Source organism: Denticeps clupeoides, chromosome 5 (genome assembly GCF_900700375.1).
Source record: "Denticeps clupeoides chromosome 5, fDenClu1.1, whole genome shotgun sequence".
In the NCBI taxonomy this organism is placed as follows: Eukaryota; Metazoa; Chordata; class Actinopteri; order Clupeiformes; family Denticipitidae; genus Denticeps; species Denticeps clupeoides.
In genome coordinates, this window is record NC_041711.1 from 15,368,976 (window position 1) to 15,438,489 (window position 69,514).

The window sequence follows — 69,514 nt, forward strand, 5'->3', positions numbered from 1 at the left end:
TCATTCCATTGTGAGGTAGTGACAGTGTGTGAATGACTCCATCAGAGAAACACAAAAGCAAATAAATGACCTGGACAGAATGGCAGAAGGCATTCAGCAATGAGCCCGTCACCCACTCACTGATGCCCATTAAATGCTCTCCCTCCACAAGTCAGCAAGTCAGCCACTTCTTCCAGGCGAGCCGGTGTAGGGGATCATGAATAATCAGACTGAGCTGTGTAATTGGCGGTTGATGACTTTTTCTTCATGTAATGAGTGTGTACTTGGCCGTCTGGTGTGTTTGGAATTAGCCACGCTGTCTGGGGTCTTCTGAAGTTTCTCGTGTGCAAGGCAAAAAAAAATAAATCCCTCACCCGTCTCCATCTGCTCCTTTGATGCTGCATTTATTACACAGTAATGAGACTGGGCCATATTTGGGCAAAAGAAGGAAAACCGTTACTTCCTGTATAGAACCCTGCTTGGTTTGACACTACTATAAAATAAAGTGAAGTGAAACACTGCAGCACAGCACACGGTGACACAATGAAATGTGTCCTCTGCTTTTAACCACCACCCTTGGTGAGCAGTGGGCAGCCATGACAGGCGCCCGGGGAGCAGTGTGTGGGGTGCTTTTCTCAGTGGCACCTCAGTGGCACCTTGGCGGATTGGGATTCGAACCGGCAACCTTCTGATTACGGGGCCGCTTCCGTAACCGCTAGGCCACCACTGCCCCGAGGAGAATGGAGAATGTGTTGTTTATTTACACACTGTTTTATATTACACACTGGAGAATGTGTTGTTTTCTTGTGTTTTTTTAATGTCCCACTCAGAAACCCGATCATGCATCAGTCCTCGGAGCCAATAATTCAGGGTCCAGAGTCCCATCAGAGGAAAAGATAACCAAATGCCTGGCAAGCAAGCATCTCACTGGCTTTGCACTGCCAATTAACCCCAAGCAAATCTATTTACTGTCTTTTTCCTGAAATGTGTTCGGGGTGGAAATGTAATATGGCGGCCGTATCGCCAAGATCAAGGAATCGCATCGCAACTAAGCAATGACCGCCAACGAGGGAAGCTGCAAGTGGCCATTTGTGATGATAAGAGGTCTGACAGATTGGACTACGCTCGTTTTCAGTAGAGCTCGATGGCGACGTGTCCTTGCCCTGTTTCTTACCGTATCTCTCCATCAGCCATTCATGTTCCCTCCTTCCTACATTGCCTTTCAGACCTTCTTTAGAATTTCTGGCCATTATTTTTGCAATAGAGACAGGCTACTCTTGGTCTCTGTGCCATGGTGATAATGCCACGTTATCATGTCCCCCATTAAAACTGAATGGCTGTCATGACAGTGATGTAATGCTGTTATATAACAAGGTTAACATAATGGAGCCCAATAACTGCAGTGCGAACGCGGCTTATCCCCCGAGCGCGATGCGCAGCAGCCACGCTCCTCGACTCCATGTAATTTTCCCAGAACAACGGAGGCTGTCAGTTGTGGAAATGTTTTTTTCCTCCCCAAAACCCCCAACGCCCCCATCCTATGCCTTCATCAGATTTTTTTTCCTCTAAAGCTCCTCTAGCATGCAGTTTGCCATCAGGGTGAAGTTCTTCTTGGGGGAAATGGCATACTTTAACAAATTGCCCTTTCAGATCTGCCATTCTATGAGCGTGAATCTTGCAGACTTTCTTCAAATGAATTGAACGGCAGTTCTCTGAGGTCAGACATCATTAAAGATCAGTCAAGCAGCTTGTGCAGACAAATTCCATTACACTCAAAGGATAGAGCGGCTCCTGGGTTCACAAATCGTCTTGGCACTTTACCTGAACTGTCCTACATCAACCCTCAGACACCTAGCGGGCAGATTAGCATGGCACTATTTAAGACGTTAGCAAGGGGTGAACGTTGGAAAGAACAGTTCAGAATGTGACAGCACGCTGGGTTGGGAACAGCGGGAAGAGCATGTCCCTGTTAAATACCACATTCAAAACCAGTCACAGCCGCACTTTCAGCGAGAAAACAGGTCCACTCATTTCATATCATCTGTCCACACTGCTAGTTAACCAGGTAAACTGCACAATCTTGCGCAATGTTCATGTTAGAGTGGGAAGTTTAGAAAATTATACATTTTATTATCCCAGAAATGTTCTATATGCAATGCTATGAGGCTGCATTTAACCCATCACCTTAGTGAGCAGTGGAAAGCCATGTTTGTTAATATCATGTCAAGTAAGTTTTCTGGGTCTAGAAATAGACACAAATCTGGTGCTACCAAAAGATAGGATTATCAGCACTTTAATTCACTGACTGGCCAACCAGTGAATGCGGCATTTGCAAACACATTCTAAGGGCTTTGTCTTATATGGTGAAAAATGTCCCGTAGGTTATAAAATAGGGTACCCTGATATCTGGGCAGTGGTGGCCTAGCAGGTAAGGAAGCAGGGCTGGTTCTAGGCAGGTATTTATGAGCAGGCAGACAGAAATGTAAAAGGTGCAACAGAGGCAGGAGATGGGTGAGGTGGGGTGCTCTGGATAACTGCTTTTGTCAAGTAACCTAAGACAAAAAAAAATCTTCATCAGATTATAACTAAACCCAACATTTACCTTAATTGGTTAGCCTGTATCAAACATATTTAACCCCAGCACTGACACTTCCCAACATTTACAAAACCAAAAAAGCATCTTACAGCATTAACTTTCCATTTGTGAGCTGCTGGGGTGGAAAGTGAATAAGATTTACTTTGTGTCTGGGTCCTCCAGTCCAGCAGACAGGCTGACAGTGGGTTGGAGAAAGAAACACTTCTCTACAAGACTGAAGATGAGGGAAGAACAATGGACTAGTCCCCCCACAGACAGTACAAATATAGATGTATTTTTTAGTTTCTGAAGACAGAAATTTGCTGCTTCCTCTAAGCCTTCCGCTCATTTTGCTCTTCCCTTCTTAAGCTGGGCATACACTGTGCATCTTTTCCTGATAATTTCCTGTCGTGGGGTAAACACCCAGCTCAAACTGTACAAAAACATCATGTGCAACAATGTGTGATTTATGTGCGCACACTGTAAGGTCTGATGCTTGGATGCGACCTGAATGCTTACAGTACTCAAGCAATATGAACACATTGGAAGTAGAAGAACCCACATCAGTAGTGGTGCTGAACAAAGTGAAATGAGTTGCTCTCTCCAGTTAAAAAAAGAGGTGGCGCATGTATGGCTGCACTTAACAAAGTGAGCAGGGGTCACAAAAGTCCATTAGATTTCCTACTATAAATAACTTTTCTCCCTGTTGTTCCAGCCATGATAAGTAGGCGAGAAAATGGTGAAAGGTTTGCGTGAGTCTGTTACAGATGAACGAGATAAGGTTCCGTGTGCTGCTGCTTGAACTTCAGTTCTGTGTTTGCACATGCGCAGTGAAGATAAACCTCACGATGGGCAACGAATTTCAAAAAGGTCTGATATTCTTACGACCAGCCAATTGAGGGTTGTGGCCTGGTCAGGAGGGGGTGAATCGGTGATCGTACATCATGTACACTAAACGATGCAACCAGACTCAAGAAATTATTGCACAAAAAAAACGGCTCTAAAATGTCTCTGTGTATGCATTTACAATTACATTTACAGCATTTATCAGACTGCCTTATCCAGAGTGACTTACAATCAGTAGTTACAGGGACAAAAAAAAAAAAAAAAAGTGAAGTGAAGTGATTGTCACGTGATACACAGCAGCACAGCACACGGTGCACACAGTGAAATTTGTCCTCTGCATTTAACCCATCACCCTGAGTGAGCAGTGGGCAGCCATGACAGGCGCCCGGGGAGCAGTGTGTGGGGACGGTGCTTTGCTCAGTGGCACCTCAGTGGCACCTTGGCGGATCGGGATTCGAACCGGCAACCTTCTGATTACGGGGCCGCTTCCTTAACCGCTAGGCCACCACTGCCCCAGGGGACAGTCCCCCCCCCTGGAGCAACTTAGGGTAAAGTGTCTTGCTCAGGGACACAATGGTAGTAAGCGGGATTTGAACCTGGGACTTCTGGTTCATAGGCGAGTGTGTTACCCACTAGACTACCACCCTATGCCCAGCTGAGAACCTTGACACAGACTATTTGCACACTAACAGAAATGGGATGTTTGGCTGGGGGAGGGGGAATTTGGATCAGCACAAAAACAGAGCACAGAGGGAAGGAGAAAACAAGATGGGAAACATGTCATCTAATTTGTGCCTTTTCCAGTGAATTTATCACCTACTTTAGTAAAGCTTGGGTAATCGGTTGCTTTCTTTCTCAAATTCTAAAAGTTTGATTTAAGGAGGCAGGGTGTTTGTTTAAGGGGGTGTTACTACCTAACTACACTCCTGCACGCTCTCTCAGATCAGCAAACAAAAGGAGACTAAAAATTCCTTCTTCACGGGGTCTCCGATTCCAATCATCTCTGTTCTCCGTTGTTGTCCCTGGCTGGTGGAACAACCTGCCCTCCTCCACACGACTAGCTGAGACTATCACCACTTTTAAGAAGCAGGTGAAAACCCTCTTGTTCAAAAAATATTACAGACAAATCTAACACTTGTATAAATACATTATAATTTTTCTTCGTCTATCACCTAACAATCTCTGAGCATGCTCTTCACTGACAAGTTGAGCCTTATCAGGGCTCTTAGTTTGTAAACTCAATATTCTATAGAAATCGAACGAGAATTGCTGTTGTCTTCCTCTTGTAAGTCGCTTTGGATAAAAGCGTCTGCTAAATAAAGTAAAGTTAAGTAAAGTAAAGCGTTACCCCATCTTTCCTAAGTGTAGATCTGACCATGTAAGGAAGCGGACCACCAAGGTGCCACTGACTTGCCAATGAGCAAGGTACCATCCCCACACTGTTTCCCCGGGTGCCTTAAATGCAGGGGACACATTGCATTGTGTGCACCGTGTGCTGTGCTTGTAGTGTATCACAATGACAATCACTTCACTTCAACATGTGGACTCAGGTTACAGGTGGCCTCTGCCCAGTGCTCTCTGCCCCATCTGGATCTTCCTGGATGTGTTGCTCTCCACGGCGTCCATCATGCATCTGTGCGCCATCTCGCTGGACCGCTACGTCGGCATCCGCCACCCCATCCACCACAGTCGTACCAGCTCCAGAACCAAGGCCCGAATAAAGATCATTGGCGCCTGGACCATCTCTGTGGGTGAGCATGTGGGGAGGGATTGTGCTTTTGTCCTAGATTAAATCCTGGTTACAGCCACCAGCTGCTGAATAGCTAAACGTGGCTTTGTGATGCTAGAACATGGATAACCGGTAATCCTGGTCGCCATGTGGATGACGACCGTAATGTGTGTCAAAGGTGGTACCATCCAATGAAAATCTGAACAGAAGCCACTGCCACTGGAAGAGCATCTCCTTTAAAACCCCATAATGGGTTAATGTTACTAGCTACTAGTGGGTTTAAAATAACATGTGCTGTGGGAAGGCCACAGGACAATCAGCATTACAAATGTTTTGCATTATGTAAAGACCCGCTCAAGGACAAACAATGAATCATTGCTTGAGAAACGCCGATGGCGCCGTAGTCCTCTTCAGCTGCTGTTTACGTCGTTATTTTCTGCCGGTGCTGTTGTTCTTTTGGTTGGCAGTCCGGGCAGGCAAATTAACAACGGACTGTTAAGAGGAGGCCTGTAGAACTTATTCCACGTTCATTTGGTGCTGATTGGTTAAATGCAGAGGGCACATTTCATTCTGGCACCGTGTGCTGAGCTTTCTGTGTATCGCAATGACAAAAAGACTCACTTTCACTAATATCTGTGCCTTCTCCTCTCCTTGTGCTCTTTTCCAGGAATCTCCTCACCAGTTCCAGTGCTGGGTCTGCAAGACGATCAGAAATTTTTAAAAGACAAGACCTGTGAGATGACAGACACAAGCTTTGTCCTGATCGGCTCTTTTGTGGCATTCTTCATCCCCCTCATCATCATGGTGGTCATGTACTTCTTGACCATCAGTGCTCTGCAGAGTGAGGCCACGGTGTGTCTGGATCAGCTGGTCCCACGTCCTAAGTGGACGACCACCCTGAGTTTCTTGCCCCGCGGCTCCGTCTCCTCAGAGCGTCTTTTCCTGCAGCGTTCCCTCAGCCGAGACGTGGACGCAGTGGTGAGCGGCAATATTGCCTTCCGGCGCCGCACCATGCAGTCCATCAGCAATGAGCAGAAGGCCTCCAAGGTCCTAGGCGTGGTCTTCTTCCTGTTTGTGGTCATGTGGTGCCCGTTTTTTGTGACAAACGTGCTGTTTGTCGTGTGTGACCCTGAGATGTGCCCCCCTCCCCTCATGAAGGTGCTGCTGAACGTGTTTGTGTGGGTGGGCTACCTGTCCTCGGCCGTCAATCCCCTTGTCTACACACTCTTCAACAAGACGTACCGCGCCGCATTCGCGCGCTACATGCGATGCCACTACCGGGAGGAGAGGCGGCCCCTGCAGCTCATCCTGGTGAACACCATCCCACCTCTCGCCTACAGCTCCACCCAGATCCCGCTCAGAGCCGATGGGATCCTTAAGAAAGGCACCCACTCTGTCAGGGTCAGCACCCCGGACCCCTCTAAACCGCCACCGGGTCAGGGGGTAAACGAGAGCAGCAGTAATGTATAGAAATGACAGCAGCGGGGAAAATGTACTTGGGTGCATGAGATTTCAGCCGACTGCTGAGAGAGGTAGCAGGCCTGGCCAGGTGTCCCTCGCCTCAGTGGCAGCTACGGAGCGCGCTCGCAGTAATTACTACACAATGCGCTCGTAATTGAGACGCGGTTGGCACTTCAGTGAGGAAAACACTGATGTCATTTCTAATGGCCAACATCTGGATGTAAGAACATATGGTGGTGGTGGGGGGGTTTATTGTTTTTTTGTAATCTCTGTTGATATATTATGTTTTGTGCTGAGGCATCAGGAACAGACTTTTGAAGTGAAGTGATTGTCACATGTGATACAAAGCAGCACAGCACATGATGCACACAGTGAAATTTGCCCTCTGCATTTAACCCATCACACTGAGTGAGCAGTGGGCAGCCATGACAGGCGCCCGGGGAGCAGTGTGTGTGGGGATGGTGCTTTGCTCAGTGGCACCTCAGTGGCACCTTGGGGATTTGAACCAGCAACCTTCTGATTACAGGGCCGCTTCCTTAACCGCTAGGCCACCACTGCCCCTTACAGTCTTTGCCTTTGTTGTCTATAGATCGATCGCTATTTATTTGAAACCCTCTCAGGGAACTATAAGCCCAGTGGTGAAACAGAGGGGGTTCTTTCCTATATTTGTGTGGACTTCTGCCTTTAATGCATTGTTGCGCATCTGTGGGACATGACAGCTGAGTATTAGGATCACAGAAATGCCAGAACTGAATGGGACAGGACTGAATAAACTGTCCCTGACACATAGATTGATGACTCAGAACATTGTGCAATGGCCTTATCCAAATGTATATGTTGGATCATTAAATCGATATTGTGCCTATATGTTTTTGAATATATGTTGAATGTTCTTTGGTACATGTGGTTTATAAACATGTCTAAACAAATTTTCTTATACATCTGAATTTGCAAGTAATGTGCAATTTCCTGTATATCATTATAATTTCTAAAAGCCAAAAAAGACTACATTATGGAAGTTGGTGTGTTAAAAATTATCTTTAAAATGATTTTATACATGTATTTAAATGTATGTTTATGTCTGCAAAAACAGTCATTATGATAGTAAGAACCAGTTTGAACATATATACATTTTGAATATGTAAACATTTTCTTCAAAGATTCATATGATTCATAGTTTATCCTGGAAAAACTGTGCAGATTGCAAGTCCATTTTCAGCATTGTTCGATAGACACTAAGAAATTTCTGATGCTGTACACAATGAAAAAAAATACACTTTTTGTCACTTTCTTTCATTTTGTCCTACCCACTCAGCATTCTGCTTGTCTCAAGGTTCATGGTTTATTTCCATCCTTTATTATAAGCAGCATTATAATTTGCATTAGGATTGGATATCGGATACCAGAACACAATATGATGGAATGCCATGTGTAATTGGAATGAGTCACCACTTAAAGTTATATTTTTTTCTAGGTATTTACAGAAATATTTTTTACTGAATAGGTGTGAAAATGTATCCTGGAATTTAATATACTTTTTATCCTCTCCTCTATAGCAACATGAAAACATCAGAGGGCTTTGCGTCTATTTCTATTAATGTTACATTTCACAGTAAGACTAGCATTGTAGAGGATGATCATGACAAATTACTCAGGACTCTCAGTATTCATCAGTAGTCCTCAGACGCCTGTTCATATTCTGTATTTTTATGTGATGACAAGGTCACTAGTATAGAAGACTACAGCTGCTGCATGCAATTAAGTCAGGTTAAAGTAGGAATATAGGCAAACTGGCAGCATGTGTACAACATGATAAATACTGACTGACTAACTGTATATTAATGTTGATTAATAAAAAGTGGTGTTCAACGCAGTCTATCCGCCACCTATTGGTCACATTAATGAACTACAGCTGTTCTTACAAAACATAATCCACTAAAAAGTGTGTGTGTGTGTGTGTGTGTGTGTGTGTGTGTGTGTATGGGTCTGTGTGTGTGCGGAGCATAGTGTGGACAGGGGACTCTTTCAGGGTCACATTAATGGCAGGAAACTTACAACCCAATCAATCCAATCTTAAAAGTGTCCAAATAATATTGTGCTGTGTGTAAAGTTGTGTAAGTATGTATTGGAATTCTCAGATATAATATAATATAACATCACTATAATATAATATTACATCACTAACATCACTATCACTAATATAATATATCACTATTACTATATTACTATTACTATTATTATCAATAATATGTTCTTACACAACTGCTGAAGCCCTGTCAATTCAAGTAGTTTATTATCTCTACAGACAAGACTTCGAGCACATAGAAGACATAATAGTGCAACAATACCAAAATCACAGCTTTAACTTTCAACAGCCTGCAAAACTTGCAGTAGTGGCATGATACTAATGTGTGTATGTATAAATAAGTAAAAGTTGCATGACATAAGTGTGTAATTTACATAACATAAAGTTTCAGTGCTATGTGAAAGTTCCCTGTACCGCCCTGTAGCCCTCACCTCAATAGTGATGAAGTGCTTTGAATGGCTGGTCAGAGACTTCATAATTTCTTCACTACCGGACACATTCAACCCACAGACGATGCCATCTCTCATCTCCTCCACACAGCGCTCACCCATCTGGACACTTGGAAGGGAAATTATGTTAAAATGCTTTACATCGACTACAGTTCAGCATTTAACACGATAATCCCTTCCACACTCACCACCAAGCTGGAGCACCTGGGACTCAGCTCATCTCTCTGTCAGTGGGTCTCCAACTTCCTAACTGGCAGACCACAGGCAGTAAGGATGGGTGGACATGTCTCAGCCACCATCGGTCTCGGCACTGGAGCCCCCCAGGGCTGTGTTTTGATCCCCCTGTTGTACTCTCTGTACACATACGACCATCATTAAGTTTGCTGAGGACACTGTCGTGGTGGGCCTGATCTCTGACAACGACGAGACGGCCTACCTGGAGGAGGTTGGAAATCTGGAGAATTGGTGCCAAAGGAACAATCTCCACCTGAACGACAGCAAGACAAAGGAGATAATAGTGGACTTTAGTACCAAGCAGGAGAGGACCTACAGACCCCTGTCATCAACAGGAGCCCAGTGGAGAGAGTGGACAGCCTCCGTTACCTCGGTGTTAACATCACACAGGACCTGTCATGGTCCTGTCACATCAACACCGTGGTGAAATAGGCCCGGAAGCGTCTCTTCCACCTCAGATGCCTGAGAGACTTTAGACTGCCCTCCAAGTTGCTCAGGAACATCTACTCCTGCACCATAGAGAGCATCCTGATGGGAAATATCTCAACCTGGTACGGGAACAGCACCATGCACGACAGGCGAGCCTTACAGAGGGTGGTTCGATCAGCTGAACGCATCATCTGTACCAAGCTCCCTGACCTTCAATACATCAACAGCAAACGGTGCTGGACCAGGGCCAGGAAGATAGTGAAGGACCTCACCCACCCCAACAATGGACTGTTCTCTCTGCTGCGATTAGGGAAGCACTTCCGCTCCCTGAAGTCCAACACAGAGAGAATGAGGAGGAGCTTCTTCCCGCAGGCTATACGAGCTCTCAACCTCAACAACACTACATAGGACAGAACACTAATAGCAATTCACCTTCAACTCCAGCAATTCACCTTCAATCACTTCTAGACTCAATCCCCTGCACAAATGTTTTATTTTTACTTTCACTTTACTCATTTGAACACTCTCAATGTTTTTTATGTTAAAAACATAAAAGTGTATTATTTGGTTATGTTTGCAATATTTGCATATTGGTTCACTGTATACTTGCAATATTTGTAATACTGTGGTCTATTGCAGTCGCTAATGCAGTCGCATTTCTGAAGTGCATATCATACCGTGTATAACTGTGTATGTGACAAATAAAAAAAATGTTATTGAATTTATTGTGTGCTACAGCCTGGCACATGATGAGGTGAAGTTTGGAGACTAAGTTCTAAAATTGTGAAATGCATTTCAATCCATTTCAATACTGTGAAAAGTGAAATATGAAGTGCTCTTATCTCTGCATGCTTGGCTGCAGAGATAAGAGCCAAGCCAAACTGAGCACTGATAACAGAAGCAGATGCCGGTTTTTAGCTAGTACAAAGATCCATGCCACAATGCGTTTCTTTGAGCAATTAGTTTTGCATGAACTATTCCACAATGTTCCAGAAGAATTCTATTAAATAAAGGCGTATGTAACTCATTACATATAACGACAAATGTTATGAAATTGCTGTAACAAATATGTCCGTCAGTCCTGTAACTAAGTAGACATTTCAGGGTGTGTATATAAGGGAAACTAAGGCCACGTCTGTTTGTTATCAGCCTCCAACAAAAGGCTCACTATCGAGAGCGAAGGGCCTGAGTGAGCCCACGCCAGACGAGAACAGACGGCGTGCAAGGCTTCAATCCACAGAGCTGCTGCGGACGGAGACGCCGCAGCAGCAGATTAGATTTCCGTGACTGTCATGCGCCCTTCGGCTGCGGGACCCGCCTGCGTGGACGTGGGCCCTGGACCCCGGTAGACCTCCGCAGCGCGATGTATGGATCCACGTGGCGCTCTTCGTGGGTAAGTGATCGCGAATTGCAAAATACTGTCGCAGCATGCTGAAGTAAATACTGTGTATTTGTGCATAATTTTCCGTTGAAAAAGAAATACGCACATGGTTTTTACGTGCATATATACATATACATTATAATATCTGTAATAAATGTATGATATATGCGTAATTCAAATATACCCCATGATTGACAAACTAGTTTACTGATCAATTTAAAAAGTATTTCATTTGTTCTGTTTAGTTTATGCTTATTATATATATATATATATTATATATATATATATTTTTTTTTTTAATTAAAATTGCGTTTTCAAAATCGTATATCCTTTTAATTCTTTACTAGCTTTTAAATCAATCATTTTAACAGGTCTGTTGGTTTTACGTTAAGATTGACATTTTTAGGTTGTTCCCTAATCTAAGTAATTTGTAGTCTATGATTTTGCCAAGATCGGAATTGATTTATTCATCAATAGTTAGACATTTTCAGGAAGTTACATTCTAAGTGACGCAATCACCGCGAGCGGAAGTGGTTAATTCGGTAACAAAGTATCTCTTGTAGGGCGCGTTCTGGGGAGAAGGTAATCATTGCAGGCTGCATGGCGGCCAGCCCCGCCCATTAAAACTGTCCACCAATCAGAAGCTTCGGTCGTTTCATCCTACCTACTGAGCTACCCTACCGAGGTTCTATGCGGGGGAAACGCGTTATTTCATATAATTTACATATTTGTGGTGTCTGTCAAATTATAAATAATTTTTGTTCATAAGCGTATTCCTTGATTTTGAAGAAATATTGATCATTTGAAATAACATATTTTCCAGTTGTTGTTTTTTTTTTATTTATCATTACCATACCATACTAGTGGTGGCAGGTAAGGAAGTTGACCCATAATTGGAAGGATGTGGGTTCAAATCCCAAAGCTGCCAAGATGCCACTAAGCAAAGCACCATCTGCCCACACTGCTCCCCGGACGCCTGTCATGGCGGCCCGCTGCTTACTAAGGGTGACAGTTAAAAGCCCTGTGCTCTGCTGCAGGGTATCACAATGACTTCACTTTCACTTTATTCATCAATGGCAATTGAGATTAATAGTTATACTGTCGACACTGAGGAACCCAAGAGCTAGGTACCATCCCCACACACTCTGCTCCCTGGGAGCCCACTGCTTCTCTGAGCTAAATAGAGGAAACATTTTTCATGCATGTGATAGACTTAAAGAGATTTCCTTGAATGATTATGTTTGTTATGGTCACTTTCTATAGTTTATATTGCTTTTGTGTATTATACGACAATTTGGTAAAAGACAATGTATATAATTTTGTTATAAGCAGTGTTAAATAGTGTTGTTGTACAGGAATTGGACAACCTGCACCTTTTCTTTTACAAATGGTTTATGAGGTCATGAAACTTTTTTGTACTATTTTAAAATAATGTGCATTTACATTATAAAAAAAACAAAACCATGCAACAAGTCAATTCAACAGAAAAATAAAAATACAATACAATCAAATATTGGGGTATAAGCAGACATTACTGCCTTTTACTTGATTATATTGTATTTTTACTTTATCTGTTGAATTGATTTGTTGCATGGTTTTGTATTTGTATAATGTAAATGCACATTATTTTAAAATAACAATGTTATTTGATGAATGAATTGATTTGGAGCAGCTTTATGGCAGCTATCAGGACATGGCACAGTTCTGTGTCAACCAGTTGGGCCTAGAAATTATACAATCGTGGTTCTCTGGAGAATATGCTGCGACTGTGGCGAAGTTGATCATCGGTGGCTTCCTATACAAGTTCACTGCACATTTTTCACTTTTCAACACTATGTGGACGATCCCTGTTATATTTTATTCAACACATTGTCATTCACGTAATTTGCAAGTTTGTGCTGAATCTGAATATAAAATGAACATCACAGCATTCTTATGCGTATTCACAAATGCCTGATTTATCTTGTCAAATTCGGGTTGTTCTTTATGTTGTTCTTTTGTTTCCTGTTTTTTTAAAGACTATATTCAAAGGGTCTGTTAGAAGTTGGATTCGAACCCAGGCCTCTGTTGAGAGCAGAAACCCCATGGTGAGGCAAGGTAGACCGGGTCGGGTCGGGTGCCAACTGTTCACAGTACAATCATTTTATATTAATAACTTAATTGAACAAAAGATGTATTTTTTGCGTTATTTGAACACGTTTGGGCAAAACAATTCGTTTAGTGTCAACAGTGCTGAATAAAGGTGAAATTGCACTTTTTTTCTTTTTTACTTTGGTCTAGGTTAATTAGATATTTTAACTCTCTCTCTCTATGTCTCCGGAACCGCGTTAATTGGATATTTTAATTGATTTTTAATTTAATGGATATTTTAGAGAGTGAGAGTGACAGTACCCGTGACAGTACCTGTCCGGGTTGTGCACACGGCCCGAACAGATGTTTATGGCGGCAAATGACAGCCGTTCGGGCGCAAAAACGAAAGGCGATGCGGCGGCGTTCATGGGGCAGGTTCAGACGAGCACGGCACGCAGAAAGCAACTATTCTAATTTCATTTCCTCTTTCTTTACTAGAATGCTTAATTACTCTAGCAACACAGTTTGCGGTGACGTAATAAAGCGCCAACACCAGTCAAACGTAGAGAATACGTGACGTTTTTGAAGTTGTTGTTCAATTTGCTGAAAAGAATGAACGCCTGACGTACACTGAGATGTTGTGTTTTTTTTGTCAGCCACGGTGTAGCAAACGACACGATGTGGTGTGTGTCTGTATGTGTGTGTGTGTGTGTGTGTGTGTGTGTGTGTGTGAAAGAGAGAGAGAAAGAGAGAGAGAGCGCAATCATGGCGCGACGCTCTCGAACACGCCCCGCGGTTCCGCTGAGCGCAAAAGCGTTCAGCCTTTAAAGGCGCAGTGGGCGGACTGAGGTCCAGCGACCCCGCGGAGTATCTCTTCACTCCACATTCATCTCGCAGAGGGACCGCAAGACAGCACGACAGGATAAAAAAATTATATATATATATATACATATATCGAAGAATAGTGTATTGCGTTGGTCTGTTTAACAAAATGAAAAAGTTTGCTCCAAAGTCCCTGAACAGCATAACTAGTCCTGTGGGAACGGGAGAGATGCTGTGTATGGTTGACTGTCCAAATGGGTTTGGGTCTGTCAAGGTCAGTGCTTTAATTAAATACATAGTTTACTGGATTTTCCACCAGGTTTATACCATGGAGTTCTATGCTGATGGCTGCTCTTCTGTTTAATGTAAATGCACTTTGTACTTTGACCAGATCAATACCTTTGTATTTGTCAGGAAAGCTTAATTTAAATGTTGCTGCATTTACACACCGGTAAATGCAGACTATTAATTCTGTAACTTTGGCACAAATATTAACAAACAAAGAACATATATTTTGTGTGTGTGTTAAATTACACACACACACACACACACACACAAAATATATAACAGCAACTCACAACAAATTTGACAGGAACACCACAGTGTAAAATGTTAAATGTTACATCGGACTTATATTTCATTAAATTTCATCTTTAGCTGTCCTCTGATAATAATTTCTGTGAAGAAACACCAGCCTTGTGATCTTACCACAGTTTGAAGGGTAAATTGAAGACAATCCGGGCCGTAAGCCTTAGCCCTGTTCCTTTAGTGGTGACTCCGCCCACACTTATTTCATGTGACAGTGTGGCATGGCCAATGATCCAGAGAGTTCTCACATCAGAGCCACTGCTCTGCCCCGACGTTGCATTGCTTTTTGACTGAGCATTTATGCAGTTGTGAGAGATTATTTAGGCCTTCTTCTCTTCTCTTTCAACAGGAAAATGGATTTCACAGGGAGGCCTGGTCTCTTCACAGAAATACTTTTGACAACCTGGCTTACGAGCCTGGGAATCCTTGTGAGCTCTGCCCCCAGAACAGACATTTATTCTGTGGGGCCAAAGAGCTCCCCGGTGAAAGGACAGCAGAAGATGCGAAGCCAGCAGCTGAAGAGTCGTTGGTTGTGTTTAGGGTGGAGGGCATGACGTGTCAGTCATGTGTGCAGTCCGTCGAGACAGGGGTGGGTGGAATGCCTGGTGTTCTGGGAATCCGAGTGTCCCTCACTGATCAAGAAGCAGTGGTGGCATTTAATTCCTGCCAGGTTGGTCCTGAGCAACTGAGGGTGCAGATTGAGCAGATGGGCTTCACTGCCATCACCAAGAACTCTTCCGTTCCAATGTTCTCACGAGAAATCAGGAACATCCTGACAGTATCTCTTCCAATAGCAGGTATGCACTGCGGGTCTTGTGTCCGAACCATCACAGAGTGTCTCTCTGGACTTACAGGGGTTCACTCCTTCACCGTCCTCTTAGAAACAAGAAAACTAGATCTGCAGTATGACCAGTCTCTTCTTTCCCTGGAGACAGTGAGGGAGGTTGTGGAGGCTCTTCCTCCTGGGATGTTCAGGGTGGTCCTACCGGGACAGGAACCCCATGGAAAAGTGTCCAATTTGGAGACAAGCCTACAGCCACTGCAATTCAGCTCTTCTGAATTGCAGACAGCCGTCATTGGAATTGTGGGGATGACGTGCAATTCATGTGTACAGTCTATCGAGGGGATGATTTCACAGAAACCAGGCGTGTTTTTCATCAGTGTTTCACTGAAGGAGAAACGGGGAGTTATAATGTTCAATGCCAAAATGACCAGTCAGGAGGAGGTGAGAGAAGCTGTTGAAGATATGGGGTTTGAGACGTCATTGCTTGGAGGTAAAGCACACATTTCTCAAGCATTTATAATCACTTACAATCTACAGCTCATTCTCAATGCTCATGTAGTTAATTAAGTGGTATTTCATATCACTAAACATTAGTATTTTTCTTACCCAAAACAGTACATGGTTTTTCAATTAAGACCTGAAGATACAATTTGCAGACAATTTTGCTCTTAGAGACTGGAAAGAGTTTTCTAAAACTCAAGGGTTGTTGGGGTAATCAGGCAAGGGTTCAATCTTGAATGACATGAAGGGCACTAGAATTCCTTTGAGCCAATGTCTCTCACTGACAACCCAAAGCCAGGAATGCGAATAAGTCCCTAAGCAGATTATCCCAGTCTTTTGAAGGTTTTTAATTAGGACATTGAATTGGTTCAGGTCAGTTTGATTCTTTAAGTTCAAATTGCAAGGTTATGGTATTTGACCATTGTCTTCACTGCCTGTTTCTCTTTTAAGAGCCCGGCCCCGTTCCCTTACCAACAAACACTCAAGGGCCTGAAAAACACACACTCAAGTCTCCTCTGGCCAGTAGCCCCCACATCTCCCAAATGACCAGTGTAGACCCTGTCCAGATGCCTGCCAGCCACTGCCCTCAAGGTGGGATGACCCAGAAGTGTTTTGTCCGTGTGACCGGCATGACCTGTGCTTCCTGTGTATCCAATATTGAGCGCAGCCTGCTCAAACACAGGGGTGTGTACTGCATACGTTAATTCACGTAGTTCTAAATGTGTGTCAGGTTCAGTGGACCAGACCCTGCTGACCGCATCTGTGGGTTTTGTAGGTGTGGCATCTGTTTTAGTGTCTTTGATGGCGGGGAAGGCGGAGGTCCGATATGACCCAAGGGTTCTGGACGCTGCGGGAGTCTCTCGTCTCATATTGGATCTTGGCTTTGGCGCTACGTTGATGGAGGATAGTGCCATCAGTGATGGAAAGCTGGATCTTTCTGTGAGTGTAAGTTTTTCTATAGACTGCAGTTTTGTAACCTTGTTTTTAACCTTGTTCTTTTGTGTCTTGCTTTTAGGTGACTGGCATGACTTGTGCCTCATGTGTCCATAACATTGAAACCAGACTCAGAAGCAGTAGAGGCATTCAGGAGGCTTCTGTCTCACTGGCAACTAATAAGGCGCATGTGAAATTCGATCCAGAGGTGCTTGGTGCCAGGGACATAATCAGAATTATTGAGGTATGTTAAAACAATGACTTATGCACAGCGTTGCTTAATTGGACAGTGATTACCTTAATAATTTCAGCTTCATTAACTTTCTATGGTAGCAACTGGGCTTTACTGCCTCTTTGATTAGAAATGATGGATTTGGGATGAATGAGGCCCTTGACCACCAAGAGGAGATTCAGCAGCGAGTATCTCTTTTTTATTTCAATAGTGACCTTATCAGATGTTGTTTTTCATTGTCTTTTGCCTGGGCTTTATGCTGAGTGTGTGTCCCCTGTGCACAGATGGAAGAACTCCTTCCTGTTCAGTCTGATGTTCGGTGTGCCTGTAATGGGTTTAATGATATACATGATGGTGATGGACAGTCAGCATCAGGAGCATGGTGGTTCCATGCCTGAAGAAAAGAACATCCTGCCTGGCCTCTCCACCCTCAACCTGGCCTTCTTTCTGCTCTGTACTCCTGTGCAGGTAGCTCTATAATGGTATTGTTCTGTCAAGTTTTGGCAGATTTTCCAGGTGGTTAAAATCTTTCTTTATCACTGTCCCTCTGACCGTCAGGTGTTTGGTGGGCGCTACTTCTACATTCAAGCGTATCGCTCTTTAAGGCATGGTGTGGCCAACATGGATGTTCTCATTGTGCTCGCCACCACCATTTCCTATGTCTACTCCTGTGTAGTACTGTTGGTTGCCATGGCAGAGAAGGCAGAGCGAAGCCCAGTCACGTTCTTTGACACGCCACCCATGCTGTTTGTCTTCATTGCTCTTGGGAGGTGGTTGGAACACATTGCTAAGGTAACTAATTCCTCACTGTCACGTTCCTGTCTACGGGGTGAGAATGTGAACAATTTGGGAATGGTGGAAGGTGGGAAGGGTATCAAACCAAAGTGCAATAGTGTATTTATTTACAGTGTGATACTTCATACAAGTAACCAAACCAACAAGTGCTATGTACAAGAAGAGAGCACCCTCAACCAAACAGACACAAACTATACACAACAAGCCCTCAGGCAGTGGTCGGGTCCTGGCATAAAGCCGGGCAGACAAATGGCATAAAGTGCTCTTTCTCCACAGCACAACTCCACTTGTTCCTCCTCCGACAATATGGCCCTAAGTCCTGGGGACATAACACTCACTGCTTTGGCAACATTGTACCTGCATTGATGTTATTTTTCTTGGCCAGGCATTGCACTAGAGTTTCAGCAAAAATGCAAAAGTCAGCATAGGAAAGTAACAAGAACTATGTTACAGGTGCATCTGTATCCATCAGCAGACTCCAACAAGGTGCAGAGAGCACAAACACTTTTGTAAGATGAGGGAATTTGAGCTCCTTGCCTTGCATTTGACCCCCATTGTCTGTACAGTGTGTTTCAGGATCAGTTCCACCCTGCTTTTTCTGTCTAATATATAGAATACAAGTTCATTCATACTCTTATAACACTCAATCAGAATAAAACAACGCACATCAGAAAGATGGATTAAATGTTATTAAGTGGCACATGTATTTTTTATGTTTCACTTATTTTGGTCATGCTGAAGCAGTTATTTATTGTATTGTTTGCAAGTCATTCCTGGTGTTACTTTGTGACAAACTGTGATAAAGAACTTTATAAGGTTACCTTGTAAAAGCTTTATCTCAAAGTCTGCTTGTGGTTTCCTCAAATGAAATCATCTGAATTGCTGAGGCCAGTTATACTCTTTAAACAGTACATATGACAGTTGGCTGGCTGGAATACATATGACAGTTGGCTGGAATTATGTGTGTAAAAGTGCATGATTGTCCCAGAGACCTGTACTGTTGCAGAATCTAATATCCCACTGTTGCTTATTCCTGTGTGACCTTCAGCTGTATTGGAATCAATGTTTTTCCACAACAACAGAATAAGGATTTATACCAGACGCAGTTACCGTGTTGAAGATTCACTTATATTTTATGCTTGTTTTAATATTCAGAGCAAGACATCCGCAGCATTGGCCAAACTTATGTCCCTTCAGGCCACCGATGCCACCATTGTCACCCTTGGCTCCGACAACTCAGTTCTCAGGTACAAGCCTCACTGTTTTCTGTTCTACTGTAACCTGCCAAGTTGGTATCATGGTTTGGTAATGGGCTGGCGGCTCCTGTCCTATTTTTTGTTCATGCTTGCTGTTCAACTCATCTGTTAACTATGAAGACATGGTTAAGTGTAAGGCGGTGGAGCAGGAGCTGAGTTTTGGCTATTATTTTGACATATATTGTAAGCTGTACATTATGTATGTGTTGTAGTGAGGAGCAAGTGTCTGTGGAGCTTGTTCAGAGGGGGGATGTTGTGAAGGTTGTACCAGGGGGGAAGTTTCCGGTTGATGGAAAGGTGATTGAAGGTAGCTCCATGGCAGATGAATCTCTTATCACAGGTAAGTAACAGTCTCTGTGTGTGTCAGTTAAAGGGTTCACATGTGCTATGCCCTTTCATTTAAATAAAAAATGTCTATTGCTGGCAGTGCTTTTAAGCCTTGGATTATAAAGCGAATTGATTAAAATTTCAAACTAGTGAGTTAACATGATCAGGCTTGTGCAGACAAGCACTCTGTTAGATCGCTCTGATAGATTTGTCTGTGTGGGACGGTAGTATTCTGAGAAAACATTTACAGATCACAAGGCATACCGTCATCTTCACAAATGTGTTTATTTCCAAATTGAAGCCTTCATCACAATGGCTGCTCTATGTAATGTGTGCAGAAGATGAATATACTTTTAATCTACATCCATATTAAGACATGAAATGGCGAGGAAAATCATGTAGAGGTTAAACAGTGACCTCCAGTGGCCATGTGTCTAGCTCCAGCATTTCTCTCACAACTCCGTGTTGTTCCTTTACCAGAATATTTGATATCCTGTTTGCTTTTTCTTACTGAATGCTTATAGCCGGTGGTTCTTTTTGAAGCACATACTTTTTTCCAGGAAAGCATGATTTCTCTGTCTGCTGTCCTGTGAATGTTTAGGAGAACCCATGCCAGTCAGGAAGAAGCCAGGCAGCTATGTGATTGCTGGCTCCATAAACTCCCAAGGGGCCTTGCTGGTGGAGGCCACACATGTGGGAGCAGATACCACCCTCAGCCAGATTGTTAAACTGGTTGAAGAGGCCCAGACATCAAAGGTATAAATTTTACTTACAACACGAACAGCTTCTTATATATGGCTGAATGACAGTGCAGATTAGACCGTCAAACTTTAGTTTTGCCTTCTATTTATGTATTTGAGAGACCTCAATATGAGTCCTGTGCACATATCTGAATCATATGCAGACAGGTGATGTTAATGTATTTCCAGGCTCCAATCCAGCAGTTTGCGGATAAACTGAGTGGCTATTTTGTCCCTTTCATCATCATCGTCTCTGTGCTGACGTTGGTGGTCTGGCTTATCATTGGGTTTGTGGATTTTAACATTGTGGCCGAGTATTTTCCTGTGAGTTTCCTGTGCAGAACTTGTCTATGCTTCAACTGATATTAACTTTCATAATGCATCTTGTTAATAATTATAGATTCCATAATTCATCAGGAGCTTCAGATCTCTACCACTTCTAATTGTTTTCTAATTGTTTATACAATTCACTAAAGATCTAATCATAATGAATTGTTTTACCACAGGGCTATGACAAGAACATCCCCCGTACAGATGTGATTGTGCGTTTTGCCTTCCAAGCCTCAATCACTGTTTTGTCCATTGCCTGCCCCTGTTCCCTTGGCTTGGCCACACCCACTGCTGTTATGGTGGGTACGGGAGTGGGTGCCCAGAATGGGATCCTTATCAAGGGCGGAGAGCCGCTGGAGATGGCCCACAAGGCAAGATATATTCACGGCCCATTCTGACACCGGGCCACATATGATGTCACTTATATGTTATTCCCTCTGTTTGTGAGCTCTTTTTGTTGTTTTATATTGTTAATAAATTGTAGTATATATTCAGTATTTGCCAACCATTTGTTCAGAAGATAATCTCTGTAATGCTTTAATTTAGACTATCCTTTCTTCTCATTTTGGACAATGAATCTAAAAACCTTTGAATATGAAGTGCTTCAGGTGATAAACCCTAACTCACGGAACAGAGGCTTGTAGGATGCATCCTTTATCCTTCCTAATCCTTTGATTTTATGAAAATTCTTTTTCTATATTTTTTCCTTTCTCCTCAGATTAAGGCAGTGATGTTTGATAAAACTGGCACTATCACTAATGGCGTGCCACAGGTCACTCGTGTGCTGGTACTGTGGGATCAGGCACGGATGCCTCTCCGGAAGGTTCTGGCAGTGGTGGGCACAGCCGAGGCTAGCAGCGAGCACCCACTGGGCTTGGCTGTCACCAAGCACTGCAAACAGGCAAGAGGGTGTTGAGTCAATTCAGCCTCATCTCATCACATGTTGCATTAACTGTCAATGGCCCCGGCTTACTACTACTTTTATGGAGGTTCTTCTGTAGTAACTCGGCTCTAGATTAATTTTCTGGAATTGCAAAATATGCCATGGTAGAATTTATTACTGCCTCAGTAGAATGAAAATTATTGTGCAGCACCCATGAAAAACACAGACATGAGAACTTGAACAAGCACCCACCCACTGTAAAGCATATTATCTCTATTATCTCTTTATGTAATGCTCCATATCATTTGAGTAGAGTACTACTGTAGCCCAGTGAAGTGTTGCTATAGTGATATCTCCTCTGAAAGTGAATGAGCTCCTTTGCATGTAGGCAGGACTCTTTGTGTGTGGGGAGCTTTTTGTGTGTCTGCTTGGGTGTGAAAAGCTAACTGTGTGGAAATAAAAATTCAATATGTGTGAGGGGGCGTCTAACTGTGTGGATACTATGTGTTTGTATTTGTAGGAGTTGGACACCGGAACTCTGGGCTATTGTCATGACTTCCAGGCCGTGCCTGGCTGCGGAATAAGCTGCAAGGTCTCCAACATAGACGAGCTGCTGTGGCCCACACACACGGCAACAAAAACAGTCCCCCAGGACCGCGTCTTCATAAAGGGGGTCACCACAGACGAGAGCAGTCTGGTCTCGGACACAGACACAGGTCAGTGGATATCAGACTAACGAGACAATGACAGTGAATAAACCAGTGTGAACCTAGTGAACCCTCCCCATGAATGTTTAGGTTCAGGTGGCCCCTCGTACTCGGTGCTGATTGGCAACAGGGAATGGATGAGGAGAAATGGTCTGCACATCACCGCTGATGTGGATGAAGCTATGACCAGCCATGAAACCAAAGGACAGACAGCCATCCTCGTAGCCATTGATGGTACCGCATTTTAGGTCCAGTCCCGGTTCAGCAGCTTCACTCTTATTTCAATTAATAGCCATTCAGTGTGTTTCAAAACCCTAAATTCTGTCAGGTTTAGTCAAAGATTGGGAGAGTATTATGTTTTAGAACCACAAAAATAGATATATATATTTTTTTTGCTCTGGTGCCTGTTACCCACTTGCCTTCTCCCTCACTGACAGGTCTACTTTGCGCCATGTTGGCAATAGCTGACACAGTTAAGCCTGAATCTGCTCTGGCTGTTCACACTCTGGACAGCATGGGCATCGATGTGGTAATGATTACCGGGGACAACCGGCGCACAGCTAAAGCTATTGCCACGCAGGTATTTACATTTTGGTTTAATGCGAATCGTTTGATTGATTACTATACTGGTTTCAATGATGAACAACTAATAGCTTGAGCGTGTGTGTTTCCTTAGACTGGCAGGTGGCTATTAGGGAGCTTTGTGTAGGTGGTGCTGCTGTCACACAGATTTAGATTTTTTAAAAATAATGTCTCCATGATAATCCATGTGTGGGCAGCCTTGCAGGTGCTTATTAGGCAGCTTTCTGTGGAGTGTGTGAGAGATGCAGATGTGCTTCTACACACAGGTGAACTTTGGGAAAGTGTGTATGATGCGGTTGTGTTTCTCATCTGCAGGTGGGTATCAAGAAGGTGTTTGCTGAGGTGCTGCCCTCTCATAAGGTGGCAAAAGTTCGTGAGGTTCAGGAGCGGGGCCTAAAGGTTGCCATGGTCGGTGACGGGGTGAACGACTCGCCTGCTCTCGCCCGTGCTGACCTGGGCATCGCTATTGGTACAGGCACCGATGTGGCCATCGAGGCCGCAGACGTGGTGCTCATCAGAGTGCGTATTCCACTCGGTTTCACTCAGAACAAACATGTTCCTTAACATTTAGCTGTGGTGATTTTTCACACACTTTTATTGACTTTGATCGCCGACTACTGAAAGCATCTTATTTCTGAAATCCCTCAGGATACAGGATGTGTTTAATTATTGATGTCTGCTCTGGTCCTGTGGTAGAATGATTTGCTGGATGTTGTGGCCAGTATTGAACTCTCTAAGAAGACGGTGAGGAGAATTCGGATCAACTTCGTCTTTGCCCTCATTTACAACCTGTTGGGCATCCCCATCGCTGCAGGTGAGTACAAGACGGACATACCCTCCCTTTTGGTCTTTTAGGTGTTAGTCCTTGGGGTAGTTTTTGCAGAGTAGAAGAGAACAAAATTCCTTTTTTGATAAAAAAGGCACACAGATCATGTCATTCCTTCAGGTCGTTGGCATATATGTGAGCGGTCTGCCGACTCTGCTCTTATGCAGGGCCTCCTTTTTTCTCTTCTGCTTATGAGGTGGTGATGCGCTACCAGCCCCTCTGAACCAGGGGTCTCTGTCAAATTCAAATTCAAATTTTGTTTGTCGGTGACATATATGTGTATTTGTGAGTATAAAAAGTATTTTGTGGGTCTGACAAAATGCGTTCATATGTGAATATGTCAGATACTTGCCAAATAATGGAGGCCACAGATCATATCTGATTAGGACTACAGAGTACATTAGTGCCCAATGTTGCTATGGTAAAAGCAGGGTTTAAGATTCTGTTCATTTTCTTCAATTAGCAAAACTCACCGTGAGACATAAAAAGAAACAAGATTCCAAAACAAATCCTTCTCTGTTCATGCCTTGTTGTCCCAGAGAACTCCTTTTGCAGTATTCCTGTCACTGCGTTTCACAATAAAAGATCGGTGAATAGCGTGGGGAATAAGTGGGGAGGTGAATCCTGACTTTATTCCATGACTGCGTGGAACTGCAGAAACAGAACACCACAGGCTGTGCTCAGTAAGGAAATTGAAATGGCTTAATTGATTGGAGTGGTGAGAAGACCCACACCTGCTACACATGTGGGAGTCCAGAATACGCTCCGATGCATAGGAAGGACCCCTGTAGACCAACCAAGGACATGGAGGGACAGAGTGGGTGGCTAAAGGGGAAAGGTGGGGAAAGGCTTCAATTGGGAGACAAGAAAAACTGGATGACTCCGTAGAGACTGATGGAGGCAAAGATGGAAGGTGAGTGGGTTGATACTGTGGAGGATGTGATAAGCACTGGAGGGTGATTTTGGGAGTTGGTCGGACACAATTCCCCACATGGAAAAGGCATCCTGGGTGTGCTGCCGCTGATGGTTAGTGGCGGAGAGTTGCTTGGCTGTGGTGAAGGTAGCCAAAGAAAGGCACGGCACCGCAAAAAGTCCAGCTGCTGTTTGGTCTGTTCAGCTTGACTGTTGGTTTGTGGGTGGTGCCCAGAAGATAAACTGGTGTAGGACCTGATGTGCGGCAGAAGGCCCTCTTGAAGGCTGTGGAGATTCGGGGTTTGTAATGAGACACAACATCCTGGGGAAACCTGCAAGTGGACAACGTGGTTGAGCATCAGTTGATACTTAGTCTTCTGGGTTCATCTTTGATTCTGGATCATTTACAGCATTTATCAGTCACCCTTATCCAGAGCGACTTACAATCAGTAGTTACAGGGACAATCTCCCTGGAGCAATTTAGGGTTAAGTGTCTTGCTCAGGGACACAATGGTTGTAAGGGGGATTCGAACCCGGGTCTTCTGGTTCATAGGCGAGTGTGTTACCCACTAGGATCATCTTTTGATTCTTACTGCTGGTCAACCTCATGTAAACAGTGCAAGTTGAGCTGATGATGGTCTGTTAACTATAGTCCAAGCTGCCTTGAGATCATTGACAGTTTGCTCCCGAGTAGTTCTGTGCTCTCATTATCCAAGGCAGTCATTTGATGAATAATCAGATTTATTCTATTTGTGAATAATCAGACCAACTGTTGTCACCTTCTCACACAGCTGATGGTCTTGTATTCCAGCCTTGTGTAGTCATGACCCTGACATCCTTGGACAGGTGTCTTTTGTACAGGTAGCGAGTTGAGAAGCTCCCAATGTCAGCTTGTTTCCTGTATAAAATACAACTGGGAACCAGAAAACGTGCTGATTGATAGGCGATCAAATACTTATTTCATTCATAAAACTTAAAATAAATTCATAACATTTTGAAATGCATTATTTTGGATTTGGTTATTGTTCTATCTCTGTGGCCTGTGTGTGCTGTCATATAAAAATGGAGAGGTCTGCAAGGGTTTGTGTGACATGGTGTTTGTGTGACATTAATTTGCCAGCTGATGTGTTTACTTGTGTGTGACAGGAGTGTGTTGTGCTTTTGTTTTAGGAGTTTTCCTACCAGCTGGTTTGGTGCTGCAGCCGTGGATGGGCTCTGCAGCAATGGCAGCCTCCTCTCTATCTGTTGTGCTGTCATCATTGCTTCTCAGGCTGTGAGTTTCTTTAATCACATATATACAGTTCACATACACGCACCTCTACACACACAATGGTTTTGGTATAACATGAACTAAAACATGAAAAACTATATTTGGTGTATGGGTGTAGAGTTAATCTAGAATACTGCTGCATTAACTTCCATGTAGTAATTAAAATCACGTTAGAGTTAATCTACAGTCTTAAATATTCTTCCTGGCTGTTTTGGGGGAGACGGAAAACATGTTTCCATTAGATTACATTTAATGAAATTACAAAATGCACCCCTGTACCCCTGTGAGACATCTTGCAGAAGTACTGTTATTTCCTGTTTTAGTCCTGGCTTGTCTCGGCACGCTGTTTTCCCTTCGAGCGATGAGCCCAACTCCCACCGAAAACTTCCCAGAGTTCCGTTGCCATAGAAACTGCAACTTAGCGGCAGGTGCGCCTGTGACCGCCGGGGGCAGTTTTCATACAGACGCCCACGCTGAACAACAAACAGGGCACAGAGGGTCTGCTCCTCACAGTCTCCCTCCCGCCATCACTCAAGTCACTCTCTCAAACTGAACTCTAGTTATTTTGAGAATCATCTGTCACCCAACTGCGTTGGTTGAGATGCTCTGCTCCACTTTATTAGAAACACTTACTTCATTCCAAGAGGTTGGGCTAAAAACTAACGATGTCTGAATACTGAATCAGCTTAAAATTTCAATGTGAATATTCTTTTTCGCTGACTGTTGCCTTTGTAATTGGTCATAAAACCATCATCCACGTGACAAGTTGTAGGGAATGACAGGGTCACAGGCAAAATATGCAGCAAGGGAGACCTCGTTTGGTACGAACCAATGTAGCACAGAATATAGGATGCCCTAGATTCAACGTGATTAAAATATAATTATAATATCGACATCATTTTTATTCAGTTATCCAGATTTCAGATTCCCATGCTAACAAGAATTATATTGCAGCAGTGTTCTCTCTTTTTTTATTATTATTCTAAATGCTACCTTGTAAAACACAACATACTGTACAAAGGTCTTAGGTACCAACATACAGACCAGTGAAAAGAAGCCACTGTATAGCAAACGTTAATGTAACATAAAACCCTATGTAAAACAGCAAGTGGATTTCCTTATTTTTATTAAACAATGACATTATGTGTATAGAAAACAAAAAGTCGCCACAGCTCTTCTTCCTCCATTGAAAAAAAAAAAAAAAAAAATTGCAGCAATACAACATTGTTTTCCATCTGTAGACTTTTGCTTGTAGGAGACCATTCATTAGGAGAGACCGACACCCAGTTCTTGTAGCACATCTAGATATCAACAATTAAATGACGTTATTGGCACTTTCACTATTTACTCATCACTGCTCAATGTATTCTTATGTTGTTACTTTTCAGTAGACTACATTTGCAACAGCTTTACCTCATCGTGTCTTCTGTTGGATGGCCTGTATTTAGCGCAACAACATATTCATTGTCCACAACTTTGCCCCCCTCCCAGATATAAGAAGACAACGTTGGAATCATATGAGCTGAGGGCTCAGGGTCACATGAAGAGCGTTAACCCATCTCAAGTGAGCATGCACGTGGGTCTGGACGACCATCAACGTAACCATAACACGTGGGACAAGCACGGCAAGTCACCAGCGTCCCAGGACCGACGGTCACTTCTCGAAGATGAAAAGGGCAAAGATCAAATGGTGTAAAATAGATCTTACTGTGCACTTGTGTGTGGGATTAGCGCATAGTTTACAGACTGCTATCAACGTGGCTCGGGGAAACAAGATGGTTCATAAAGGAGGAAGCCCCAGCAAACATGGCCGACTAAATGGGATTTAAATGGATACTGCAGGTTCGAATACTGCTCTACCAGGAGGATTATGTAATGCTCTCAAGTACAAAAAAAACCACACAGCAAAATTTACCTTTATCACGTCACCCAAACGAATGTATTACTGCACATGTTCACTTCTTACTGAAATAAACCATTTTTTCCAGCTTCATTGTGTCTCTGGTTCAGCTGCTTGTAGTTCTCTGTCAGGAAGGCAGTGGGAGATGAAACTTTTTGACGAGGCTTATTAATGTTGCATGCACAGCATTGTCGCAGAACGGGGGATGTAGATGAAACTGAAGCCTAAAGGTGCTTGTGCTGGATGCACGAAGTATAATGGAATAATAATTTACATTTACATTTACGGCATTTGGCAGACGCCCTTATCCAGAGCAACTTACAACGTGCTTTCAAGTTACCATCGATGAAGAGATCAATTCCGGTTCACTAGGACCCCAACTATGAATACATCTATTTAATTCACTCTGTTGTAGATTCTGTACACAAAGTTTGACAAGAAAATTACAATTTAATCTAAATATTCTTTAAAGAGGAAGGTCTTGAGCTGCCGTTTGAAGGTGCTCAGTGACTGAGCTGTTCTGACCTCGAGGGGAAGTTCATTCCACCACCGAGGGGCCAATACGGAGAAGAGTCTAGATGAGTGTTTTCCTTTTACCTTCAGAGATGGAGGGACCAGGCGAGCAGTAATAATAATTCATAAGCGCCCTCAGTCCGAAGACTGAAAACTTTTTTTTAACAAGGCACGATGTGATGGCATTTTCCTCGCCTGGCGCCGTCTGAGATTTCTTTTCATTCACTTCTGAGTGGATATGATTTTTTTTTTATTCAGGCTTCCAGGCTGAAGCGGCCCGTTGCATAACCAGGACGGCGTGGGTGCGAGTCGCTGCTCAGCTCCCGTCTCTGCATGATTCCAGACTTCCAGCATCACCGGCGGCAGCAGCACATGGTCTTATTCGGAACCGGTTAAAATAAATAAAAAGTACAAGCTTCGCTAACTAAACGTGCATGTCGGCAGCGAACTTTTCCAGCGTCGACCGTTCGATGGTTGAAGAATTTGGAGAACATGGAGCTGTGTGATGTTCCTTCAGCAGGAACATGCGCTGCAGCTGGACTGTCGACTCCGACAAGTTGTCGCAAGTGAATCGGGTTCCCCCCCATTCCGTCTCCAGTGTGTTGGGTTTCTTTTATCTTTAAAAAGGTAGGCGTTGTATAAAATAATTATTACTTATCACGCATGTCATTGGGCTATTAAAATATATATTAAAACGTGTCATGCTACTTGAAAGCTTCGTTCAAAATATGTCAGTACAGTAAATGCAGAAGTCATTTATTTATTTTGGACGGAACAGAGTGGCGGAAAACCAACTGGCGGGAATCACGCGTGTCTCGGTAAAAAAAAACAAAAAAACGCAAATCAAAGTCGGTCATTAGAGGAACGAATGGTGGCTGATTGGATAAATGGACTTTCGGGTGACCGCCGGTCCTTTGTGCACGCAGGGGACACCATGACCGCGGGACTGGAGAAGGCGTGTCACCGCTGCCTGTCCCAGATAGCCAGCAATGGCAAGTATTACAGCGTGTTTGGTTCGAGACGCTTTACTGTGCAAAAATGCTTCAATGTGCAACTTGGTTCCACTATTAAAGCACACAAATAATGAGAAAGTGTGTGTGTGTGTGTATATATATATATATATATATAATAGATATATATAGATAGATAGACAGACATATTTATAATAGATTTCTGAGGTCATTCTGCACCCAGTTCAGATGTTGAGCAGGAGGTGGACACCTCATTAAAGTGCCCCACGCTCCGTTGAAAACCATCATTATGTGAATACGTGTGACGGGTTGGAATTAAATTTAGAACGCAAATTGTAGCACCAGGACCTGTGTTTAATATGAGCCTATATTTTTTCACATTTGAAAACACATTTCTACAAACGAAGCTTATTTTGTCGTGGGACTCCTGGCTTTCCTGGCATTGCCTCTGACCATGGCGTTTGTAGGTGAGCAATTACACGCGCATTTACACCTTCGATTCGGTCAGATGCAAATGTGAAGATAATACAACACAATTTGATTTCCAGGAGTGCGAAACCTCGACGCTTGTCCTGTTCAGCCAATGATTCCACTCTATCTGCTTGTGGGTGGGGTCGTCGGAAGTGTAAAGGTGAGTAAAGTACATTTTTGAGCACTAGTTTGCTCATTTAATCTCATTAGTTGATTAATTTGCCCTCATCTGTAAAGCAGTTCTTTGTATTTTTGGTGTATTTTTTGTTACATTTTTCAATTTTGTCAATCTGAGAAACACACTTGCAGGTCTCCTTCCTGCTCTACGACATCACACGTATGCGTGCGCTCATCGCCAAATCAGTCGTCATTGGAGATGACGATGCAGATGAGTATCCATGGAGACAGAATGCCCACCGGTACTATGTCCATGTGATCCTGAGCTCATTTCTCTTTGTGTGGTTCACCCTGGGGAACTACTGGGTTTTCTCTGTTTACATGCCCAACTTCATTGCCCCCTACCAGCGGCCACACGAGTACTGTAAGAAGTCGCTGTATGTATTTGCCGTGTTTGTGCTTGCGCTCAGTCACTCGGTGCTCGCCCTGCTGCTGTGCGGTGGCGTCTGCCTCCACATCTGCTCTCGGACCAGCACACGTGGTGACTATGGGGAAGATGACAGTGACTGATGAACTGACTGATTCAGTGCTGGGAGAGAGATGCAATTAAGGTGACAAAATTTTTGTCCCTTTCATTCCTTGTATTTGGTACACATTATTCAAATGGAGGGTGTATTTGGAGGACTATTGCCATCCTTTTGTCACATACTTTTCTCAAACTAGAAACTGTGCTCGCTTCTTGGGAATAATGGTACTCACTCCCTATCCATTACAGCATAGTCCACAGTCAGGGTTGTGGGTAGCAGAGTCCACCCCACGGCATATGCGTGGCAGTGGTGGCCTAGCGGGTAAGGAATCTGAAGGTTGCTGGTTTGAATCCTGAGCAAAGCACCGTCCCCACCTACTGCTCCCTGGGCTGCCCATGTCATGGCTGCCCACGGCTCACCTAAGGACCTATGGCCAATCCCGCTAGCATGCATGCCTTTGGGCAGTGGGAGGAAAGCTGCCCTTACACGGGGATAGCGGGCAAAATCAACACACAAAGCCGGAGCCACAAGCCTGAACCTTCAGTCTTGCGGGCGTGAGGCGGCATCACCGAGGCGGCACCACCACCATGTAGCCCGGGACTTGCACAAAATAGCTGTAAATGGCCTAAAATTATGAATAAAATTTTGTGCAAATGTATATGTAATTTTAAAATATAGAGTGCAAGTTTAAGTGTTAGTATAGTTCCACCTGTTTAGAACTATATTTATATTCGTTCATGTAATATGCAAATGAGGGAAATGTGCAAGTGTGTTTTTGTTAGCATGGACCTGAAGTTGTTTGTATTATTATGGTCATTCTGTTTGTTAGTTTAGGGTTTTAACATTTTAAATAAATGAAAACATTTTGTTGTGTACAACCAATGACACCAGCGGATTACTTTAATAATTTACGAATTTTTAGAAGACTGTTGGTAGGAAGGTTTCAGAGTGCTTGTGGCGCCACCGTGTGTTCAGAAAAGGAATACATCCTCCCGGACGTGACGTATCACGCTCGCCAAGCACGTGTTGCAGCAGGACGCCATGTGTCGTTCAACACAAACTGTTCCGTCGCACACGTCGAGGTCTCAGTAGTTCGCACCGTAGAACTTACTTCGTCAGAGGCGTCGCGGCCATGACGGAGCCTGGAAACTACCCGCCTCCGAACTTCGACCTTCCCTCACCGGGACCGTTCATCAGACCTGCCGCGTTCCAGTGGACTCCTCCGGAACCGGGCGGCTTTCAGGCGACGCGGGACTGGAACTGGTTCCAGCAGCCGCCCGCCGGCGCAGCGCCGCCCGGACTGTGGAACCGCAGCCTGCCGTGGAGGTGGCAGGACCCTCCGAACCACCAGAGCGGTCAGAAATGTAAACGTGTCGTTTCAAGCCTGATGCATGCTGCACTGTAGGATCACCGCTTTAGACTTTTATCCGTATGTCTTGCAGGGCAGTTTCACAAAACGTGGGATCGCCATGCGCACCAGGACTGGGGTGGCGTGAAGGTAAATATAAATAAAGAGCCACAAGACCTAGATGTCGTGTTGGGGTCTTGAACGTCAGAAAATGGCAAATTAACTGTGTGTTGCGACATTGGTCATGGAAATAGCATTTCTCATAAAGAGGTTTCAGGAAGCAGTCTCTTTGGGCCGTAGAACCTACCACGGTCTGAGAGGTTCTACAGCCTGTTCTACCCAGCAGGGGTTGTTTTCTGTTGCATAATCAGTACTTCATTATATTGCTTGCAAAAAAACTGAGATTTATTATGGTCATTAATACAATAAATACAAAACCATCTGAGCCTTAAGGATGACACAACCCTCACACTTGGTTTCATTATGAACAAAAAGGAAAGTCTTTATAATAAAGGTCCTAAATGGAAAGTTAACAGAAGTGCGCTCGTCAAAGTAGGATGAATTTGCACGTTGCATTCAGTAGTCCCTTATCTTGGTCCATGCAGATATTAGTAGTTAATTCTTGATATAATCAGCACATTTAGATGAGGCTGTTCACAGTGGATTTGTGTGTATCTCTGTTTAATAATGTCATATTCCGCAGAGAAATAAAAGAGAACCAGAGTTCAGCCACTTTTGTGACTCGTGTGACCGGGGCTTCAAGCACCAGGAGAAGTATGAGGAGCACATTGCACAACATGTTAAGGTAATACATCATACATTTATACGGAAATCTCTGAAGCCCATATTGCACTTTTTTGTCACTCTCCGGTTTTCATTTATGGTGTAAATAGTACTAATACAAAACTTTGCTTTATCCCAGTTGTGCCGGAATTACTGTAGTAGCCTGTAGTAGCTACTAGATCAGATCTTACTGATTAAGTTTAGAAACCAATTAAAAGCAACCAATTGCATGTTACTGTATTTTAATGGTTGACTGTTCTTTGCTGTTGTTTTACAGTGCTCCATAAAAGACTGTAGTTTTACTGCACATGAAAAACTGGTCAAGATCCACTTCAAGAATGTAAGTCTGCGCACCTTTTGTGCCTGTGTTTTACAATTTCAGTTTTAAGTGAAGTGACATCTTGTTCATGCTGGTTCAAATGTGCCGTTTGATCAGAGCCATGCACCAGGGGCAAAAAGGATCAAACTGGACACACCAGAGGAGATCTCAAAATGGAGAGAGGAGAGGCGAAGGTTTGAGAATCTTTTTTTTTTTTTTTTTGTTACCTGATTGCATAAACTGCATTTTAAATCAACTTGATCCCCTTAAATCTCTGGAAAAGTCATGCCCAGTCTGTGATTGATCACCCCGAATCAGCTCTTCAATGGGGTTTCTTTTTACTCATTAAACAATGCCCCTGACACTCTGTGAGATTATTTAACATTAATACGAGTTCCCCTAGCCTGTCTATGGTCCTGGAGTGGTTAGAAATGGTGATGGGTGTAAAGAGTCATTCTGCTTCACCGTTCAGAGTGGCAGCTCAGATGCTCGGATCTGGAATTTGTTCCCTTATGTCATATTAAGGGGAAAGGTTACCTCCTGTTTCTGGTGCTTTCACAAAGAATTCACGATGTAAAAATTAGCACAATTTTTTTTTTGTTGTCACGCTAGACTCCAGTCGAGTGGATTCACTTTGTTTTTTCTGGAAATAACGCAGACACTACTTCCAGTCTGCACCAAAAATTGTGGTTTGCAAATGGTTTTGATGACATAATTTCCATGAATGCACCGTCAACTTCTGTAGGACGGTCTCCTCCTCGTTCCGCCTCTCTCCTTCACATTAGAATTCAAAGCTACAGATGCAGAAATGGCACGTCCTGGGGAAGTCTTATTGTGGGACTGGATCAAAGTGGCTGTAATTTTACACCGAATCGGAGTTTCAGAAAAAGACTTCAGATACAGTATTAGGGCACCAGTAAGACAGATATAAGAAAAATTCATTTCAGGAGACCTTTAAATTCGTGCCTGTAGTATATCCTTCAGCCATTAGGTGGCAGTGAGTAAGAAGACTAATTATGCATTTAAAATTTTTTTTTTCCTTTAGGAACTACCCAACACTGTCTAATATTGAGAAGAAAATGAAGTTGAAGGAGGCCATGCAGGAAAGAGGGGAAGTTCTGGAAACTGCACAGTTTGGGTATGTGGTGTTCTTTATGCCTCTGAACTGCCTTTTTAATGTATGTGTTCTCATGACCTCCTAATGTTGTTCAGCCGAATGAAGCAAGGCAGAGGAAGAGGAAGAGGTCGCGGGAGGCACAATCGTGGTGGAAGGTTTCACATGCAAGGTAGAAGTGGGCAAAATGGCCAATCCAGTAATACGTTTGGATTTCAGTCAGGCCGATCAGAGCCCTCCAAGGAATGTGATCCACTTGGAGCATTGGCCAGCAGTGACCCAGGTTTGTTATTGGCAACAATGACCTTTTTGTTGTACGGAATTTTTAATATGCTTAACATTGCGGTGTACATTTATTTATTTATTTATTTTTTAAGATTCTGAAAAAGAGGACCTGGTCAGCAAGGGCCAGGCGAGTGCGAGTGGTGTCCTGAAAAACATGTCATCTGGGCTTGGGGCACTTCTGGCCAGCTATGGCTCCATGTCTGAAAACGAGAGCGACCAGGAACCTGAGGGTGAGTCCTGTTTGTCTAGGCCAGGGGCTTTTAGCAAGCGGCCTCAGTGTTTACCCACATGCCACTTTGTAGGACACGGCGGCTACCCTCACATACTGAATTCTAAACAATTAGTGTTCAGTCCCGCGTGGATTTATGTCTAACCATGAGAGCTCTGGTTCAGGTTCACCACCAATTTTTTTTTAGAGGTGTGGCTTGTGATACAAGTCAGCTGACTGTTGTCTAAATATTCTGGTTTCCAAGAATCCGCAAACTTTCCAGGAAACTGAATGTCTTTAGTTTTACATTAATTCTACCAGATTACTGCTTTTAACAAGGTAAACCAGTATCCACCAGTATATTTGAGATGCTTCCTGATTCATGTTTTGGTTACATGCGAGATCACAGGATCAGGACCACAGGTACTCTTCTGAAACACTTAAGCATTCACCTGAAACAGCTCAGATGTGAAAGGCTCATTGATGAAAGGACATCAAGAGAGGGTGGATGGAAGTTGCCGTAGAGCAAATACTATGACCGGTCCGGGTTTTCAGGTGAAGTCAGGCATCCCAACACATTCTTCAGTCTCCCTGCAGCAAAGTGAAGAGTAATGTGTTGAAGGCGGCACAAGTTATTGATGTTTGGAACCCTGCCATGGATACCAATAATTTAACACAATTGGATTACAGATAATTTTAGTGTGTGTCTGTTTTAGACCTGCCCTTGCTGAAAACCAAGCATCTGCTGGAGGAGAACCAGGAAATGCTGAAACGCCTTCCAGCACCCCCTGAACAGGCTTCTTCTGAGGGACCTCGTCCCGGTGGTTGCCAGCCAGGCAGCCAAAGAGGCAGAGGTGGTAGGGGTCGAGGTAAAGCTAGAGGTGAAAGAGGTCGTCCCCCACAGCAACGACACCCCACTCTTTTGGAAATGGTGAGATTATTTCTAGAATCAATTATAAACACTCATTGCTTTTATTGCAACATTTGGTTCAATTCAGATGATATTGTACAATTATTTTAATATATCTGCATGTGTCCTGCAGTTACTGGCCCCAGATATTCGCCATGAGAGAAACGTCATTCTGCAGTGCGTGCGCTATGTTGTCCGCAGCAAGTTCTTTGGCTTGGAGGCTAAACATGCTGTTCAGAAGGTTACGTCCACCAACACTGTGGAAGCAACGAAAGATGACATTTGGTCAAGATCTCAGAGTAGGTTTTGCCTTGAGAAGAGAGGAGATGAATCGAAGGGGAAAGTAACTGAGCCAGCTGGAAGCCTGCATGATCAGGGGCTTGGAAACAGTCAGGAGATGTTGACTCATGTTGGCTGTGTAGCAGAGGCTCAGGCACATGGACCAGACAATGAGGACCACTCTACTCAACTTGAACTTGGTTTGAAAGACACAGTGAACACTGGGCTTGAGCGCAGTAATGGTAGAGAGGAGAATGCGATTTCAGGAAACGGTGTCCAGTCCTTGGAAATTGGGCGTGATCAAGAACCTCCAGCGGACACATCTCTTTACGATGATATCTGGGAGGCTCCAGAAATATTGCCTTAAAGACTGATTCCAATAAAATAATGTTTTTTGTTTCATTTGCATAATGCTTGTAATTTCTTTTTGTGTTTTTTTTATTTATGTTTACTTTTTGATTTTTACAGAATGTAAAATGTATTAAAATGACTTGGTTTAAGAAAGAAGATGCTGCCAGGGAAGTCCTCATTATATGACATTAAAAACAAAAAATATATATTGTATTGAAGACCATTCATGCAAATAAGGTTAATGTTATATCTATATTGTGTAGCCCACTTGAAAACTTTGTGGCGAGTTAATATAATGTCATGAATTGTTCATTAAAGCTTTTGCCAGTTTCGGCATGCAGCATCAAGTTTGTCTTGTGCAACCAGAATCATCACAGATGATGGGCAATTTCTCTTGCCTCAACTTTTCTCTGACACTCTAGGTACAAGCTCTCTGCTTTTTAAATCCGTCTTTTAATAATGTTTGGTGCCTTAGGGGTGGGAGAGAACAGGTTTTTGGATGCGTAATGCTTTCCCCTCCCTTTTGGCTTGTATCTGCTTCATTCGATTTATGTAATGAACCCAACTGCAAACTACACCATTATTATTTCTAATACGGTCTAATAAAGCAGCTGAACAACTGCAGATATATTCTGTTTGGGTCATCTGAATTTCATTTCATGACTGCTGTTAATTGAATTTAAAGTTAATATTCTTCTGGCTGGCCAGGCAAGTATCCTCACCTGACACTAATAAAGGCAAAATGGAAAACAACTTTTCAGGACCGTGAGAAATTAGGATGGAACGTGATTGTCCGCTTAGTGCTTTAAATGTAAGAGTTAAGAAATACAGTGTGACGGGCACGGCTCTTCGTCTGTTTTCGGCACCACTCCGGGAAGGATCGCGCCCGCCCGCCCGCCACTGTTCCAGCCTCACGCATGCGCAGTTGGTCCGCCCTCGGACGTTGCCGCCCTCTTTTGACGTCACAAGGAGAGCAGCGGCCAGCTAGCAGTTTAGCGAGCACAGCTGCTAGCTGCATTCAAGTATGGCTCTGTTAGGGATCACACCAGAGAGGGATGAGACAGCAAACGCTTGACTAAAACAATGACGGACCGGTGCCCGGTTTATTGACCGCCGCTGAGACGGGAGACGCCCGCCGAAGAGGATTTTGATGCCAGTGTCGGATTATTTGTTTCGAGGTTAACAGGACATCTTTTCACCTCAAATATGCGACTCAGCGTCTGGCAGTGATGGAGGTGATGTCGTATGACACCAGTGTTTATATTGGATTCGCTGCCGGTGGAACGCCAGGACCCAGTCCTATTTCTTCCTCCAAGTCCGCGTGTTTATTAATCTGCTTAGAATGAGCGTGTTTTTCGCGCAGAGGCGCCGAATTGCGGTTTGAAGTTGAAGTGCGCACGTTCCGCGCGTGTAAATGTTACTTGTCAGCTAAGCTCGGGAAGAATTATAACATTAGCTAAACAGTTAGCTAGTTCGTTAGCATTCGCGTTCCGCGGAGCCTTGATTTCAGTGGCTCTTTTTCAGGCTCCGTGGCTCTTTTGCTTTGTGCGTTCACGTTGACTCATGTCCACGAACTATCTCAGGAGGAAATAATTAAAAGGCCGCCAGTGGTTGGAAAAGTTGGACAGCCCGCAACGTTACTGTGAAGTTTGTGGCTCCGAGGGAGAGGAATTTGCTGGGTGTCACTTTGTGGTTTGTTAGCTCAACAGGCTAACGGTGGACAGGGACCTTATTTTATTGTTCAAAATGCATCACGCGGACTCCAGCGGAGAGTCTCCCGGCGCTAGGAAGATGGCGCACCCGTCGGTCTTTATAAGCAGACGGGGCAGCAACCCGGGCAGCGCCGGCAGCAGCGTTATCCAGACGGATGACCAGCAGACGCCGCCGGCCGGCTGCTCCTCCCCCGGACCACACCACCATCCCCCGCAGAGCCTGAGTCTGCCGGCGCAGTCTCTCCAGAGCGCCCAGGTGAAGAAGAAGAGCGGATTTCAGATCACCAGCGTCACGCCGGCTCAGGTTTCCGCCAGCGCCAACAACAGCATAGCGGACGACACCGAAAGTTTCGACGACATGGACGAGTCCCACACCGAGGACCTGTCCTCGTCCGACATCCTGGACGTGTCTGTTTCCAGAGCCACTGACCACGGTGTCCCAGAGAGGAGTTCTTCTGAAGAGACCCTGAATAGTCTTCATGGCGTGGAGACACCCGGTGTGGCGTCACCCAATGAGCCGGTGCACCACCATCACCCTCACCCTCAGGCTGGCCAGCCTGGGTACATGGTGAATGGTTCTGTACATCCCCACCATCACCATGGACTTCATCAGGATCATGGCGCTCACCCGTCGGTGGCTTCTGTTCCTGTGGCAACCCAAGGCAGGGCTCCGGCCGCCGTGCCAGTTGGCACTGCTGTTAACATTGCTGCTGTCCCTTCATCCGGAGCTGGAGGTAATCAAATCCTGCGACCAATCCCGGTCAGAGCTGTGGCAATAGAGGGCGCGGTTTCAGGGGTGCCGACTCAGCCGCCGTCCTCCGTCTTGGTCCCTGGAGCTAGCATGGGTGTGAGCTCCGCACCTCTAACAGGAAGCCAGCAGTCTGTCGGCGTCGTAGCGTCTACATCACAGCCTACGCCGGCTGCCGCCAGCCAGGTTCAGGCCTCGGCAGCTGCAGCCGCAGCAGTTGCTGCTTCCACAGCCACAGCCTCACGGTTTAGGGTGGTCAAGCTGGACTCCAACTCCGAGCCGTTCCGAAAAGGACGGTGGATGTGTACCGAATTCTATGAAAAGGAGCCTCCTCCAACCGCGGCACCCACTGCTGTTGAACCCACACCCAGGGCTGTGGAGAGCACCATCCAGTCGACTGCTTCTGAGAGTGAAAGCACTAGCAGCAGCTCTGTTGGAAGCACAGTTGGTGAGTCCGTGATGCCACCCGGCCACCCGGCCTTCCCTACTCCTGCAGTCATCCCCACCCAGATTCACCCGCCAAGCATTCCTCTGATCACGCCACAGACTCTCATCCATCCCCAAGATGCTGGGGTGCTGCCACCAATCCACCCAACAGCAAGCATGACCCCTGCAGCCAAACTGCAACCAGTTGGCCATACTGGGGCACCAGGTTCTGAGATTCCAGCGGCTCGTCCGCAGGCCCAGAGACCCTATACTGCTGACCCTCAGACAGGACAAGCTCAGCCCAGCTACCCCAGTGCCGCCAATGCACAGCAGTCCACTGGCAGTGTGAGCCAAGCAGGCATGAAGGCACCAGAGTTTACACAGCACCAGCAGGGTGTCCAGACCATGTCTCAGACTCATCAGTTGCCCCAGATGCCCATGGGTGCAGTTCCCATTGGAACCCCTGTGGCAGGAACGATATCAGGGCATCCGGCTCAGACTGCCGCACAGAGACCCAGCCAGAGCCTGGCTGCAGCTGTACAGACAGGCCTGGTCCCTGGGAGCACGTCTGGGCTGCCTCTGCAGCACTCCACCCAGGTGCTGCAGGAGGCAAAGCCACAGGCAGGAACCCCAGCTGCCAGCGCAGTGTCAACCCAGAGTGCACTCATCATGCAGCATCCCTTACTGGCCCATGCTGGGGCTGCCCTGCAGGCAGCAGGACTTACGGGTCACCCCAGTGGGATGGGTCTGCCGCTGACTCCGCTTGCCCCTGCAGCAGCTCCCTATGCTGGTATGAGCTCACTGACTGCCTCAAAACTGGAGGATGCCCAGCGCCTGCTGTTTCCACACCAGACTTTGCTGACGCTGCCCAGGTTGGCTGTTGTGGAGGGACAAGGCACCCCTGAGGCGGGTTCGGGGGTTGGAGCCGAGGGACCTGCTGGTGTGGATGCTAGTGCCTTAGCTAATGTGGCTGGCACAGAGGAGGACAGGTAAGAACACTGCTCAGTATTGACTTTTGATTTACTTTTTTCGTTCTTTGTAATACACACAGATGCAATCTGCCCATGCAGGAATGCCGTACAGCCTCGTTATCGCACTCGACTGCTGCATTTCCTCAGCGGTAATGCATCAGCGATTCCACACACTGTAACATGGGGAGATAATTCAGATATTACCACTTTGATCATTTTTTCCATTCAGTGACAGTTTTTACTATTGCGCATTGACCCCTTTCTTATTTATTTAGGTATTTGTTTCCTTGGCACTGTTGTCCTACTCTGTGCTGCTGTGAAAGCATATGCTACTCTGCTGGTCCATCCACTTGCTCTAAATATAACCAGCGTTCTCCCAGGAGAACCCCTTTCTGTCTTTCCTCACAAATATTTTGATCTCTTGACAAATCACAGGAACATTAAGAGAACCATTCATATTGGTGTTCTTTTTTTGTATATTTATCGTATAGAAATAAGCATCTGAACTGTTTAAATGAAAGCCCTTGGCTGTTTTTTTGTTTTTTTTAAGTAAACCTCTAACTGAGGACTGTGTGTGTGTGTGTGTGTGTGTGTCCACCTCACCTCGTTTGCCCAGCAGCAGCAGTGACCCTGAATGTGAGTCACCTCCCTGTGTGTCACCTCTGTAGACATCTGTTGCCGATGTGCTGATGACGTTGTGATTGTTGGTCATATGAGTGATTGTGAAAGACCTGCTATGCATGCAGGTCTTCTGTGAAACATACATAGTACCAAAACGTAGAAGTTTCATTGTGTTCTGAGGAAAAAAAATGAAATTAGTTTGAATTAGATGGTTTTCAAAATGAACTGACAGTGAGAAATAATTAACCAGTGTCACCAGATACTCAACTTGTCTGAAGGCCAGTTTTATTGCAGCTTTTTCAGCTATACTAAGATAACTCCAGGGCAGTTGTCCAATAATCAATTAACCTTTTAAAGTGACTAGTGAAGACGCCATTCCATGCTGGAACTCAGTTGTTGCTGATAATGGTATAAAGATATTTATTCAATTAAAAAAATAATAATACATTTTATTTCATAAACCTTTTTTAACAGAAGTATTTAAGCTGGAATAAACTCTTATGGTTCTCTTGGCAATTGTCATGTTGGCCTTTGGCCTCCAGAAGATTCTGGTTTTCACAGTGCTTGCTCTGAAATGCCCGTTGCTGGCCAGTCTGACCAGTTGATGGTTTTGCTTTGGTATCCACCACCGCATCCAGTCAGTGTTTGTGTTTTGGTGGCCTGGCACTGTGGCTGTGCCGTGTCCTCAGGCCACCTCTGCTGCTGGTGGCGGCTGAAGCAGTTTGGGCTGCACTGGCCTGTATTGATCCGTCCGGCTGTCTCTGTCTCTGGGGACAAGGGGTCCACACAAAGGGTACAGTAATCGGTGCAGACTCAGTAGCACTCGGCTCTGGTCCCTCCCTCTGCCTCCTACTTGCTGATAGCAGCTGCTTCGTTGTTGCCGTAGAAACGCTGAATCACAGTGAGCCTGGCACCCAAACAATCCCCCCTTCCCTCTAGAACTCTTTGTAATGCCCATTATCACATCCACCGTTATCTTTGCACAAATGGCTTTCACATAGCATTTAAATGGGACGCAATGTTGCCCTCTTAAGTTCAATTCAGGGGTGAAAGGGGAAGAGACGAAGAGCAGTTTGAACATACTTTCTGCACGTTTGCAAGCCAAATGTGAATAGAGGAGGAATCCCATGAAAGACTGAGCATATACTTAAACAGTGGGAGAAGCTTAAGGACGTTTTCACCAGTCAGCAATATTCACAAATACTGTACTTGTATAAAAAATGGTCTTTTATGACCATTCAGATCTTGAAATGTTCAAACTGTGTTTTTAGAGGATTTCTCTTTCTTCATGAAGGAGTGAACCGTGTTCGTATTTATCATATTTACTACATTCTCTGCAGTTTTCGACCACACTAATATCGCTGCAATCTTTTATTTCCACTTTCTTTTGGTTTGGTTTGCTCGAAGTCTTTAAATTTGTGGATGCACTCTTGAGAACCTGGCCACCAGGTTTGAAGTACTGCAGCGGTGTGTTTACATGCCCTGTTAGCTTTTAGGGCAGGGGTGTTTTTAGGGCTCATTTTTCAACGTGACACAAATGCATGGCAAACACACGCAGATCCTCCGGACGGCATTCCAGGGTCACTGGTGGCAGCCATGTTTGGCTGTGTGCTGCTGGAGAATGAAGTGGAAAAACCCCAGTGCTGGTCACGTGGCCAGAATGGGGGGGGGTGGATTGGAGCGAGCATGCTCAGTGATGTCTGATAGGCTTTCACAGCACCCTGCTGGCTGGAGGCACATTCCGGCACAGTCACAATTATGCCGTCAGCCCCTCACTCTATTCTCACGTTCCTCTTTTCTTCTCTGCTCCTCTTTTATTTTTGGATCATCTCTATGCTCAATATCTTCCCTTTTGTGGTTCTGAGATGCCTCTTAGAATTCCTTTCTGAGAACTGTGCACCGCCATATTCTTGAAATGGCCAGAAATAACAGATAAATATACTATGACCACATGCTGGTTCGTTCCGCAACGCTAAAGGTGTTGCTGAGGTTAGTGGCCTTTAAAAAGGAATGTGGAAAACATGACCACCAGACCACCAAATGACAACTGAGTCCATGAACTTCTCAATAACTCCTTTTGTTAAAGTTATATAGCCCTCCCCTGCACTGCCGGCAGCCAGTTTGTCTTTGGAATGTTGTCCTCTCGGTGCTGATTGATGGTTTTATGTACAATTTTTGTTTTGTGAACGCACCCATTCTTGATTTAGTGTTCGCAGCTACTGAAGTTTGTTTTATTTATGAGCTGTATGATTCTCACTTGTCAAGATGAGGGTTATGCAGCTCTTTTTGTACAAAAGTTGTATTGTTCGATGCAATAAATTGTAGAAGTGAATCACCTGAGTGATTTGCAACCAAACTGCATTCATCACAGAATTTGGCTGCTACAGTTTTAATGCTTTGATCAAATAAAGAACACAAGCATTTGATGCAGCTGCTGAACAGCTGCTCGGTAAACCGGTCCAGAAATGACACCTGATATGACGAATGATGTCCTTTGGAAGGATTGTAATGCTGTTGGTTATCTTGCTGCCTTATACTTCTTTATTAAATCTCAGTGTGGGTCTTCAGGCATTAATTGGCCTGTTAAATTGGCTTTGGCAGGATGTGGTTATTGGTTTCTGACTGAAGCCATAACTCCCAAATGTCTTTTCTTTTGTCACCAGAGTGGCATGTGTATGTCATGCATTTAGTGGTGTACGTGAGGCATGATGGATCAATTTCACAGGGCAAGCAGGTGCTTGTGTTCCTTATATCTGTATGTAATATAACATTGTGTACTTGTGATATTCTGCGAATGACCCCCTTATCCCAGTTTTACTTATTTGGATACATATCTAGTGATGTCCTTTCTAAATGACCATTTATTAACAAAATACCCAGAGATCAAACTCAGTGTTGATGCTTGTATCCTTTCTAGTTTATTTGGTCAAGAGTGAAGTGCACATTAGAGAAGGCAGGCATGGCACCATTCATTTTCTTGCTGTTACCATCCTCCAGTGCTTTTAAATTGCCAGCCACGTGGCATCTCTTCCATCTTTTAATGGATTACTCCTGAATTATAGATGGCTTTTTTTGCAGCTACGTTGGTGTGCTATGTGGAACAGCCTCTTTCTGATTTTAGCTCATACAGGTGAGCAGAAGGACGTTGTAGACCTGCATAGATAAGAAATTGGGACAATGGAAATGTCTGCAGGGTAGCTTCATACACTGTTGATATCTCGCCATCTAGTGTTTAAACCAAAATGCTTGCAGCCTGCGTCCCTTGGTAAATTATATGAAAATCGAGACAAGGCATCTGTCATCAAACATCACTCAGTGAAGTGTTGAAAAATGTTGTATAGGATTTTTTTTTGTACATATGTGTATTTAATAAATATATCAGTATGCATGCCTCTGCTACTTTTGAGAGCTTTTAGGATTAGCCATTTCACTCACATGCACTTTTTTTTAAACTGTTACTAAGGTTGTGCTTGTTTGACACATTATACACATTTGGACACATTTCTTTTGAGTGCTTTTATGGGTTGTGCTGCAACCCATAAGTGTCCACCAGAGGGCAGCACAGGTTTAGGCTTCAGGAAAATCTCTGGTTCTTGCTGATGCTCTGCTGGCTGTAGGGCAGCTTATCCTTTGTCCCACTTATGCGTGGCAACTGCTGCTTTCCTTCTGTTTGCTAATGGTTGGCATATATGTTGATTTTATTTTTTTATGTTGAATGTAATACATTGTTCTGTGTGTGTGTGTTAGTTAGATGCATTTTAAAGGTCCCAGTTCTGCTCTGGCTTGCTCTTCCTCTCAGTTCCTGTTCCTGCAGAGTGTCTGGTTTTTGCACAGGCAGCAGACTTGCCAGGTGACCTTGTGTCTGAGAGCACGAGCCTGACTTGGTGCAGTGGTGAAGGGTAGTAGCCTGGCAGGGAGGACATTTAGAATGGATGCCACCAACTCTGTGCTGTGCTCTACACAACTCACATCAGTAACAGAGTTCGATGAACCGGGTTTCCACAGATCCTTAAAATGTCTTGAATTGGATTTTTGAAAATTTCTTATTTTCACATTTTTGTGTATGGAATTAGCACCTCAGAGCTAGACTGTTAAATTTTGCACCCGCCAGCAGACGTGTTCTCCTGATATTATTGAATCAGGGATAGTGAGGAGGAAAAATTACATATATTTTTTTCTTCTAAATCAAATTAAACAAGCAATCCACCAGTCACTGCGTGCTGCGCACCACGCAATCGCAATGTATGATTGTATGAAACCAAAGTGTCATTGTGATACACTGCAGCAAAGCCCATGGTGACTCAACGAAATGTCTCCTCTGCTTTTAACCACCACCCTTGGTGAGCAGTGGGCAGCCATGACAGGCACCCGGGGAGCAGTGTGGGGGGACGGTGCTTTGCTCAGTGGCACCTTGGCGGATCAGGATTTGAAACGGCAACCTTCTGATTACAGGGCCACTTCCTTAACCGCTAGGCCACCACTTCCCCAATTTTTTTGTGTGTTTACGTTAGTGCTGCGCGATGTCAGTCTATGCGATTACATGAATGCAAAAAGCTGCGATTTAAATGATTAGTACATGGATTGGATCGGCAACATATCCGATCCATTCTCTCAAAGTTTGCGAGCTGACTGAAGTCTCACTTCAGTTGGATGTGACGTGTTTGGTCACATGACTTTCGATTCTGAGACATATGGGTAGACGCCGCATGACTAGCTGCATCGTACGTCAACGTCGCCGCCATATTGGGATAGGCTCTGCTGTGGCATGAAAAATGCCTCACTCTTGTGCTGCTTGGGGCTGTACAAACCGCTATACGCTCCAAACCAGATCCCGGGGGATTACATTTCATAGGTAAGGCTGGACAATAGTTTTGAATGTTTGGCCATTTTATAAGTCTTAATGTTAGCTAGGCTAAGCTAGCGAAGCTATGCATTCCTGTGTTCAAGTCAGCCTCCAAACAACCTTTTGGCTAAACGTAGGCATTAACTATTTAGACTGTTCTTAGCTGTTTAGTTAACTTTTCTCAAACTTTAAAGGTTTCCTAAAGAAATTCACCTCAGTTTACAAATCTTAACCTTAGCTAAACTAGCAAAGCTATGCATCCCTGTGTTCAAGTCAGCCTCCAAACAACGTTTTGGTTAAACGTAAGAACTATAATACGGGATTTTATAATGGCCAAATATAATCAAAACAGTTGTTTAGCCTTACCAGGGTTTGTCGTTCGACAGTAATGTAAAAGTGTTTTGTGATTTATTTAATTTTGTAGAATATTGTATTTTGAAAGCACTGGGCATTTCAGGTTGTTATAAGTAGTTTGTATGTTTCACATTGAAATTAAACATTTCACTATTAGTAATTTGTATGCGACTTTTCATTGATATACAAGCAAGTGTCCTTTATCATATCGCAATCGCATATCGCAATATTAATCTCAATAATCGCAATATGTCTTTTTCCCCAAATCATGCAGCCCTAGTTTACATGAACACAAAATGATGCACTTTATATTATAAATACATGGACTGAAGCGATAATTTAAAATGTAATTCTCTCGTCACAACGGCAGCCCAGGTGGGAACAGATATGGAGTCAGGCTGAACTTGTAGTTGAAAATGCAACAAAAAAATCAAAATTTGTATTAGCACCTAAAACCCTAAAATTATTTATATCCAGCAGTTCCTATTTACTACTATATGTAGTACATAGTTCTTAAAATGTATATATTTTTTAAAAAATATTTATTATGCAGTATTGAAAAAATTTGCAGTGATGTAAAGATTTTGTAATTATTCAATAAAAAAAAAAATGATCACAAGAAAGTGCCACTTGTCATATTGCAATATTGATCTCAGTTTTTTTCTCTCCAAATCATGCAAATAAGAAATTGAAAATATCGTAGTTGCCACCTAGTGGCTTGCTGTTGTACAAGTAACATTACATTTACATTTGGCAGACGCCTTTATCCAGAGCGATTTACAACGTGCTTTCAAGTTACCATCGATGAAGTGATCAGTTCTGGTTTATTGACATGAGTCACATTGACACAGGCTAAAAAAATAACAAAAATGTCGAAAATTATTCTATCAAATAATAATATATTACTTATGGTAAAATACAATTAGTACTGTTTTTTTTTTTTTTTTTTTTTTTTTTTTTTTTTTTTTTTTTTTAGAAGAGCATCAGGCCATTACAGTGTCTGCAGGGAAACTGTGGCCATTCAGAAATGACTCCAATAAAGGGTCTTAATGATGAAAGTAACTTTTAAAAGGTATTTAAAAGAGAGAAATTTGGCTTCCTTTTTCTATTTTTTAAAATGAGCAGTATGCTCGTGTGTTTTACACCAATTAATTGGTTATGGAGGTATATTTGGTCTTAAGTAAGCAATATTATATAAATTATCCCGTTCATCATATGTAGAAATACCATCTGTCTTTACCATCTGTCCTGTTTCCCGTGCTCTGCATATTAAGGGTATCAGAAATCAAGAGAAACATGATAACAGTAATAAGATGATCATGGTGTTTAGGGCACAAAAAGCGCTGTGTACATTTAAAATTGATTGATAACATACTTTTCTCATCCTCTAGCATGTAAAGTGTAAATTAAATTAGCTTATTATTCATCAGCCTGCATCTACCACTGTCCAGAGTGTGACTTTTGTTGCATGAACAGGTTCTGCAATGAATTGCAGTGGTGCTCTTGGCCTCTAGAGTCTTATCTTACCCCCTTATCTACTGGGGGAGTGTGGTAATAATCTGACTGGTGTAATCCCAAATCAGGGATATGGCTTCTCTACATTTTAACGTGCAAATTTTATGTTTTTTTTTTGTTTTTTTTTTTTCACCCCCTCCATAGATCTCCATTAAACATGTACAAACAGCTGTCATGCACCAAATTTCCAGACATATACAATTCTGACTGCTTTAAATATAAAAAAATCTGCCCTCCTCATCCTACTCATGTTCCAGCCCTCAATGTCCTACAAAATACCACTGCAGGCGTGTAATCCCCCAGTGTCCTAGCCCCCTCCGAAAACCCTGCCCACTCATTCACACTTCTTATGGTCCATATGCTCTTATATAGCGTGTGGGCAGAGTTGCACTTTTTTATTGTATAATTGAGTATAAAGGTTTTTTTTTATTTGGCTGCTTTTAACTTGCTTGTTTTGCTTGTGGGAGTGTGAAGACACTGATATACGCATACAAACACTGGGGGGTTTAGGGGTGTGGATGTGAATGTGTGGGGTGTATATGTGTACACACACACAAACTGTAACCAGTGTCTGAGCCATACGGTGGCTTTTGTTATGCAACACTGTGCGCAAACAACAGTGGCCAATCGGCTCCTGCTGTCATGGCGACCAGTCCAGTTCATCATCATGTGGAGAAGCCAGAGCTAATACTCACTGAGCATTGTTAGCCCAACGTACACAGCAGCAGTCGCACAGCGCATGGTACATAGGCGACATGTCATGAGGTCATTTAAAGGTAAAGGTTTTTCAGCCTATATGTTTACAGCGCGTGTCAGTCCGATATGGAGAACACGTAAAACCTGGAGAATGTTTCATAAACGTTTCCATGCAGATTGGTGAGAGGAACTAACATAAAGCAGGAAAGGAAGGATGGCCAGTTTAAGAAGGTGCACATTTGCAAGAAAAAAAAAGCAGCAGACGGAGGTGATTATCCCCCCCACTCCCCACCCAAAGCCCCACCCATCATTGAACTGAACCACCTGCTGTTATCTTAACTGCTCAGTGACAAACAGAACACACAATAAGATCTACACCGTTTACGGCACTCAGGTAGGTGCTGTCGCCATGACAACTCGACCTCAGACATGAGTGAATCTCCATTATATGCGCTTGTTGTCCAGATCAGGGTATACCACCACCCACCACCCCCGAACACACACACACACACATTCAATCCAGCATGTGTGAAAGTGTGTTGCTATTCATCAGTCTCTCACTCTGTAGTGAACACAGACGGCAACATAAATGGCGGCTGTCAGATCCCCTCCCAGTTTACGTAACCCTGACCTCTTTTTTTCATTAAAAAAGTTTCTCTGTTCTCTGTTGCATTCTCCTTTTTTATATGGGCAGGGGGTGTCCTGGGTAGGCATCCAGTAGAGATGCAGTTTATTAGAGCAGAATGTGTTTAGGACAGTCGCTCTGCTAGTTCGTATTAAATATTTTAAGCCACAAGAGTGCAGAGCAACCGTTGTGCATCAGCCATTTTTTTAAAACTGAAAACTTGCCTTGCCTTCCTTTTTGTCTTCCGATTTTCTCCCCTCCCAACTTTGTCATCACTTTGCACGTCCCTTCGCTGTTTCTCCCGTAACGCTTTTCGCACGCAGGTTTCATGTCTCATTACTTGCGCCCAGTGCCCCCTGCCCTGACAAGGAAACTACTTCTTGCTGGGTTGCGTAATGGATGCTGTATAAGGGGTGGGGTCGGGGCAGAGGTTCTGTTGTTGTGATGAGTGCCGCCATTTTCTTGCTTTTTGCCTCACGATGCGGACAATGAAGATGGAGTCGGAATCACGATACAGCACATTAAGAACGTTATCCTTAATTAATTAGCTGTGTTTGCATCATGTCCCATCTGCAGAAATATCACAAGCTCTTATGTAATATTCAATAAAAGTTCTCATATGAGGACAGAATCTGCGCATCAACTGTCAGTTATCCCTGCTGGCTGCCTGTCTTTTTCTGCCCATGTAATCGAGCTGTTTCGGTGGCAAGAATAAAAGTCTCAAAAAGGGGACGTTTCTTTCTTTGTTGTATTTGTAGCGTTGTGTGTCTGTGTGTGTGGCTAGGTCTATCTTTATCTTAAACATCCTCTCTGGGGTGACTGCCATGGCAGGCTGCCGTCATGGCTTAGTGTGTTACATAAGGTGCAGCATCTCCAACCATGAAACCTTCCTTCATCCACAGACATCCAATTGGCTTTAACTTTATTTATTTTATTTATTTGCGTCTTCTGTGTGCATGTCTGGCTGTGGCTGGACTTCTATAGGACAGCGAGCAGAGGGAGTGGAACGGATGTAATCAGGTTCTCTGGTGTACCGTGTCTGTGGAATGCTCTGACCGGTAATTAGAGCTGCCAACGTACACGCCACCACCTGTTTAGCAGTGCATCTCTTGTTGGCATTACAAAAAAAAAAGTTTTTAAGTTTGCTGCTATGGTTTCTTCTTTTGGAGAAATTACGTCTTTGACCAGCATCAGGAACAGAGGGGGAAAAAATTACACCAGCCTAATTTTTAGGTCACCCCCTGCCTGGACCTAGCCATCCATGTATACATGTGACCCCTCTTAAAACCCCCACACCCAAATTAGTAGCCAGACAAGCCCCACCTCTCTTGTCTCTAGACCCAGTCATTAAACTGTTCATCTATAAAGTCTCACTACACCACGTCATACTACTTTGGTTATGAGTGACCGAATTTCAAATTAATTTTCCCAAAATATAAATTTAGCATTTATGTTTATGGTCACATTTGCGCATGAAAGGCTGGATTGTTTATTAAGTATTGGGAAGCTAAACCAGAAATAAATATCTGTTTTTCAATTGTGGGACAACCAAGAAATAATACTGTTTTTGCTTAACATTTATTAATGTGTGGGGCTTTGAACTGCCTACGGCATTTGCCCACTGCTTACTTTCATATTTGTATGCATATTTGTATTTGTATGCAACGTAGCGTACGTCTGCATTGTTAGTAGACCAGAATCAGAAAATGCTCATTCTGTTGGCCTGAATGCGGCTACCCAAGCATGTGAGTGCACACGTGTGGGCTGCCGTTACTGGGTGTGTGTCCTTGCCGTGTGTTGGCGTATCCTGATGAGAAGTGACAGGGCAGGCAGACCTATAGAGCACGAGCAGAAAATCTGCAAGAGGAAGAGCGGAAACGGGGAGTCGGTCCGAGAGAAAGCAGATGAAAGGGAAACAGTCGTTTATTCCTTTGCATGAATAGAGTTGGAATATAATGAGTGTGAAATTGCACCCTATCAAATGTAAATTTACAGCCAAATAACGTTAGAATGTCCACACCCTTGCTTTAATTTTTTAATTCTGAGTAGGATTTTGAGGCGGAGACAGGCAGAGAGAGGGTGTTGCCATGCAGGGTGTGTGGTTAACATCTGAGCTCCCTATTGGCCGAATGCTTTAATCTCTGCCAAATGTTTATGTAACCTAACGATGGGGTGGAGAAGGTGGGATGTTGTCACGTGATCGGCACAGACCGTGACATCAAGGCTTTGGCTTCACATCTCAACCTCTTGTTCAGCCATCGGTGTGTGACGAGCTTACAAAGAGCACAAACACGCACACAGGCTGTGACCCCAGGATGTTACTCAGATATATATTTTTTTTTTAATCCCTCCTCCTCTTTCCCCTTTTTTGTGAATGAAAAGAACCGGTGAACTGGGTTCAGACCACATTCACCACTGGACCCCCGGGTGGATTTAGAGGGGTCTTGTTTTTGGCCTCTGCGTTGTGAAGGAACTTTTTACCAAGACCCCAATGAGAGACCAGGGACTGGTAGAAGCCAAAGTCCAGGATGGGGTTGAGCTCGAGCTGCTTTTCTGGGAGCTGGAGCAGCACCTGAGGTAAAATATACTACATGGGACTGAACCGTTGCAGGGTCCTTTGGGTGAAATGTGTAGCATGTCCATCGTGCATATTTGAGTCGTTCTGGTGCCTCCGGTCAAGGAAACTATTTGCTGGTTTCTATCAAGCAGAAACGCTTTGTCCGTATGGCGTTGGTTGTATTTGGCAGTTTTGCATGATGCTGCTTTGTTTTTGTTTTGCATGGTGTTGGGGTATGGCACTGGGCGTAGGGAATGGTCACATGACTTGAAATCTGTGTGGAACACAGTGTTCTCATGTGACCCATAAGTCACATAGGAGGACTTAGCGCGGATAGAACATTTGACCTTGTAAACTTAAAATACTTTGTGAATTTAAGGTTTCAAATCAGAACCTTTTCCTAGTAGCCATAGCAAAATAACATGTTTGAGGGGCAAACGCTTGTTCTCAGTTGTGGAATGAAATAAATCACAGTTTCTTTAAGTGAGTTCTCTCAAGCAGCGAAAGAAAACTAACAAATGTTTGGATGTTTTAAGATGCTGGTCATGTTGCTGTCGTCTGGTAATGCTTACTGAACACAGTGGACATCACAAACACCATCTCTGCTACAGACACGTCTAAATGCGTCTGCTACTGACCACAAATAGCACTTTAATTCAAGCGTTTCGATGGCCGATATAGTGGACGAGAAATTCAAATGTCTCCTGAAGTTCTGGATAGTTCATGTTCCCCACATAAAATGGATTGCTGATCGTTTTATCAGACTCCTTCCAGGTTGTTTTTTTCCAGAAGGTTGCAAGATGTCCTCCTTCAGCTACTTGTCACCCTGGTGTTAATAGGGTCATGATGTAATAGAATCACTCCACTTGAATTAAGAGCAATAACAAGTATTGGTAAGCCTTTTAGAGTCAAATTTTAAATTGTGTCTAGAATCGTGTCTTTGGGGGCAGTGGTGGCCTAGCAGTTAAGGAAGCGGCCCCATTATCAGAAGGTTGCCGGTTCGAATCCCGATCTGCCGAGGTGCCACTGAGCAAAGCACCGTCCCCACACACTGCTCCCCGGGTGCCTGTCATGGCTGCCCGCTGCTCACTCAGGGTGATGGGTTAAATGCAGTGGACAAATTTCACTGTGTGCACCGTGTGCTGTGCTGCTGTGTATCACATGTGACAATCACTTCACTTAAACCACACTGCGTTTGTGTTGAAACATCAGCTTGATAAGAGAAGGCAATTTGCAAACTGAGCGCAATATGACTTATTTCACATGGAGGACTCTCCACAGGCCAAATGTGGTTTCATCCAGGCTTGCATTGGTTGAAACGAGTCCTACAAAATAACCCTGATGTTTTGTTGGATGTAACAACAGTTGAATTGGTTTTGGTTTGTTGATCATTATAACCTACAGGCAACACCGTTGACCGTAGCTTCCTACAGTTAACAGGATTGTCCTTTCACCGTAGAGCTTCCTCAGAGTTCAGGGTTTACGGTTTTGTATCCACTCTCGGATGGTAGTCCCTGTGAAGTGCCCATTTGATTGATTTAATCAGTTCTTGATTACATCAGTCCTGATGGTGTTTATTGTCTCTGTAATGGTTTTGATTGAAGCTAAACCTTTAGCCACCCTATACTCATAATCTGAAATGGGAAGATGATTAAAGAGAGCAGCTTTTTCATTTTGCCCCATTTCAAATAAATGTATTGTTGTGTGATTTTAGTGAGTCATTTCCTTCAGAAATGTGCACCAGTAATGAGAATTCACATCTTACAATAGGGGCCAATAGTTGTCATTCTGGACTCAATTCTGTGTAATATTGGTACAATATTGGCACTGGGAGTGCAAAAATCCCTTCCCTAAAATGCGATCGTATATATATTCCTCAGGCGAGACATTTGAGGGTTTTTTTTTCATCAAAGCAAACTAGGCAAAGTACTTGAATCTAACTTTGTTATTACCCGTTACCCATTATTCACCTTTTGTGTATTGTTAATTTGTAGATTATGCATGTAAAGCAATCATGCTACAGCTCTGGAGAGTACATTGTGTCCCTGTGTGATCTGAAGCGTATGTAATCCGTAAGTTTGACCCATATTGTTTTGTTGTGGTAGTATGCCCTGATGTATTATGCCCTGATGAATATATATGAATATATAAGACTCTGTGGTGCATTTTTTTTCTAGCCAGAATGTTGCCATGTTTGAGCAAATGTGTTTGGACGTTTTAAAATAATAACAATTACATTTCAGTATTGTGTTGTAGGCATAGAATTGCAGGGGCATTTAGTACCGACAGATGGCGTCTTCAGTCAGTTCCGGCCTCCTCCCTGTGCCCCTGCACCTGATAAACACGTCCATTAACGCAACAGACATTGCGATGGGAGAGTCACGTGGTCGCGGTAACTCCGCTGCTCGGTGCTCTCCGCGGCTTTGCGTGTAGTGCGTCCTGGCCTGTTTTGCGGGCTTTGGGGTGTGACTTGAACGTCGCAGGTGGGGGCGTGGCCACATATATTAATCCAATGACTGCAGTCCCGTCCAATGGCGTCTCTCGCAGCGCTGTTGTGCCTGAATACATTACGGCAGGGCACGGAATCCTGCAGCTCTCCGCCTCATCGGGGCATTCTGCGCTTGGACTGCCTTTGTGTCGGTGCCTATGGTCTCCCCTGCACCCCGGTGTTATTCTGAAACAGGGGCGCGCAGGCTGGATCACCCCCCTTTTTAAGAAAATGTGATATTTTCCCCTCTCCTGCGCTACCGAGCACTGCTTTTGTCCACCAGCGGCACGGCCGTACCCATGGGCGAAGTAGAATGAACTCCCCGGGCTGCACGGTGGCGATGGACCTTGGTGTTTGCCAGCTGCGGGACTTTTCTGTGTCGTTTCTGTCGTCCGTTCTGGGCACCGACAACGCTGCACACGTTAGACTTGACAATAGGTAAATATTTGCACGCCCCGCTGTACTGTGTGAGTGAGTGAGTGAGCGAGTGACGCCGACTGGACCGTGTGCCTGGTCTGGCTCCCCATCACCACCATCAGCCGCCAAACCCGACTCCTTCCGCTCGCCAACCCCCCTCCCCGGTTCCACTCGAGATGTGTTCTCGTGGAGCCTGCGCAGGATCGGGCGCGTCTGTTAATCCACCCGACCGACCGTGAATCGCGGAGCCGACGCGGTCCGGTTATGCGACGTCACGCCGGACGCGTTTCGTCTGGTTCGTTTGAAAATAAAGCTTCGTTTTTTTGTTGCTTTTTTTGAATGAATGAACTGACGCAGCGTCGCCGTTTTTTCGCCTTTTCAGATGATCCCTTGACTGACGATTCTTTCCTTCTCTCCACAGCTCGTCGGGTGCCAGTGTTGTGGCCATAGACAATAAAATAGAACAAGCCATGGTAAGTAAACGTCCTTCAATCGACACGTTTTACAGCGTTTCGTCTTGTTCGGTCGTCAACGCGTCGGGTGTGTTTTTGTTCTCGTTTCTCCGCTTGATGCGCGGCCGTGCGTGAGTTACGTAATGACGCCAGGCTCCAGACAAAAGAAGCCTCCCTGCTTGTGGTTCGGCGGACCGGGCCCAGTTCGCCCTCCGGCCGACTCCGACGTCCCTTCGTTTTGGCGAGATGCACGTGATTTTCTGGAAAACGCCGGCGCTACGCGCGCCTTTCGGTTTCGCTCCCAGTTCCGCTGTTCTCGAACTCTCTCACAGTAGTTCGGGTTTTCGCGCGTTTTTAAGCCCCCCCTCGCCCGGTAGCACCGGCGGCGCAGCGATAGTTCGGCTGATTTTAAGTCTAATTTATTGTGTTATCATTTTTTTATTATTTGTATTCTCGGAGCTGTCCAGAGCGGTTGCTAGGCAAAGTGCGCGCTACAGACGCCGGCATAAATAACTCCGCCCCCCGAAAGCAGGAACATTTTGTTCTTATTTGGCGCTTTTGTGGTGTGTAGCTTAGCGGGTACAGTAGCTTTGTGCTCTTGGTTACTGACTGCTCCCCCCCTCTTTGTCTCAGGACCTGGTGAAGAGCCACCTTATGTATGCGGTGCGGGAGGAGGTGGAGGTCCTCAAGGAGCAGATCAAGGAGCTGATTGAGCGAAACTCGCAGCTGGAGCAGGAAAATAACCTGCTGAAGAACCTGGCCAGCCCGGAACAGCTCGCCCAGTTTCAGGCCCAGGTGCAGACCGGCTCGCCCACCTCAGGCACGCAGCCTGGCATCATGGGCCAGGCACCGCCCCCATCCCAGACCCTCCCCCCTACCCAGGGCACGGGCCCTGCTTCCTAAATCCAGCTCTGTGTCTGTGATAGCAGGAGGTGGTTGAGGAGGAGGAGAGTGTAGCGTGGTGAAGAGAATGGAAAACACACCTCTACTGTGAAAAGACTCGTCCTACAGAATGGAAGTATGCCAGATTTGCTGAGGGATTACCGGTCATGAAATCAAGAAGCAAACAAGATGTTTGGACCCCCCCACCCCCCTTCTGTTTTCATCATTTTTTGCACGTACTTAAGCATCAGCAACATCATCACTTTCACATCAGTGCTCTATTGTCAGGACTTGTATCAGCCTCTGACAATCAGAAGTGGCAAGTTGACTGGAACTGGCCTGAACCCGGAGCCGCTGAGTGTGAAAGTGGGCAGAAGGATCTCATGGCGAACCCGGGCCTCGAGAATCAGAGCCCACACACATGCAGACTGTTTTTTTTCTTTTCCTCAGACAGTGTTGGGTTTCAAATGTGACTCTGGAAAAAATGTGCTGTTGTTGCCATGTTCTCTTAATTTTTATAGTGTTTTTTTTTAAATAATTTTCTCCTAGCTGTGTTAAAAGAACAAGCACTTTGTTGTAAAGGAAGAAAGGTAAAAAAAACAAAACGAAAAAGTAAGGACCACCATGTGTGTTTGCAACCAACTGGACTGGGGTTCTGTTCCCAGGTTGAGAAGTGTAGTTAACTCATTTTTTCAGACTCATCTTAGACACTATCTGTGTTTATCCTGGACTGGAAGGAGTCTGTATAGTTCATATTTGGATATCATCTTTCCCTGTAAACTGAGACACTTGTACCTTCATAGGCAGGGATAGACTGATTTAAATATATGGATATGGACTCTTTTCGGGTGGGACAGGGTGGGATGTTAACTTGTTGGGTAGTGAGATTTGTTGAAAAATGTCTGTATTATTATTATTATTATAATAATTATTGTACATGGTTCTACAAGTTAGTAAATAGGAGGGGTAGAGGCCAGGATGTGCTGATTGTTTTTAAGCAGGCTGAGCACAAGAAGACAATGAATCTGGAACAGCGCACAAACAGACTTTTCACTGACTTCAGAAAACACTATTTCCATTTCCACTGGCTCAGTGTTCATTAATGCAATTGGTCACTTAAGTTATGCATAGCAATCAGTGCTGCATTGGAGAATCTACTGCCTTACAGCTTTGCACCCCAGATGTACTTCAGAACTGTTAACCCCTGCCCACCCAATGCTGTACACACATCAGAAAGTGATTCTGCATCTTGTCAGACCTCCCAATATTTTGTGCATGTTTCCTCCCCAGAAAACACACATGAGAAATGTGATGTAAAACAATTGCACTAAACAGTTGCACCTCGACTTTAATAAAATGAAAAATGACTTCAAATGCACGTTTTGAGTTTTTTTTTTTTTTTTTCCCCCGGTTAGTCTAGGTACAGCACTTTTATACGGCAGTATATACAGTACGTTACGAATCTACTCTTTCTCTATTTTAGTGGAGAAATAGTTTAGAGACGCCTGGACGTCCCAGTCCTTAAAAAAAAAAAAAAAAAAAAAAAATCTCCATCTTGTGTGTTTGTCTCGAGTGCATTAGAAGGCATACCTTCTAATTGCTAAATGGAGACAACCACTGTAATAGTCCTGTTTATTTGCCCCACGCCGCACCCCACCCTCCTCTTTCCATCTCACAGTTGATCTGTCTGAGCCAAGATGGCTGGGCCAGACAACTGATGTCTCATAATAAAACCAGTCTCATCTGGAGCTTCACTTTTCAGCCTCTGCTGGGCGAAGATGTGATGTGTTAAGCTTGTCTCCGTGTCTTTTTATACCAATGTTTTTGTGAGCAAATGTCTTTCAATGCAAATATTTTACTAAGGAAGGATTGTTTGAATGCACTGAACTTCAAAGACTGCATGTTTCACTCAAACAACGGGTCTGACATCAGAGAGACAGACACATGACCGTCTGCGCTTTTGATAACCCCTCCCCCCTTATCGCTCCCTACACACTGCATTGGTAAATATTCAGAAGACACGCTGAGCATTATACACACGCCACTAAACCAGTGTTTCCCCAACCCTGGTCCTGGAGGAACATCTGAGAGGAAAGTTCTTGTTCCAACCCACATATCTTCACAATCTTCCCCACTCGTTATTAGGCCATTAAGTAACACCTGAGCCTAATTATGGCTGGGCTGGAGCGAAGACTTCGGCAGATGTTCCTCCAGGACCAGGATTGGGAAACGCTGCACTACACGATCCTCTGTAATATTCTTATTTACACATTTTATATTTCTCAGATCTTACACAGACTCAGGTTCCGGGTGTTAAAAATGTGTTGCATGCTGAACTGGAATGCCATCTTTCAAATTCTTTCAATGGGATAGACCCTTTATGCTCACATCCATCTGCAGACGGCTCCAACAGCTGCAGCCTTCCTGACAAATGTATGGATGTAGATATAGGCAGGCTTTCACTTTACAAGAGGTATAAAGATAAGGCCACTGCACTTACATCTCCAGATTCCAGGTGTGAAAGAAAATGATGATGATTTTACATGCAATAGAATTGATTAATGCAATATTTCTGTACCATAGCTGTTGCCTGATAACAAAGAACCTCCTTTTCATGCAGAAAAGTGCCCCAAAAAATGACTGACCTATATTGTGCCTCTTATTTTCTGACTCATCTCCTGCACGTATGGTATGCAGAGAGTAGCTGGCACAGCTTCTCCTGCCCTTCTGACTTCAGCTGCAGTGCAGTTCCTGCTCCATCTGTCCTCTCTCGCGAGCATGTCAGCAAAAACAGGTCCCACATGAACCCGGAGAGACTGGTGAGGAGAGGAGAGGATTACTCATCACCCACATGCCTGGCAGCATTAGAGTCGCTCTCTGCCATTTACCCATGATGCCCTTGTTTTTGGTTTTGTTTATTTATTACTCTCAGTATGGAGGCGGTCAGGAGGCATGGCAGTCACGCGCCTCGTCACCGCGGATGAGATATAAAGACTAAAACCAAACAGATGCTGAAGCTGACCACTGCCACTGACCACCCAGTATCATCTAGATCTTTTATCTTTTTGTCCATCAGAGCAGCATCTAGTCCCTCCCAGGCCCAGATCCCATCAGGAATTTCTTAAAAACAACAACACATCCTCTCTATCTGTCTTCTGTATTAACTTCCTTCATTCAAAAAAAAATGTACAAGCATGTGGACCTGGCGCTCTTCTTCTTCCTTTGGCTACTCCCATAACGAGTTGCCACAGCAGATCAACTAGTCTGGTTGTCTTTCCTGACGCAATCCTCCCCATTTATCAGGGCTTGGGACCGCCACCAAGAAATACACTGTCACATGCACCCCCAGTGTCTGGGTTAAAGTATAGACCTGACGCTAATAAATCTAGATTTTTTCTTTTCTATGAATATTTTTTTAATAAACAGGTGGAACAAAGACAGGAGATATATTTGAGCACACACACACACACAGAATTAAATGAACGTGTGCAGGAGCAGTAAAACAACTGCAGTATGTAGAGCAGAAATCCTGTGGGAGAAAAGACAGATTATCCGATTATAACTAACCATCCCACTAACCCAAAAACTACACACATGCGTGCCTTTGGCACCAGTCACATGCTGAGAGAGTCACCAGCCAGAGGCTCCACAGCACAGAAGGTACCTGCGCACCAAAAGAGCAGGACGGGGAAAGACCAAGGGCACAAAACACCAACACAGGAAGTCAGGATTACGATAATGCCATGCTTGCGTTTTCACTCCAGCCCTATTTTTAAACCAGCCATGGCTGGAAAGCTGGGCAGATTGCGTGCACCATGCATGAGGGAAATGTTGCTCATTTTATATGACCTCAAATGATACAGGAAGGGCTGTTTATACATTTTAATTTTTTTTTTACTTTTTGAGTGGTACAAAGTCTGCTACAGGGCAAAAGGGGGTTGTTAAGCTGAGCTCGCATGAAAATAGGCCAAAGTCTGTGTGTTTTTGTAATTGCTCTCTGTCTTCCACTGAGAGTTGCTGCTCCTAGCAGGAAGCTCATAATTCAGCACAGGTACACTGCACTGTAAACACAGTAAACACCACATACGTTAATTACAGGGTGAGACTGAGAGCAGCCATTTTCCCCAGCCCAGTCCAGTAGGAAGTCCAGGAAAGGTCGGTTCCACAGCCCAGAAGTCAGAACTTGTATAAACATGTACGTAAATGCGTGGTTGTGGGCCGCATGTGGAAGAAAAACTCAACGTAAATGCAAAGTGACGGCCTTGAACTCTTCATCGGAGGAAGAATGTTCTCTTTGTTCTTTTGCTCCTGAACAATAAGGCACGTTGGGGAAGTTCATGGGCCTCACACACACATTTGATGCATGTCTTCTGTACTCCAGCACAATAAAGAAATAAAAATTCCCTTTTCACAAACAAATATTATGAAAGGAGCATTTGTTGTTGTAGAAACCCGCACGGTTCCACACGGTGAACTTTAAATAAATATTCAGTGTTGAATGTTTGCTTAATATTGTATAACGTATCATAACATTGGAGCCGATCCACTTCTGGGAAGTGAGTGCTGCGAGGGAGTCTGGGTGTTCTGCGCTGTGAGGGACCTCGCACGTATCAGATTTGAAACTGGCCACGGTGCCCAGTCATGGGTTCTCCCGGTGTGTGTTCTGTAATACCTCTGCAGCCAGACCCCTGTGTACTCCTTACAGAAGGGAACAAAAACTCGGCTGGATGCTGTACATTAAGCCACGCCCTTTGACTACACCCGTTCCCAACAGAGGCTTATGTTACTTTATTACATATAAAAATTGATGTAATACAGTAACATAGGCCTCCATACACACACACATATATGCACACATATATATGTAATATATTATATAACACCTATAATAACGTTCACAATGCTACTAACAGTACTGAACAAACAACAACTAATAATAATCCATAAATCCCATAAAATATATACATACAAGGTAACAGAAAAATCAATTTAGTCCCATGTAAAGGTTGCAGTCAGGTTGTCTCCTGCTTAGTTACATGAAGCACACAGGCTCCATCTAAGCAAGAAACACTCCTCCCCCTCCATTTCTTATCTGTGTTTGCATGGTGCTTTCCTCCGATGCATTCCGTTTTCTCCACACAACCCTGTACGGATCTCTATGTCCGCGCTGGCCAGGTGCCCCCCCCCCACTCCAGGCATGTGGCAGATGCTCCATCTGTTTTGTGTGTGACATGGAACAAACCTGCTTGATGTCTGGCGATTCTCATTCAGGCCAGATTCTCTGTATCTGTCAGTGGATCCCAGTGAAGATTTAGGTCAGCCAGAAAACTGGGCCAATCTCTCATTCTTCCTTTTCCTCTCCCTTTCTCCCTCCCGCCAGAGTTAATGGTGCCCCTTCTTTTCTAATGTGTACGCATGGTGGAGGGTCTTTGGGGTTTTGTTAGGGGACAGAGTGTTCCAGCACACACACTGTACACACACAATGTCACACAAATAGCAGGTCTCACTCTATCTATCACAATCTATCACAACTTTTTACTTTTTGATTTTTTTTATCTTTTGAGAGAGTTACCCATCAAACCCATGTCTTGCAAATGCATTAATTTATTTATAATTGTTAAACAAAAATTAACAGCAAGCCAAATGTTCGTTTAAAAGTTTAAATGCCATCGGTATCCCAAGGAAGCACAGCACCCCAAAATCCCGCATCTTCTTTTAAGTTATTGTACAGTTTATACAGCGAAGCTATATAAGCTATATAAACACATTATGGGGAACAAATGGGAGGAAATGAATGTTTACTGCAGCACTGTTGGGATTGAAGAGTGCAGAGAGCCTCTGCAGGGGGTGGCGGAGAGAACAGGCTGGCCAGGCATAGCTCAGCCTACACAGTCCAGCCAGAGAAAACACTGTGGTCACATTATCATTGTGACTCACTATCCTGAACACAGAAGACACGCAAATCTTCCAGCTGGAGCAAAGTACTTCTAACAAACCCACACATCGTGACAACTGTTATGTTCTGTATGTATTTGTAGACATCAAGTGCACTGCAAAAAAAAAAAATGTACCAAGATAAATGGAACTCACACAAAGAGGACCTTAAAGATATTAATCCCGGCAGCATCCCGAGCACAAAGGTTCTCCTGCGTCACGGCCCAGCCACATGTAAAGTACCAAACAAACAAGATGCATATCAAAGGCTGACCTGAGGACGCCCTCCATCGCTCTTGGTCTTCAGAGCATTTGTCCTGCCCACCCCACAGAGCACGGAGTACAAAGCAGAACAGAAACAAGTCCAACACAATCGTATCTATAATAATATTGCCGATATGAAAGATCCTAAAAAGATGCTTTGATGTTTACATCTCTAGGTGTATGTGTGTGTGTGTGTGTGTGTGTGTGTGTGTGTGTGCATGAAATTTGCATTAATAGGTGTGATGCATTCCACATTTTGTGGCGCAAATAAATAAAGAGTTTATATTAAAAATCACTGTCAGGCCTTGTGCTGTCTAGGCTAGTTCTCTTGGTTAGACTTGCATCACATCTTTTATTGAAATGATGTAACAGGTCTCGGGCAACATAATCACCAGCAACATGACCTCAGGCTAATGTGTATAAATATGAATACACCAGCTGATGCGTGTTCATTGTAGCAGGCTGGTGCTGTGTTGACACACACCCTCACACACTGCCTGGTGAACATTACACTGTTTTTGCCAAGAGCTTACAAATGCAGAGCTTACAAATGTAGTCTGCACTGAAGGGTTTGGTCCCGGCAAGGGTGACCAGTTTTGGAACAGTGACATTTGACACTGGGCTCATGCCCGAGGTCAGTCTAAAGCAGTAGCCTTCGCCTGGAATGCCAGCGATGCAGTGCAGAGGTTTGGGTTGTGTTTCACATTAAACAGCCCATATTTATGAATGCGCACAGTGCACATGGCTGTCAGAGGAAGGACAGGAGGTCCAGCGCTCTGTGATGCATATTTAATTCGCCGGTTGGTCCACACACCAGCTGTTCATGATGCATTAATGGCAGCTATACATTTGTGAAATGCACACATTAACCAGAGCAATAAAAGTGGAATGGCCAAGCCTCAGTGTAACAGAGATACACACTGTAACCACACACACTGAAAACAACTGCACAGGTTTAAGTGATTCTTTTTATCATTGTGAAACAATTCAGCAGAGCTGACAGTGCAAACAATAAAATGTGTCCTCTGCATTTAACCCATCGTCCCTGAGTGAGCAGTGGGCAGCCATGAAAGGTGCCCAGGTAGCAGTGTGTGGGGACCTCAGAGCCACCTTGAAGGTTCGGGATTTGAAGCCACAACCCTTTGGTAACAAGTCTGCTTTCTTTCCCAGTAGCCATACACACAGCTACTGCTTGGACAATCCTCTCCATATTTATCTGCAACACAAACTCATACATGAGTGTCCTGTGTGTGAAATTTAAAACCAGTAACAACCAAGCAATAAAAATATTTTACCAGAGCAATAAACACCACAACAAAAATAACTCTTGTCAGTCCTTGTGTAGACAGGTTTAAAATGTTGATTATTTATTCCAGTTCTTATCTTAGACATGTTTATGTCAGTGAGGGCAAGAACCCTGTGTTGTGTTGTCACAGCCTGGAGTAAGTGCTATGGTTCTATGAATAATTACTACAGGGCGGGGCAGTGTTGTGATCTTGGGAGTGCCCTGCAGTTTCGGGTCTATTTTTGGGATGGTTTTCCATGAGGTAATGAGCAGGCAAAAACAAGTTCGTTCAGGCCTGCTAGAATAACAGCATTTGGTCTCTCCCGACCTTCACGGACCCATGTCTTTATGACCCTTAGTCCACACACACACACACATGCACTTCATGCCTATATATAGTCACCCCCCCACCATGCTGTGACCCCTGCACCTGATCCTGGTGAGCTCATGCAGAAACGAGAGGTGGCAGCAGCAGCGCGCTCAGCAGCATCTTTCGGGCGCGCACGCTCCCCTCTCGGTTTCTCAACCAACTCCCACCGGACACGCGGTGAGTCAGCAGTTAAATATAGACGTATACACGGCCCAGCCAGACAGAGGAAGTAGGTGGGGAGCAGGCTGGGAAAGCAGAGCAGGAAGGCTTAATGGTTGTATATACACGCTAGACTTGGAAAGCTGACTTCTGAAGCACCTTTAAAGCCGTGAAAATCCAGTGTTTACACTGGGAACACAGTGGGCTGCCCTATAAATAGCAGTTATATAAATACGCACAATAAATTAAGCGGGTAATTTAAAAAGAACCAATATTTCTACCAATTGTTGGTGAAGACCTGGCTTGACTGAATTCAATCTTAATTAAGCCCAGAATCAGAAGCCAAACAAGATGGCAGAAAAAAAGATCTATTATGCATATAAAACTATTTATGCATACATTACATTATAAAAATGTTCTAGTTTGATCCCGTGTGACTGTTTATTCATGTGGTGCAAAGACTGCAGGTGACGAATAACTGGCAGATAGCCATTAGACCATCCCTGGTGAGTTTAAAAAGGCACCCAGACACCAGTGCAGCACTGGGCAGGGCAAAGGAAAGGAAGCTGGAGCGTGAAGGTGAGACCCACCCCACCTTCAGCTTACCACAACCTTCATTTGCCAGGGCTCAAGGAGCCCAAAGCATTAGTCTACCTACTTAATTACCATTTATTTGATTTATTAAAAGGTCAAACTAGATACCCTGCATGCAAGTGGTTTCTATTACTGCTGACACTATATTTTCTAATTCTTCGTTCTTTAATTAGTTACCATGTACTTTTTTCTAGAGAAATGTGATTTTACAGGTATGTCTTAAGAGTGCTGAACTTTTGCAGAAAGATATGGTTTGATGGAGTTTTTGTATGTCACCACACCTATATTATTAGTGTGGCATTCATGTTCTTGTATAAATAGAAACAATCAACAGTAATTATCATAATGCCACATGAATGTGGCTGTCTCAGATGTTCCAGAATGATAACAATATTAAAAGGACCACACTGAAACGCTGCATTGCACTTTTTGTTTTAATGTATTTGAGAACTTTAAAACAGCACAAAAGAGTATTTCCCAGGAGTCTGAACAATTCTATAGTAGATTTTAGGCGGCAAGATGAGTTGAAAAGATGTCACGCAATGCTTCCCATATACACACTGTTCTTGTGTGCGTTTGCGTGAATGAGGCAGTTTGACATTTGGGGAAAGTACAGCAGAAGCCCTGGGCAGTTCACCAAGGCAAATATCTTTTTTGCTTGGGTGATCTGTGGAAGTCTCTCACACCCTTATTAAGATTCAGTGGAATGTCAGCACACATACACCTCAAGTCAAGTCAAAGGACTGGTAGAACGATGAAACATCTGCCACCCCGGCAGCAATTAAAAACTATATATTTTTATATTTTGCTATAATTTAGACAGAATAAGTGACACCATAAACATAGAAATACAACACAGTTACATTTTATTTGTGATTTATTGTACACAAGCCTTGACCAGAGATGCAAGGAGTAACAGTAAATAGCACAGTTCAATTGCTTTGATTTACCACCATACACATATGCAGATAAATCTGCTCCAGTGTGAGGGTAAACATATTTGTGGTGTAAATGAACTATAACAGAAATTCTGTGGACAGGACTATAGGCCATGTGACATTGCTTGACACTACTGCCACCTTGTGGCTGTCAGTGATAGCAACATAAACAACATTTAGTTCCAGATGCTTTAGTGACGATTCTACGCATACCAGCAACAATTTTAAGTTTAAATGCATATTTCTGGGTAACGATTTATTAAATCCATTGTGGTGCACCCCTACCAAACGTGTCTTCTACAGTGGTGCAAACTGAGATATCGCAAGCTGTGCCTTCAGCTCATCTCGTCTTCCCTCCATGTGCTTTATGTCACAAATGAGCTGCCTGTGGCTGCACTGGGTCTTGTTAACCTGGCAGTGCAGACGTTTTATAATTGCCTCACACCTTCTGTTCTGAATCTGAGGAAAATAATATATAAGAAGCACTTTCTGTCAGGTTCCGACATGCAGGCAGTTTAAATATTGGTCTTTGTCATTTCCGGGTGTTTCAATCACAGGATATTTTGTGTTACTGTGGTGCATAAAAATCAATATACACCTCAATGTCTTTCCTCAGCTCTGCATGGACGTCCTTCTCCTTCTGCAGGTCATTTTGTCTCTCTTTCACCAGATCTTCCTTCAGTAATATTTGCCTTTTTAAGTCTTTGATCTCATTCTGTAGACAAAGAAACAAACCCACTGCACATTACATCTTAACTGAGCAATGCAAGTAAATTCTACTCGTGATTTGCAAACATATCATCGTCCCCACCACAACACACACTTGTGACTGCCTGGCAGTTTCCCGCTCTGGATTCTGCAAATCCTCCTGCAGCTCCTTTCGTTGTTCCCTGAGCCACCGGACTATTTCGCGCTTCTCCATCAGCTCCCTGTAAACGTCAGCCTGGCTCTCCACCGCAGACACGGCCTTCTTGTGGCTCGCCATTTTCCTTCTGTATTCGTCATGTCGCGCCTGTGCACAGCAGCGTCTCTCCTCCTCCTCCTGACGGTCGAGTGTCAGCTTCGTGTTTTCTGCGGAGAGAGAACACAGCCGAGCCTCCAGGCTGCTGAGGTGGCTCCGGAGCTGCTCCATCTCACACTGCAGGCCCGTCACCTTCCTCTCAGACGTTTTTAGCTCAAGGTTGACAGCCGCACAGCTCTTCTCAGCACTTGACAGAATGCCCTGTGGGTTACCATTTACATATAGTTGCATATGTAAAGCAAATCGAGGTGCTGCTGGTATTTCTAAGAATTAGAGACACGGGCATTTAACTGTGAATTATAAACTAATGGTTCATACCCCAAATTGTAATTAAAGTACATTCTAAGAAAGTAACTATACTCGATGTGGCATCATTTATAGAGATTTTCTGTGTTAAGGGTCACACCAAGTTTGGGATGTGACAGACCGGATGTTAGCATTGCAGATGGGAATATAATTTTAGCCTTTACAGTACAGGGTAAAAGTTTGGACACACCTTCTCATTCAATGTGTTTTCTTTATTTCCATGACCATTTGCATTGGTAGAGTCTCACCGAAGGCGTCAAAACTATGAATGAACACATGTGGAGTTACGTAGTTAACAAAAAAAGGTGAAATAACTGAAAACATGTTTTATATTCTAGTTTCTTCAAAATATCCGCCTTTGCTCTGATTACTGCTTTGCACACTCTTGGCATTCTCTCGATGAGCTTCAAGAGGTCGTCACCTGAAATAGTTTTCCAACAGTCTTGAAGGAGTTCCCAGAGGTGTTTAGCACTTGTTGGTCCCTTTGCCTTCACTCTACGGTCCAGCTCACCCCAAACCATCTCGATTGGGTTCAGGTTCGGTGACTGTGGAGGTCAGGTCTCCACTTTTTGTTAAGTACATAACTCCACATGTGTTCATTCATAGTTTTGATGCCTTCAGTGAGAATCTACCAACGTAAATGGTCATGAAAATAAAGAAAACACATCGAATGAGAAGTTGTGTCCAAACGTTTGGCCTGTAATGTATACTATGATGTTCGGCAACGTTTATAAGTGAAAAGCACCGAGAGGCTTTTCATAGTAAAAAAATAAAAACCTGAAGCGCGTCGAGCGTTTGCGTCTTTTCCCTCAGCTCCGAGGCCCGAGTCTCGCCGTGCTGCGAGGCCTCCTCCAGGGCTTCAGAAAGAGAGAAATCCGCGCCGCCTGGAGACAGAAACACGCCACGGACATTTACTGTCCCTCCGCGGTCAGAAGTCTGAACAACTTTCTTATACGTCGCCACAGTCCCGTCACTTAACTCCTGGCGACCGAATAAACGCCACCATTATTAATATGAACCGGGTTAGTGACGGGCTGTGGTGACGCCTTGTTAATAATCGGATTAGGTCGTGTCGTCCCACCATCGCCGCACGCCGCCATGGAGAGACCGCGTCACGTCACGTCACGTCACGTCACGTCACGTCACGTCACGTCACGTCACGTCACGTCACGTCACGTCACGTCCACGCAGAGACAGAATCACGTCCCTTTCGGTTCGTTTCGAATTTTACTAGCTATGGTCTAAAAGTCATTTAACAGTAGGTTCCGATGCAGGAATCAAACAGAATTGTTCACTAACTAATTCGTACGGAAATGTAATGTTATGAGAGGAATATGAACTTTCATTCTGCAATATTGATATATTCATAATGTACCTCTGTTCACTAAACCAAAAAAATCGAAGGGGACATTACATGCGAAATAAATTACGAATGTATGGTGGCTGATATTAAACTGACTTGCTTGACGGACTCAGATTTACTGTTTTTCTCTGGTGCTGACCTGCAAAGTATTACAATCACATTTCCGGCCTTTATCAGACGCCCTTATCCAGAGCGACTTACAGTCAGTAGTTACAGGGACAGTCCCCCCTGGAGACACTCAGGGTTAAAGTGTCTTGCTCAGGGACACCACGGCAGTAAGTGGGGTTCGAACCTGTGTCTTCTGGTTTATAGGCGAGCATGTCACCCACTAGACTACCAGTACCCCAGTAGCACCAGAATTTATTGCCAGAATTTCATGCGTCCCAGCTGTGTACGAAGACCCACGAGATGTATTAGCACGGCCGTCCACACATCTCAGACTGCAGGACATTAAAGAGTCAGATCTTCATGTTTGTGTTTCCCTTTGAACTCAGCGCTGGGCTCTCTGGAAATTCTCAGTGATGTTTTCCCACGTCTGAGGGAACAGTCGGTAGCTTATTCCTCAAACGGGCTATGTGTCCCAAAGGGGGGGAATTATCATAAATCTTGCAATGTATGTTTAAAGGGCGTGCTGGTTTTATAGTGGTTCACATTATGTTCTAGTTTGCAGACGAGCGTTTAATAATAATATTTTAGAAGATTGCATTTTGGCGTGTGAAATATTTAAACCCTTTACGAATATTAATGAAAACTGTTTCTGAATGTGCCAGTTTGAGGCAGTGGTGGCCTAGCGGTTAAGGAAGCGTCCCTGTAATCAGAAGGTTGCCGGTTCGAATCCCAATCTGCCACTGAGCAAAGCACCGTCCCCCCACACTGCTCCCCGGGCACCTGTCATGGCTGCCCACTGCTCACTCAGGGTGATGGGTTAAATGCAGAGGACAAATTTCACTGTGTGCACCATGTGCTGTGCTGCTGTGTATCACATGTGACAATCACTTCACTTTCACTTCAGTTTGCGCATGATATGGTGATGGAAAATAAGAGCTTACCTGTCAACATCTCAATAATTGGTCTCAAATTTGAATTAAATATTTATGTGGTATTTTAAAATGCCATTATATATCTAAATAGATTTGAATGAAAAATGTACTTTAATTACATAAATGACTGTTACAGATTTGAATATAATTGCCCAAATCCCATTGAGAAATTTTGTTTGGGATTTTGGGCTGAATAAGAAATAAATGCTGCTGTTGTTGTGTCTGGTCTTGTGTTTTTGTGATCTGTAACAATAACAATATTTTGAAATAAATTTAAATTTATTTCAAGAACATTTACAGTTACCTTTTACAGATGCTGTTAGAAAATAACGGTACAGCAATATATTGCGATATTTTGTATATTGTATCAATGCAGGGACATCAAATATCGATATTTTGGTATAAAAATTTTGTCAACTGGGAGGTGATGCTGAGCGTTGTGAGGTCGACGTCAGCATGTAACTACAGCCTCCTCTGCTGTAGATGGCGCTGTACAGCTGGGTACTTTGAATTGTTGCTTGGATTTCGGGCAGCATAAAGTTGCAAAACAGACAGAACCGATCACAACATCTTGCATTTCTGCTCTGTTTTTACATTTTTAGTGAACTGAAGAATATCGCAATATGTACAGTATCACAATATATCGTGATATAATCATATCGTGACCCGTGTATCGTGATGCGTATCGTATCGTGAGATCCTTGCCAATACACACCCCTAACAAATACCATGTAGGAAAACTTGTTCCAAGTTCCAGTGAATGTGCCAAACATCTAATATTGCTCGGAAACAAAGGCCCACGGGGGCCTGAGTATATATATACGTTTTCATGCAGGAATGGCACAAGCCTGCGAGCGCCTACTGAGTAACTGTGCACACACAGGAAATATCGGGCGTGTTTACTTCTGGTGCTCAAAACCAGACTGGTCTATCAGAAAAAGTAACAACAGGATACATGGATTCAGAAGGGTATTTCCCCCGATGACTCGGACCCCTTACCACAGTTTCTGGATCCTTTCTTTATGTTGACCTAATTGTTTTGTTTTTTTGCAAAACACATGGCAATAATCAGCATCAGCACAATATACAGATTTTAGATGTTAATAGGTA

The 69,514-nt window shown here is 44.0% G+C and overlaps 6 protein-coding genes across 11 annotated transcripts in view; 5 read left to right on the top strand and 1 right to left on the bottom strand.

Annotated features, from left to right (window-relative positions):
- The window catches only part of htr2ab (5-hydroxytryptamine (serotonin) receptor 2A, genome duplicate b), an 11,392-nt gene extending 4,379 nt beyond the window's left edge, over positions 1-7,013 (top strand). The window contains exons 3-4 of the mRNA XM_028981924.1: positions 4,951-5,151; positions 5,797-7,013. Of these exons, the coding sequence (XP_028837757.1) occupies positions 4,951-5,151; positions 5,797-6,599 (1,004 nt within the window). The 3' untranslated portion in view covers positions 6,600-7,013. The remainder of the gene's footprint in view (positions 1-4,950; positions 5,152-5,796) is intronic.
- Positions 7,014-14,193: 7,180 nt separating this feature from the next.
- atp7b (ATPase copper transporting beta) lies at positions 14,194-27,672 on the top strand. The gene is made up of 21 exons (XM_028979824.1): positions 14,194-14,335; positions 14,999-15,923; positions 16,385-16,618; positions 16,710-16,873; positions 16,950-17,111; positions 17,201-17,283; positions 17,384-17,567; positions 17,658-17,891; positions 19,050-19,141; positions 19,363-19,490; positions 20,079-20,233; positions 20,407-20,541; positions 20,724-20,918; positions 21,266-21,448; positions 21,951-22,146; positions 22,228-22,371; positions 22,575-22,717; positions 23,035-23,238; positions 23,416-23,533; positions 25,628-25,730; positions 27,219-27,672. The coding sequence occupies exons 1-21, from the start codon at positions 14,231-14,233 to the stop codon at positions 27,421-27,423; spliced, it is 4,092 nt and encodes a 1,363-aa protein (XP_028835657.1). The 5' UTR covers positions 14,194-14,230; the 3' UTR covers positions 27,424-27,672.
- Positions 27,673-28,477: 805 nt separating this feature from the next.
- LOC114791357 (transmembrane protein 272-like) lies at positions 28,478-31,104 on the top strand. The gene is made up of 5 exons (XM_028982147.1): positions 28,478-28,767; positions 29,067-29,132; positions 29,519-29,578; positions 29,660-29,742; positions 29,892-31,104. Exons 2-5 carry the CDS (start codon positions 29,075-29,077, stop codon positions 30,267-30,269), a joined length of 579 nt encoding a protein of 192 aa, XP_028837980.1. The 5' UTR covers positions 28,478-28,767; positions 29,067-29,074; the 3' UTR covers positions 30,270-31,104.
- A 119-nt stretch (positions 31,105-31,223) lies between these two features.
- Positions 31,224-36,153, top strand: nufip1 (nuclear FMR1 interacting protein 1). Of its 2 annotated transcripts, none has more exons than XM_028982146.1 (10): positions 31,224-31,581; positions 31,669-31,724; positions 32,278-32,379; positions 32,635-32,697; positions 32,794-32,870; positions 33,722-33,814; positions 33,889-34,073; positions 34,168-34,305; positions 35,000-35,214; positions 35,327-36,153. In XM_028982146.1, the coding sequence occupies exons 1-10, from the start codon at positions 31,359-31,361 to the stop codon at positions 35,837-35,839; spliced, it is 1,665 nt and encodes a 554-aa protein (XP_028837979.1). In that variant the 5' UTR covers positions 31,224-31,358; the 3' UTR covers positions 35,840-36,153. The 2 variants fall into 2 exon arrangements, with proteins under 2 accessions (XP_028837979.1, XP_028837978.1); XM_028982145.1 differs by having other exon boundaries at positions 31,225-31,590.
- A 661-nt stretch (positions 36,154-36,814) lies between these two features.
- On the top strand, positions 36,815-56,504 carry LOC114790290 (TSC22 domain family protein 1). 4 transcript variants are annotated; one of them, XM_028980229.1, is made up of 3 exons: positions 36,815-39,698; positions 54,218-54,269; positions 54,882-56,504. In XM_028980229.1, the coding sequence occupies exons 1-3, from the start codon at positions 37,570-37,572 to the stop codon at positions 55,149-55,151; spliced, it is 2,451 nt and encodes an 816-aa protein (XP_028836062.1). In that variant the 5' UTR covers positions 36,815-37,569; the 3' UTR covers positions 55,152-56,504. The 4 variants fall into 4 exon arrangements, with proteins under 4 accessions (XP_028836062.1, XP_028836064.1, XP_028836063.1 ...); XM_028980231.1 differs by lacking the exon at positions 36,815-39,698 and adding an exon at positions 50,546-50,911; XM_028980230.1 differs by lacking the exon at positions 36,815-39,698 and adding an exon at positions 53,318-53,817.
- A 7,860-nt stretch (positions 56,505-64,364) lies between these two features.
- On the bottom strand, positions 64,365-67,104 carry ccdc122 (coiled-coil domain containing 122). 2 transcript variants are annotated; one of them, XM_028981425.1, is made up of 5 exons: positions 67,083-67,104; positions 66,779-66,885; positions 65,498-65,896; positions 65,273-65,389; positions 64,365-65,133 (listed from the first exon to the last, which is right to left on the bottom strand). In XM_028981425.1, the coding sequence occupies exons 1-5, from the start codon at positions 67,099-67,101 to the stop codon at positions 64,972-64,974; spliced, it is 804 nt and encodes a 267-aa protein (XP_028837258.1). In that variant the 5' UTR covers positions 67,102-67,104; the 3' UTR covers positions 64,365-64,971. The 2 variants fall into 2 exon arrangements, with proteins under 2 accessions (XP_028837258.1, XP_028837257.1); XM_028981424.1 differs by having other exon boundaries at positions 65,486-65,896.
- Between the last annotated feature and the right edge of the window lie 2,410 nt (positions 67,105-69,514).

Coding starts and splice junctions, on each gene's coding strand:
- atp7b (XM_028979824.1), top strand. CDS start 14,231: ATGAAAAAGTTTGCTCCAAAGTCCCTGAACAGCATAACTAGTCCTGTG. Junction 16,874..16,949: donor ATGGAAAGCTGGATCTTTCT/GTGAGTGTAAGT, acceptor TCTTGCTTTTAG/GTGACTGGCATGACTTGTGC. Junction 22,372..22,574: donor CATCCTCGTAGCCATTGATG/GTACCGCATTTT, acceptor CCTCACTGACAG/GTCTACTTTGCGCCATGTTG.
- LOC114791357 (XM_028982147.1), top strand. CDS start 29,075: ATGACCGCGGGACTGGAGAAGGCGTGTCACCGCTGCCTGTCCCAGATA. Junction 29,579..29,659: donor TCTGACCATGGCGTTTGTAG/GTGAGCAATTAC, acceptor TTTGATTTCCAG/GAGTGCGAAACCTCGACGCT. Junction 29,743..29,891: donor GGGTCGTCGGAAGTGTAAAG/GTGAGTAAAGTA, acceptor ACACACTTGCAG/GTCTCCTTCCTGCTCTACGA.
- nufip1 (XM_028982145.1), top strand. CDS start 31,359: ATGACGGAGCCTGGAAACTACCCGCCTCCGAACTTCGACCTTCCCTCA. Junction 32,698..32,793: donor TCAAGATCCACTTCAAGAAT/GTAAGTCTGCGC, acceptor CCGTTTGATCAG/AGCCATGCACCAGGGGCAAA. Junction 34,306..34,999: donor GAGCGACCAGGAACCTGAGG/GTGAGTCCTGTT, acceptor TGTCTGTTTTAG/ACCTGCCCTTGCTGAAAACC.
- LOC114790290 (XM_028980229.1), top strand. CDS start 37,570: ATGCATCACGCGGACTCCAGCGGAGAGTCTCCCGGCGCTAGGAAGATG. Junction 39,699..54,217: donor GCTGGCACAGAGGAGGACAG/GTAAGAACACTG, acceptor TTCTCTCCACAG/CTCGTCGGGTGCCAGTGTTG. Junction 54,270..54,881: donor ATAAAATAGAACAAGCCATG/GTAAGTAAACGT, acceptor TCTTTGTCTCAG/GACCTGGTGAAGAGCCACCT.
- ccdc122 (XM_028981424.1), bottom strand. Junction 65,897..66,778: donor AAACGCTCGACGCGCTTCAG/GTTTTTATTTTT, acceptor GGTAACCCACAG/GGCATTCTGTCAAGTGCTGA. Junction 65,390..65,485: donor AGTCACAAGTGTGTGTTGTG/GTGGGGACGATG, acceptor CTTTGTCTACAG/AATGAGATCAAAGACTTAAA.